The sequence below is a fragment of the Magnolia sinica genome, chromosome 9, assembly GCF_029962835.1.
Source record: "Magnolia sinica isolate HGM2019 chromosome 9, MsV1, whole genome shotgun sequence".
In the NCBI taxonomy this organism is placed as follows: domain Eukaryota; kingdom Viridiplantae; phylum Streptophyta; class Magnoliopsida; order Magnoliales; family Magnoliaceae; genus Magnolia; species Magnolia sinica.
The window spans coordinates 80,117,028-80,168,448 of record NC_080581.1 but is presented as its reverse complement, the minus strand read 5'-3'; the positions used below and the strand labels follow the sequence as shown (position 1 = coordinate 80,168,448).

The 51,421-nt window shown below is 39.8% G+C and overlaps 1 protein-coding gene across 6 annotated transcripts; it reads left to right on the top strand.

Moving 5' to 3' along the window:
• Positions 1-38,427: 38,427 nt before the first annotated feature.
• On the top strand, positions 38,428-45,347 carry LOC131255813 (cellulose synthase-like protein E6). 6 transcript variants are annotated; one of them, XR_009176471.1, is made up of 9 exons: positions 38,431-38,795; positions 40,329-40,647; positions 41,191-41,331; positions 41,454-41,585; positions 42,313-42,525; positions 42,756-42,980; positions 43,057-43,404; positions 44,401-44,539; positions 44,716-44,855. XR_009176471.1 is itself a non-coding variant. In XM_058256679.1 (8 exons), exons 1-8 carry the CDS (start codon positions 38,530-38,532, stop codon positions 45,259-45,261), a joined length of 2,190 nt encoding a protein of 729 aa, XP_058112662.1. In that variant the 5' UTR covers positions 38,429-38,529; the 3' UTR covers positions 45,262-45,347. The 6 variants fall into 6 exon arrangements, 5 of the variants coding, with proteins under 5 accessions (XP_058112665.1, XP_058112662.1, XP_058112663.1 ...); XM_058256679.1 differs by lacking the exon at positions 44,401-44,539 and having other exon boundaries at positions 38,429-38,795; positions 44,716-45,347; XM_058256683.1 differs by lacking the exon at positions 44,716-44,855 and having other exon boundaries at positions 44,398-44,527.
• The last annotated feature ends 6,074 nt before the right edge of the window (positions 45,348-51,421 follow it).

Genomic DNA, 51,421 nt, shown 5'->3' with positions numbered 1-51,421 from the left:
GTATTCAAACCCAAAACCATTTGACATTTTATGCGTGCTTCGTAAAACATGTGTGTCCATTATGTGAAAAACATTCAACTTCTATGGGCCAAAACCGTTGGATTTTACGAAAATCAATGGACGCGACTGTCGATAATGGCCATCAAATATTTTGAATTTTTGACTACTCAAAACCATTTGACTATTTTAGTCAGTCCAAATGAACCGTGGAATGAGAATCTTGGTGAAGAGAAAATTTGACGGTTCGTAACCGCCATTCTTTACTAAGAATTCAATGACTCAAAGCCACTGCTATGGGCCAAAATTTTCTCATAATGCAACGATTTTGAGCACCATTCTGGGTGAAAATTTTCAGCATTCGATGGCTTCGAACCATCGAATTTTATTTAGTTATTGAAAAAGAAAACAATAGAATTTAGTGAATTTGGAGCTTCAAGAGTGCCTATGCTTATACACCTGATATAAGCAATATTTGATATTATCTAAAAGAATCATAATATATCATACACCTAATAAACATATTTATTAATCTAAAATCACTGTAATAAAATATAATATAATATAATATTCAAATTTTAAAAGGTTCTTTTTCTTCCATAGATATTTAGAGACGGAACAAATCCATACATTAAATGTAAAGTAAAGAGTCCAACAAATATCTAAAATAGTTTTTTTGAAAAATAAAAAATAAAAAACAATGAAATTTGGTGAATTTGGAGCTTTAGGACTATGGCTATATCCATATACCTGATAAACACATTTGATATTATTTAAAATCACCATAATCCACCATATACCTAATAAACACATTTGATATTATTTAAAATCACCATAATCCACCATATACCTGATAAACACATTTATTAATCTAAATTACATATCATAATCAAATAAAATAATATAATATTCAAATTCTGAAATGTTCTTTTTCTTTTATAGACCTTCAGAGATGGCACAAACTCATACATTAAATGTAAAGGGTCCAACAAAATAGCCATAATAATTAAATTCATAGTATGATAGGTATAAGATATGAAAGAAATTAGAATTCATTTCTACTCTCCACATATGCTCACTTTGGCATTTAACTTTAGAAAAACATTTATCAGGTACTGGCCATTGACTGGTTATGGTGCAATGCATTATCTAAATTCTGAAAGACATAAACTAGCATTATAAGTTGTTCATAACGAGAATTTGAGTTGATTTTTTTTTTTATCAAACTCTTTGTAACTAACGAGAGAGCTACCTACATACTTATCATCGTGATAAGACCAGTTAACTATAATTCATCTTTCTCTTTTTCTAGACATGCCTCTGAGCTTTTCGGCTGCTGATTTAAAGCTTATTACAGTTGATGGAGATGGTGGATTTGTGGTCGAAGGTGTCAACAATCTTTTAGTGAATGAACGAATGATAAGCATTATTGCCATCCGTTTCATCAACAGAAGATGATCAATGTCATTAACTGCACATCCACTATCAAATTAAATTGTACCCAGCTTCGAAATGATAGCCTGAAACTTAAAGACACATCTGACAAAAGAGAAAATAGAAATTCAAATATATCTAATTAACATAATCCATTGTTTTTTCTTTTTCAAATCAAATAAAATACAATGCAATAAAAGTATATCCAAATTCTCAAAGGTTCTTTTTCTTTCATGAACGTACAAAGTAGATGCAATATGTAAATATATAAAAATTTATGAGAAATACATGTGCATGGTGGTCTTTTTTTAATCATCTTTTGTCCATCCATGTGGGTTAATATTCATTTTCCTGGTGCTTACAGACTCAAAGATGTTTTGCAACAATGATTGCTTGAGTGAAACCTGTATTAAATTCTATACTAGTTTTTTGTATCTTCCCAACCCTAACTATGCACAACCATATTATGTGGTTAGTATCTTGGATCATCATAATATAAATCACAAATGTATAAAATTTCATACAATAAATATTTAATAAAGTACAATTGAACTTACTCTTCAGGACTGTTGTGGCAAGAGAAGTGAGCATAAGATAAGAACTTTGAGTAAAATCACAGTGGCGTTAGCAATCATCAGCCACAATTGACTCTTCATCTTCATTTCTTTCAGATTCAGGAGGGCTTTACGACCATCCTTAGTCTTATCATTTATGTTCATGACGGTTGTAATGAGCTTTTTTACCACATTTTTTTCCAACTTGAATTACATCTAGATTGTGGCAAATGGGAAGATCCTATAAGACTAACATGATGTATATTTGTTAGAGAATTGTAAAAAAAAGAAATAGATAATAAGCAAGATCATATACAATAAGTGAAATATTGACTTACACAACTTTCAGTATGGTATATCAAAGAAGATTGATTTTTTCAACCATGGAGTCTCATCATTTGTAGACATCTTCCTCTTCTTAACTATTAGCTTTTCAAAATCGGTCTCAATAATTTCTAGTTTATATAATAATTGAACACCGTTTAAATAATGACTAGTCTTCCCATATTCTTCCTCCATATTAAATTGTGAATTTTAGGTTCTGAATGGATACTTTGGATTTGTTAGGTATTTTTTGTGCCGCATGTACGCAAACTTCCCTCCATGTTTTAGCCACATTGATTATATTCCTTCACCACATATAGGTCAACCATACTTTCCTACAATCCTACAACCTGACGATGTCCGTACACTGAAAATCATGAATAACTCATTAAAAAAAGGTCACTTTCATAATAAAATACTCTAACTGACAGAGTCATATGTTTCGATTTCGATGAACTGCAAATTATTCAACACTGCAATCAACAACTGTAAGTAGATGTCAATGTTATGTCATAGACCATTTTCGTAAAGTCCTTCCGCATACATAAAGATGGGGGTAGATTGTACAAAGCAATCATAACACACTAACAACTATGTGCATTATCCTTGTAACTAAAAGGATTGAATCCATATTTTGTTCAAGTCCTAACTGAAAATTACGCGCTTCTGTAGCAAAGTCTGAAACTTTAGGATCCACTCCTACCCAACACGTAAAATCCACTAGATGACACATGAATGTTAGCTTCTATATTAACTTTCACTCACATGCCATTTCATTTTCTCCACAATCCTGGATACACTGTACATTCATTTCAACCGCATTGTTAATGAAAAATATCTTAGCACATACCATGAGAAACAATGGTGATTAACCATTAATGGAGCAAAAAAGTTTTGGATCAAGCTTATGTCTATTTTTTTCCCTTCATCCAAGCTTACGTGACATTATCAACAGATTAGATGGTAAATAAATACTACGGAAACATTAAGGTGGGCTTAAGAAGAGTTAGGACAATCAATCACCACTGTTTCTTATGGTATAGTCCACCTGATAATTGGATTTACTTCATTTCTAGGATAATGCCCTATTTTTAAAATAATGCCCTAAAATGATCTAAAAAAATGGATGGACAATATTGATACATAATACATAAATTAAGGTGGACCCCCACGGTAATCTCATGGTAAGGGCTTGTGAACGCTGGGAATCGACGCTCACGCTGATTTAAATATTTTTTTGTGGTGGGGGTGATTGGGCTGATTTGTGATGTTGGAGTCACCACTAGCCAATTAATCTCAGAATCCCGCAGCCAGCTAGAACCTGAGGAATACGTAAGGCTAAAGAAATCCGAAGACTCTCCTACCTTAGATTGACTCCGGTCTGTAATCTGGGATTCCGGGTAAGAGACCTCGGTTATAAAGATGGAAAGTGTTAGGCACCCTCTCTGCCCGTACAAATGTACGGTCTCTACTTAGCGTGGTAAGAAAACTCAATGGATAAATGATATGGTCGGATTAGGACTAGGCACATATATATTTTTGATGTGGAAAGATCCGATATTTCGGTAAGCCACAAAGCATACGTCCAGTAATGTGTCTAAAAAGCGGATGGAATGATGCTTATGTGAAAAGGTAAAGAAAAGCGGACTAGATCACTAGAAATTTCTGATGTGATAGGATCCGATGTACGGCAAGTCATAGAGCATATGTTCATTAGAGTTATAGAAAAGCATGGGGGTTGAGAAGGAAATAGATATCATGATGAATGCTTGTATGTAAATGAGATGATCTTTGGCTTGCTCTTGAGATGGATAGAACATGGAATACACCATAATCAATCCGGGCTAGACTAAGGGGTTGAGATGGTTGAGGTGAGGCTAAGAGGTGGCTGAAAAATCAGATCTTGGAGGCTTAAAGCTCCTTCTCACCCTCACTTTCTTCCTCTCTCTCTCTCTCTCTCTCTCTCTCTCTCTCTCTCCCTTTCTCTCTTTCTCTCTTGGATTGGTGTGTTAAAATGTAAAGACGAGAGGGCTATTTATAGCCTTCTCTAATGCCATTGTTGTAATTACTGAGCTTGAGAGGGGTAAAAGCTGACATGGCAGCTTGGGATTGGTTGAGGAGAGAGGAATGCCACGTGACATGCTCTCATTGGCTCTTAGGGTTGGTAAAACGATAAATAAGGTAGGCTGGGGGGGTTAATTCAGAGGAAAGTTGACTTTTAGGACGAGAGACAGCTGTTGCTCAAAGGAGGCAGTTGTCTCGTACTAGAGCAGCAGTCGAATTACCGCCCACAGTAGTCTGACTACCGCCAGTGGTAGTCCGATTACCGCCCGGGCTTGGTTTGGCCAAGAATTTGGTCGTTGGGCTTTATTTAGTGCTCTAACTCGTCTAGAACTCTCCTTTCGGGCTTTTAGGCTCAAGTGGGGGTGTTTTTGTACTGATTTATATGTATGCATTGGCCTTGATGGTGGTTTAGGGTTCAAGCTACGGTTAGGCTGGGATTAGGGTTTGGGTCATATTAGGGTTTGGTTTGGATCTGGGTTTGGTTTGGATTAGGTTTGGTTCAGATTAGGGTTTGGTTCAGATCAGGGTTTGGTTCAGATCAGGGTTTAGTTTGGATCAGGGTTTGGCTCAGGGTTTGGTTCGGATCATGGTTGGTGTTCACACCCCAAGTATAGGATTGCGATGTAGTAATAATCTCGGTAAGACTAAGGTCGAATCCACAGGGACTGAACCTTGTACATAATCTGAAAGTAACCAGAACTAGAACTAGGTGAAGATGTGATCTAAATCAAGAAAATTTAAGAGAGTAATGGTGAAATATTAAACTAAAACTTGTAAAATTCAAAGGTGGGAAACTAGGGTGCCAAGGATCCACTTGTAGAGATCAGGGAGATCTGTGCTTGATTCATGAACACAATTAGACTTAAAGTCCCATCTTTATCCAGTTGGAAGATATAACATTAAAAATCATGTCTGAACTTCCTTTAATCTAGTTATCAAATAGAAGATAGATATGAGAATTAGAATTGATTCCATCACAAAAAATAGAAGATAGATATGAAAACTTCCTTTTGACCAGTCACGATATGTCTTGACCATTTTCTCTGGTATGCGAATGATAGTTTTGTTTGTGGCTTCGACCTCATCATTCCTTTAAGGACGGTAAGCGCTTGAATGATAACGCTGGATCTTGAACTTGTCGAGGAAGTCGCCCATTCTTTTATTGACGAACGGGGTTCCGTTATCTATGATGATGGCCTGAGGAATCCCGTATCGGCTGATGATATTGTTCTTCATTAAGTTGACCACATGAGATGCTGTGATGGTGGTGTATGATGCTGATTTTATCCATTTGGTGAAGTAATCTACCGCCACCACGATGTATTCATACCCATTTGAAGCTATAGAGCTTATTTCGCCGATGATGTCAAGTCCCTATATAAAGAAGGGCCATGGTGTCATCAGGCTACATAGCTCAGAAGCAGGTGCGTGAATCTGGTTCGCATGCTCTTGGTACTTAAAGCACTTCCTAACGTGTTTGTAGCAATCCGTCTCCATCGTAAGCTAATGATAGTCGAGCCGTAGGATCTTCTTTGCCATCAAATGTCCGTTCATCTGTGGGCCGCATAGTCCTTCCTGGATTTCTGACATGATTTAAGCTGCTTCTATTTAATCCACGCAACAGAGAAGGACTTGATTAAAGAATCGCTGGTAGAGGATGCCCCTGGTGATTGTGAACTGGGCTGTTAGTCGTTGGATAATGCGACAATCGGTTGATGCCGCTCCTTCTGGATACTTCTGATACTCGAGATATTCTTTGATGTTAGTGTACCACGGTCGATCATTCGAGGTGGTTTCAGCTTTGTCGATTTGCAGGCAGAACATGGGTTCCTCCTGGAGTTCGACGATGAGTTCCCATTCAGCAATTCCTCTTGGGATCTCCAGCATTAAAGCGAGGTTAGCCAAAGCATCCGTGAACTCATTCTTGGCTCGGGGCATGTAAGAGAATGTAATATCTTTAAATTCCTCGGTTAGATTCTCCAGATAGACGTGATATGGGATCAGCTTTTCCTCTTTGGTCTTCCAATCGTCATTCATCTGATTGATGATGAGCTGTGAGTCTCCGAAGACCCGCAACTTTTCACGTTGAGGATGATGGCTCCTTGTTGAGGGTCAAATATTGCATATTAGACCCCAGTTATTAGTTGGATCTACAAGCATAATTCCGTTTAATGGCTGATTTAATCATGTTTGTGATGCAGGGCGTATTTACGAGCCTGGACTGGGAAAGGGTACTAAAAGCATGGATTTAACACTCCAGAATCACCAAGGCAAGGGACGGACCCCAGGAGACTAAGATCGACTGAATTACATGCCAGGGATCCGCGAAAATCGAGAAACTGAAGCTCAAGCGGCCTGAAAGTCAGCCAGAATGCAAGATCACTGGGTTTCCATCATCTGTTCGGCTCAAAACTTTATTCATGGCTCGAGGACTAAAAAATAACCGTACACGTCAAATTTCAGCCATTGGATCCCTTTGGAAGTGGCCCAACGCTCAAATCAGCCCATAAACCATTGATTTTGGGCCCACCTGAGATCTGAATATGCTTAAAATTTGGTCTCAACCCATTATCTGAAGAGACAAGACGGATGAACGGAGCGAATTTCCTGGATCCATCATCATGGACTCCAAACGAGTTGGACATGCATATAGTGCACACGCACGTGAGCTGCACCGGACCAGCCGGTCTGGTCAACCCAACTCTGACCCGTCTTCTTCTTCGGCAGTAACAGCGGACGGATGCTGTCCGTCCATTTTTCAACATTGGGCCCCACTCGCTCTCCAGATGTTAAATCCTGACCGATCATTCACTCTAGAGTATAGGCGTAACCATCGCCTAGGAGGAGGAATTCCAGAAGACAATGGAGAAATGATTTCAGCTGTCCAAATGTAAGATGAACGGTGAAAGAAAAACATCTGTGGACCACGCCAAAACTCGACAAAAGCCAGCCCATTCTGACCGAAAAATCAAGAGGAATCTGATGGACGGGGTGGATTTCATCAGAAACATCGCCACGGGTCCCACTGAACACGTCAGTGCGTCCGCGTAAGCCTTACGCGCGTCCGGAAAAATCGAAAGTTGCAGGAAGTTGCGGGCCACCGTCCATGAACGGATCAGCGATCCAAACCGTCCATTTAATCATACAATGGGTGCTTACACTCACCACGTTGGCAGATTTCAAAGGGGGAAAGACTCCTCCTCTCAAACTGAGTCCAAACGCAATTAGCTAAGCGTTTCCTAGCGCAGAAGCAGAGTTCCGCGAGGAATCTGCCGCGAATGATTTCGCAATCCAGCCAGGCCTCTCCTGCACGGCCCCTGGCACCTATAAAGAGAGAGAAGAAAGAGGGAGAGGGGGATCGATCAACCGGGATCTAAATCTTGGACGAGTGGAGCTGTGAGCAGGGAAGAAAAAGAGAAGATTTTGGCTGCTGGACGTGAGGCTGGAGGAAGTGATATCTGTTCTTCTCTTTCCTTCTTGTTCTTTTCTATTTCTTTTTCTGTTTATTTACTTTGTCTAAAGGGTTCTAGCATGATCATGCTAGGCTAAACCTCTTAGCTAGGGCTAAGAGGTCAAGCTTGTAGTGAGATGGAAGACTCTATTTTTATGCCTTGATTTAACTATTAAATTTATGAATTAAATTTGATTTTAGTTGATTATCGAAGGAATATTTTTTAGTCTTTAATGGTCTGTTGTGACTGAAATCACAATGGGTCTGCAATGGCTTTGAATATTTTCTTCCTCCTTTTATGTTTATGAAGTCAGGAAGCCCTGTTGTTCATCATTGTTCCATGGGCATGGTCGGATGACAGTACCCTTCCTGATCTTCATACATTATTGGTTAGTTGGTAATTAGTTTAATTCTATTGTTTACTTTGTCTCCTGGGCATGGTTTGGTGATGGAATCCATTCTAATTCATATACCTTTCATATCTTAAAAACTATATCAAAGGAAGTCCAGTTGATTTCCATGATTTTTGAAGCACGCATAATATCTCCCTGATCTCTACAAGTGGATCCTCTGAATCCCTAATTTCCTTCCTTTAAATTCCTTAAGTTATTAGATAATTATTCCACAAATTATTTCTTAAATTCTATTTGGTTTAGATCACATCTTAGTCTAGTTCTAGTTCTACTTGGTTTCAGATAACGTACAGGTATCAGTCCCTTGGGATTCGACCTCGGTCTTACCGAGTTTATTACTACATCACAACCCTATACTTGGGGAGTGAACACTTCTCTTAGACCGGTGATGCATGCTTCATATTTAACCATGTTGTTGGTATAGTGGAATGCTAATCGCCTAAAAATGGGGATGGGGACGACGTCGGGAGAGTAGAGTATTGCTCATACTCCACTCCCTTTTGAGTTTGTGGCTCCGTCAAAGAAGAGTGTCCACTCTCCTACCTTTGTCTTCTTCTTCCTCGATTAGGAGGATGTCCTCGTCAAGGAAGAAGGTCTTCAGTGGTTGATAATCCGACAGAGAGTGTGCTGTTAAATGGTCAGTCAGTGCATGCCCCTTGATTGCTTTATGAGTGACATAGGTGATGTCGAACTCGGAAAGCAGTAGTTGCCATTTTGCGATCATGCCTGTTAACACTAGTTTCTCGAACAGGTACTTTAACGGGTCTATGCGAGCGAGTAGTAGGATTGAGTGAGTGATCATGTATTATCGTATCCACTATGTCATCCAGACCAGGGCGAGACACATTTTCTCTAAGCTTGAGTATTTGGCTTCATAACTTGTGAACCGTCGGCTTAGATAGTAAATCGCTTGTTCCTTTCTTCCTGTATCATCATGTTGGCCGAGAACGCATCTGATTGCTTCCGCTGCGACAGAAATGTATAGCAGCAGTGACCGACCTGGAGTAGGTGGCATGAGCACTGGAGGGTTTAGCTGATACTTCTGGATTTTATTGAAAGCTGTCTGACGATCATCGTTCCATTCCTTTGGCGAGTGCTTCCTTAGAAGCTTGAATATAGGCTCACAGATAAGTGTGAGCTATGCGATGAATCAACTGATATATTAGATCCTTCCGAGGAAACCTCGAATCTCTTTTTCGGTGTTAGGTGGCGGCATCTCGATGATTGTTTTGGTCTTGGTCTTGTTCACCCAGATGTCATCTTCGCTGACGATGAAGCCTAATAGTTTGTCTCTGGTTGCGCCAAAGACGCATTTTTGCTGGTTGAGGCAGAGCTTGAACTTTTTCAGCCTGTCGAAGAGCTTTTTGAGGTCTTTAAAATGTCCTTCGATCGTACGATATTTGACAATCATGTCATCCACATAGACTTCCATTTCCTTGTTTATCATATCGTGAAACAAGGTAGTCATGGCTCTCTGATATATAGCTCCCGCATTCTTCAGCCCGAAGGGCATAACCCGATAGTAGAAGGTTCCCCACGGTGTGATAAAAGAAGTCTTCTCACAATCTTCGACAGCCATCTTGATCTGATTGTAACGGGAGAAGCTATCCCTGAATGAGAAGATCTTGTGTCCAACAGTATTATCTACCAATGTATCGATATGAGGCAGAGGGAAATCGTCTTTAGGACTTACTTTGTTGAGATCCCTAAAGTTTATGCACATCCTGACTTTGCCATCCTTTTTTGAAACTGGTACGATATTTGCTAGCCATTCTGAGTAATTAGAAACCACCAAGAACTCCACATTGTATTGCTTGATGACTTCATCACGGACCTTTAGGGCCCATTCTGACTTTATTCTCTGAAGCTTCTACTTGACAGGCTTTATGTATGGCTTTGTTGGCAAGTGGTGTACCACTAATTCTTCATCGAGCCCTAGCATGTCTTCGTAAGAGAATGCAAAGTTGGACAACCTTGGCTTCAAGAATTCTATCATTCTCTGCTTGTATTCCAGAGGCAGTGATCTATCGATGAGCAATTCCCTAAGGAGTTCCAACGATCCCAAGTTTACAACTTCGAAATTGTCTGCCACAACGTTGGCCTTTGTTTCGAAACTTTTGAGGGAATCCTTGAGTTCGAGAGTTGTACATCATTTCCCTCATCCTAGGCTTCATCCAAACCCATGAGTTCAAAGTCTAACTCTAGATCGAAATCGTATGAGTCGACCTCGAACTCTGGTGCTGTGAGTGATATGTTTGTCATAGTGAGTTTTGAAGGATTTTCTATTGTTTTTTTATTTTTGAAGATTTTCTGATGTTTTGTGATTTTGAGAAATATTTGATGTTTTTGTGATTTTTGAAATATCTATTGTTTTTCTGTGTTGAAGGTTTTTTTATTTTTTTTGTGTCGACAAGGGATCCCGAACAAGATGGTGTTGCAAACCATGATTGATCTTGTCCTAGTTCGGGATGCCAATTGCTATTTACATTGGCATTTTTTTTACTGGTGTCCGTGGATGGCTTACTGGCCGATTCGATCGTTAGGTGGATGGCTGACCAATTCCATTCTTTCCCCCTTTCGACCCTATTGCCCTGAACTGTTTGTACCTATGGGTCATCTGTCCCGATGACCATGATGTCCATTGGACCGGGTTCAAAGTCTATGTCTGACCCGATCTCTTTGCTCAGAAGTTGCAGCTCCTCAAGTTTGCATTATGGTGAGATCCTGATGTCTGTCCAGTCAAGGGAATGTCACTTTCCTTTTACGATCCAATGAAGGGGCTGCTTTTTCCCCTTGCATTGTTGAGCTGTTGGTGGGGGTGTCTCCCCTTGTCTATTTGTGAGGATGGGTGCCTCCCCGCTCTTGTTTATGTACCTTGTAATGGGCACCTCTGGTCCTAAGTCCTCCGTAGGAGGCCCTGCTTCCGTGCCTCTAGCGTTGTTTAATGGGTCTGGGGGTTCTACCCCTAGCATTGGATGTGCTTTTGATGTTTTGAGGATCTTATCCCACCATATTGGCGGCCAAATGGACTCCTAGCTGGAGTGTTCTGTTAGTTTAAGCCGCTGGAGGTGATCCTCGAGAGAGATCATTATGTCGCCACAAATTGTACTGCATTTTACGAACTCGATGGTGTACATTTGAACGGTTGCCTCTTTCTAAACCTTGCAACCAGATCCTCCAGTGTCAGTTGGTATCCCAGCCCCTATTTTTGTTCGTTGGCACGAGCCTGCTTTACTACCATACCTTTTTCGCAGAACTCGGTATGGTAGTTCAAAATGAGCCATTTGGCCGGAGGGATGACATATTCATCAGCGAGAGGGTAGGGATTGGCTATGGAATTCACATTTTCGAACTTGAAACTGTGGTACGATATGTCACCCTCCATGTCTCGAACGTCTATTACTAGGATGTCGGGTTCTGGGACATTGATTGCTACCGGTAGAATGATTTCCAGTTCAGGCAGTACCAAGATGATTCAGTTTCCCGACGGGAATTTAACCCTTTGATGGAGGGTAGATGGGATGGCTCCAACAGCATGGAGCCATGGTCGCCCCAATAGAAGGTTAAATGAGGCAGGGATGTCGATGACCTGAAATGTGACAAGAGTCATGTCTGGTCTGATTTGTATTTTGATATCTATTTCTGCCTCTACTTGCCTTCGGGAGTTATCGAAGGCTCTAACGCTCAAGGTACTCGGCCGGAAGGATGATGGTTCAATTCTTAGACGTTCGGCAGTCCTTAAAGGGTAAACATTCAAGCTTGATCCATTATCAATAAGCACGAGTAAGACCTTAAGGTCCTTGTAACGGACAGCTATGTTAAGTGAGCGTCAATGCTTGCCACCCTCAGGTGAAAACTCATCATCAGAGAAAGTGATAGCTTATGGTGAGAAAAGTTGTCCAATCATGCTCGCCACCATTTCAGGTGGTACATCAAGCGAGATATGTGCATCGTTTAGAGTTTTCACAAAGATTTCTCGATGCAATCTTGACATGCACAAGAGTTCTTAAATGAAAATTTGTGCGGGAATGGTTTTGAGCTGAGCTAAGCTGATATGTCATAGGCAGCATAAGCTTTGTAGGTTGTTCCCGACAAAGTTTTCCAAGTTTCTTTTAAATTCTGATTGTCTCTCCTAAAATGCCTACCATTATTGCTCACTTGGGCGTATTCCAGATAATGCCAAGGAACTGCCTTTGTGTTATAGGAGCGAAACATTCTTCATTCTAAGTATATCACTGGCTCTTGAGGCTGTAGTGTCGTTACTGGTACGGTTTGTAGTGGACCCGAGGATTGCCCTTGAAGTGTAACTGAATCCTCGCCAATTTTTACGATGGGACTCTCCTCCTCCTTTTGGTGTACATTCTGTGGGGGAGGGACCCTTCAGGCATGTGTTAATTAGTGAGGTAAGAGGAAGCTTGGAGATTGGACTGGAAGTGCCCCTTACAAAGTTAGTGGGAATAGATCGAGGAAGCCCACTGGTAGAATGATGGGTTCAGAATTTTAGCTGTTCGGATATGCAGGAGATGATGCTGGAAGTGCCCCTTGGAGAATGAAAGGTTGAGAGTTTGACCTGATGGATGTTGTTTGTGTCCCTTGGAGGATGAGAGGCGATGTTATTAGCACTACTTCGAGGAATACCTGTGGCCTAGGTGGAGGTGCCTGTTAGTATCCCCATATCCGATTTGTTGTATCGAAAATTATTGCTTGTATGGAATGATGTGGAAGGAGTATGTGGGATGCTCTTCATCAATGTTGTTGACGATAGAGATGCCAGATGTGCTGGGTCCTGCTTAATGCGATGGCAGGGGATTATGGAGGATGTTGGTCTGAGCCGTATTGTTAGCCTACGAGGTGATCGCAATCTTCTGGCTTTTGATCAAGTCTCGAACTGCGTGTTTCAAACCGAAACAACGGTCGGTAAGATGGCCAGGAAACTGATGAAATGCGCAGTATCGGTTTTCATTGTAGCTTGGGGGTAAGGGATTTGGTGGAAGTCAGGGTTGGAGTGGTGTTAGAAGTTGTTTTTGTACCAACATTGTCATGATCTGATTGTATGTTTGTGTTAAAGGGGTGAACTTCCTGCCCAGCATTGCTTGCTTATATGGGTTTTGCACATTTCCCCTAGGCTATTGTTGTTGTTGTTGAGGTGGCTGTGCCTAATATCCCTGTTGGGTTTGCTCTGGTTGATACTGCTTGTTTTAATGTGGCTCCGGTTGCAAAGCGTACTGGTTTCCTTAAGTGTTGGCGATGATATTGTTAACTTCTGTAGTTCGCTGTGTGGGAGCAACGCCATTTCCATTCCCATATCCGATGTGTTTCCCCTCGACTTTGTTTCTTTTGATTGAGAGGGCTTGATGTGGCCATGAGGAAATAGTTTCGGCTCTTATCCCAACTTCTACCTGTTCTCTAGCTCGGATGATCTGGGAGAAGTTCACATATGAGTACGAGATCAGATATCCCGAGATGTTGCCGAATGGACAATCATGGATATCTACTCCTTGTTGTCGATGGGGTTTCTCATTCAGGCCGCCATGGCCCACCATCGTCCCACGTACACTAATAATGATTCGTCGCTCTTTTGCCTCAAGGCGGCTAGATCAGCTCTTCTCGGAGTCATATTCAAATTATAGGAAAACCTATCAATGAATGCCTGGGAGAGTCTCTCCCAGGTCCTAATATGATGGTTGTCTAATGATGTGTACCATTCCAAGGCATCGCCTTGAGGGATTTCTGGAAAAGTCGTATCAAGGCTCCATCATTCCCTACTATCGCATTGAGTTCCCCACAAAAGGCTTTCAGATGTGTTGTGGGGTACCCACTATCATCATATCTTTTGAATTTCGGCACATCGAAGTTTGGAGGCACCCGAACATCTGGAAAGGGACACAAATCCCTAAATTTAGTGGATGGATGATCCACTCATTGCTGCCTCTGTAGTTGATTTTGTACCATTTGCGATTGTTCCCTCAGCTCCTCAATTTTTGATTTGTTGTGTTGCGAATATCTTGCCCCTTGATGCATGGCTTGGCCTGTTTCCTCCTCATAAGGGTCAATTTCTTTGACCCTTTGATTTCTAAGAATAGGGGGTTGTTGGAAAGAAGATGAACTCCCAGTAGCGGGAGGTATTTGGAATTAAACTCCACTCCCTTTTGAGGGAGGGTGTGATATATGGAAATGGCTCCCGCCTGAGGTATCTGTCAAATCTGGAATGTTACTCCCGTTAGGGGGAGTGAGTTGGACTCGAAACTAGCCCCCTTCGTGGGCATCCGCCAGTTCTTGTCTGTGATTCCCGTTAGGGGGAACCTCTGTTGTGAGTTGATTGTTGTGATGTCTTGCGTAATGGTGTGTGGGAGGGTTGCTCCCGTTTGTTGGTTGTTGTTGATCTTGTATTGACTCCTCCGAAAGATGGAGAATAAGATTTACTAAAGGGATGAGGGAGAAGGCAAAAGGAGTTTACGGGATTGAGTTGTTTTGTACACTAGGTTGTGTTGCTTGTATGCTTGGTATGGCGCCTGGCACCAGGCAAAGTAGTAGCTCCTGCAATACCTTGAAGTTTTGAGACATCTCATTCAGGGTTGTAGTGACTGGTAAATCTGTTAGAGCTGCCGGTACTGGTGTTGGTGCTGGTATAGGTGTTGGTGCTGATGCTGATGTTTCGGGAGCTGGTAGAGCTGTCAGCTCTTTTTCATGTGTAGTCATAGCTGCTTGGGATAGAGTAGTCATAGATGGGATTGATGCCAAAACAAATGCGAGCCAAAGATTGATGTTGTTTTTGTATTTATGAATGCAATGTATGAAGGATGTCCCCTTGAGATTGGAATAAACACTCTTTCGAGTCGGGTCTCGGCTAGTGCACTCTAGTATTCCCTAGTGGAGTCGCCATTCTATGAACGCTAAGAATCGGAGCCCACACTGATTTAAATGTTTTGTTTTTTGTGGTGAGGGTGATTGGGCTAATTTATGGATGTTGGAGTCGTCACTATCCAATTAATCTTAGAATCCCGCAGCTGACTAGAACCCGCGGAATATGTAAGGTTGTAGAATTTTGATGACTCTTCTACCTTAGATTAACTCCGATCTGCGATCCATAATTCTGAGTAAGGGACCTCGGTTATAAAGAGGGAAGGTGTTAGGCACCCTCTCTTCCCGTACAAATGTACGGTCTCTACTTAGCATGATAAGAAATCCCAAGGGATGAATGATATGATCAGATTAGGACTACGTACATGTGGATTTCTGATGTAAAAAGATACGAGATTTCGACAAGCCATAGAGCATACATCTAGTAATGTGTCTAGAAAGTGGATGGGATGATGCTTATGTGAAAAGGTTAAAAAAAAGTGGACTAGATCACTAAGAATTTTTGATGTGACAGGATCCAATGTACAGCAAGTCACAGAGCATACGTTCATTAGAGATCTAGAAAAGCAAGGGGGTTGAGAAGGGAATAGATGTCATAATGAGTGCTTGTATGTAAATGAGATGATCTTTGGCTTGCTCTTGAGATGGCTAGAACATGGAGTACAACATGATCAATCCGGGCTAGACTAAGGGGTTGAGATGGTTGAGGTCGGGCTAAGAGGTGGCTGGAAAATCGGATCTTGGAGGCTTAGAGCTCCTTCTCACCCTCACTTTCTTCCTCTCTCTCTCTCTCTCTCTCTCTCTCTCTCCCTTTCTCTCTTTCTCTCTTGGATTGGTGTGTTGAAATGTGAAGAAGAGAGGGTTATTTACAGCCTTCTCTAATGGCATTGCTATAATTGCTAAGCTTGAGAGGGGTAAAAGCTTACATGGGAGCTTGGGATTGGTTGAGGAGAGAGGAATGCCACATGACATACTCTCATTGGCTCTTGGAGTTAGTAAAACGGTAAATAAGGTAGGCTGGGGCGGGAAATTTAAAGGAAAGTTGACTTTCAGGATGAGAGACAGCTGTTGCTCAAAGGAGGCAGCTGTCTCGTACTGGGGCAGCAATCAGATTACTGCCCGCGGTAGTCCAACTACCGCCAGTGGTAGTCCGATTACTGCTCGGGCCTGGTTTGGTCCAGAATTTGGTCGCTGGCTTTATTTAGTGCGCTGACTCGTCCGGAACTTTCCTTTCGGGCTTTTGGGCTCAAATGGGTGTGTTTTTGTACTGATTTATATGTATGCATCGGCCTTGATGGTGGTTTAGGGTTCAAGCTACGGTTAGGCTGGGATTAGGGTTTAGTTCATATCAGGGTTTGGTTTGGATCAGGGTTTGGTTTAGATCAGGGTTTGAATTAGATCAAAGTTTGGTTTAGATTAGGGTTTGGCTCAAGGTTTGGTTCAGATCATGGTTGGATTATCCTAGCTTTCTCAAGATATTAGCCAGGGTGGGGTGTCTACAGGGTCGCATGTCTTGGGTGAGGATGGGGTCTCACCTAATCCGCTCTCCCCTTAACCTAGGGGTGAAGACTCTATGAGGCCCACCGTGATGTGTTTTATCCACTCTGTTAATCTAAATTTTAAAATTATTTTAAGACATGGTCCAAAAAAGAAGCATATCCAAAGCTCCTACAGGGTACAAGTCTAAAAATAGGCAATTTTAAGCTTGAGCGGATTGGATATGGTGTGGATATTTAGTTTTTGTGTACATTAGAAGTCCCAAGAGGGGACAATCCGTTTGTATTTTCATGTAAAAATTGATGGAGTCACACGATAGGGGGGTCCAAAGTCTTTTTTGTTCGAACCCTCCCAAAAGCCTGTAATTTTTCTTTTTGAGCAATGAAAATCGAGTGGCATGCGTCCACTTTCTCTATAAAAAAAAAGGTTGTTTTAAGCTTAAAGTGGACCCCACCACAGTGATAATAATATCCACAGTAAGAACTTTCCTATGGCCTATCATATGGTTAATTGCCATCTAACTTGTACAAAAGTTCACTTAGACATATATTAAAGAAAACACAAATATCAGCTTGATCCAAAACTTATGTGGCCCAAAATGTTTTAAAGATAGAAGTGATGAAAGATGAAGAAGAAGCATGTATATTGCTGAATTCTCTTCCGGTGTCTTATGAGTCATTCAACGATACAATATGCACCACGAATAAAACCCTGAGTGTCGACACCGTTATCTCAGCCCTTCAAGGAAAGGCTATGAGAAAGCTTAACGGCGACATGGGAATATCTTCTGATGCACTGCTTACAAGGGGTAGGAATTTTGAACAATGTATAGGTTCTTCAGGTTCTAGATCCAAATCCAAGGGCAAGGGCAAGGGAAAGGTAAAGTGTTGGAATTGTGGGATGGAAGGACATGTGAAGAAGGATTATACAAATCATAAATCTAAGAGAGAAGAATTTGAGGCTTCACACAGGGAGGCCAACACTGCCACATCAGATGGATTGAGTGGATGTGATGGTGATGTTTTGTTTGTGTCTACGATCAGACAGTCATACGATGATCGTAAGGACGAGCAAATTCTAGACACAAGGTCATCTTTTCACATGATTCCTCATCAGAGTTGGTTCACCAGTTACAGGGAGTGCGATGGTAGACAGGTGTTTATAGGCAATGGTTTTGCCTGTAATGTTGTGGCTATTGGTACAATGCGCATCAAGATGTTTGATAGGGTGGAACGTTTCTTGACTGATGTCAGGCATGTTCCTGATTTAAAAAAGAATCTGATTTCTCTTAGTGTACTTGAGGTAATGGGCTGCAAGTTTATAGGTATTGATGGTGCTCTTAAGGTATCTAAGGGGGCATGGGTAATCATGAAAGCGCAATGACTCGGTAACATGTATAGGTTGATCGGGAGCACTTCAAAAGGTGGAGTTGCAATGGCTGTAGCGGATTCCGCCTCTGCACGTGTGTGGCATGTTGGGCATAGCCACATGAGCGGGCAGGGCATGAAGGCTAAGACGCACGAACAGGGATACAGAACAGGTAGAGCAACCACCTGTGAGAAGAATTATATAGCATAATCGCAGGATATCGGTGAGGTATATGGATAACTCCAATATCGCAAGGGATCTGTTTTCTATTCAGACGGCTCTAGGTGAACCTAGTACTGAAAAGTAGAAGCTGACTATGGGCAATGTGATGAACTTGTTATACCAGATCGACACATGGGATCTGGTGGAGCTTCCATTAGGCCGAAAAGTCGTTGGATGTAGGTGGATCTTCAGGAGGATACAACATAGATGCAGAACAAAGTTGATAATGAAGGGTTATGCTCATAGAGAAGGGACCGGCTTCTCAGAGATATTCGCGCCGACGGTATAGCATGTGTCTATTAGATCCATGATTGGCGCTGGTTAGCCAATGTGATCTTAAGTTGGAAGGATGGATGTGAAGTCTGCGCTTCTATATAGGAAATTGGAAGAGCAGATCTACATGAAGTAACTAGAGCGGCTCAAACTTAAAGAGGCTGAGAAAAAAGTTTGCAGGAGGTCGTGGTATGACCTGTCGCCTAGGCAGTGGTATAAAGTTTGATTCCTTCATAGTGGGTTAGGTGTTGTATGTTGATGACATGTAGATCGCCAATTATGACACGTCTAATATCAATATACTGAAGACTCAGTTAAGTGGAATATTCAGGATAAAAGATCGGGGGCTGTAAAGATGGTTCTTAGCATTGAGACTGGAAGAGGAGTATGCTTTGGTTATTTCAAACAGAATACCTTAGGTAGGTATTGATCAAAGATGTGATGAACCAGGCAAGGCCGGAGAGCATTCCCTATGCGTCTCTCCTCAAAATTTTCCTTAAGACATGTCCCAAAACAGATGAGGAAAAGTCGGATATATCTTATAAGCCTTATTCGAATGCGGTTGGCAATGTATGTCATAGTCTGGATTAGACTGGTTATTTCATAAGCTATCAATGTTGTGAGCAAATACCCCAACAACCAATATTGAGTAGCGGTGAGATGGTAAGAAGACTACATCTTTCCTTTTGAGAAGACAGGAGGAAAGGTGGTTGAGCACATGTATTCTGATCCGGTAGATATGCTCACCTAGAACGTTCTTACAGAAAAGTTCAAGTTCTGTGCAACTTCTCTGGGCTTGGCGATGGCGTAAAAGAAGGATGGAGTGTGTATGAGAAGCGTTGATTGAAGCTATGATGCGATGCAGAGATATAAGAAGAGGTCGAGAAGCTACACGATTGAAGATTGAAGACATGGTGGAGATTGTTATAAAAGAAGTCTTAAATCTTGTAAATCACGGCGTTGCTCGACCGGTTAAGGGGGCTGCTTGACCAGTCGAGGCCCGCACGACTCGAAGTCCAGGGTGCTTTATTTCTGAAAGTCCAGGCTGCTTGACCAGTCGAGGGTCAGGCTCGACCAGTCGAGGGTGCCCTTTAACCAATCGAGGACCTGGCTCGACCAGTCGAGGGTTACGTAGATTCTGTACAGATTTTGTGCGACTGCGTAAATTTGAGGCGGTTTCAAAGAGGTGCGTAAGTGGAGTTTCCTAAACTATAAATAAGGGTCCCTAGGGCTATTCTAGGGTATGCTAAGGCTTTCTAAAAGTTTTCTAATGATTCCTAAAAGGGTTTTAAGGTTTCTAAAGGGTGTAGCAAGGGTGAGATTCGAGGTTGTTTGAATCGGGTAAGTCCTCTCTCTTCGTAATTTCTATTTCATAGTGGATTTCTGTCACTTTGTGCCATGGTATTTTCCCGCAAGGATTTTTCCATGTAAATCATTGTGTTCTCTTGTGATTGCTTGGTGCCATTGGATTGTTATCCTAGATCTAGATCTGTGTGATTGTGCAGCATAAATCCCCAACATAGAGAAATTGCCGAGAATGTCATTTGTCCCCATAATCTATAATATCCACTTAGGTCAGTAGCATTGAAATGGGTGTCACAGTAGGACAGGACAGCAGTGGAATGTGAGGCATTAGTGGAAAAGGTACATCTTTAGAACCAATCGTGCTTGTACATCAATCCATTTAATCAATGGGTCATGATTCAATGATGGTCCATCATGTGAGAGCTTAGAACACATGTTAGAGATATGGACGTACGGATGCCATATGTGTTAGACTGTGGCCTACATATCAAGTAGCTAGGTCAAAGTCCCATTAGAAAAAAAAAATTTGTCGGTATTAGCGTTGTGGTGTTGACAAACGTTCCAAATATAGAAGGGTTAAACAAATGGCCTAATTAGTTCCTTGATACTCTTTTTTTTTTTTTGGGGGGGGGGGGGGGGGGATGGAAATGCCCTTAATACTTTTGTGTTGAGCCCAGCACGTGATAGCAGGAAGGATTCAGATTGGGGGGGGGGGGGGGGGGGGATGGAAATGCCCTTACTACTTTTGTGTTGAGCCCAGCACGTGATAGCAGGAAGGATTCAGATGGAGTAAACAATGTGAGGCGCCTCATTATGGTATTTGTGAGAAATCCACACTACTCACATGTTTTGCCAAATCATTTTACGACATGAGCCCAAAAATGAGGTAGATCTAAAGCTCAAGTCAGCTAAAAAAAAAAAATAGTGGAGATCATAACCTCATAGTTGAAACATTCATGGTGTTAGAAGATTTGAATAAGGTTAATATTTTTATTCTTTCAATCCATCTCGTGGTAAGGACTTTATGAGCATTTGGGCCACTTTATAAATGGTTTGAATTACATATAAACATCACAGTGAATCCTACAAAGGTTTGAATGGTAGGCAACCCCTTTCTATTGTTTCCATTCGTGTGGCCCACTTAAGTTTCAAATTTGTCAAATGTTTTCTCTCATGCCTTAACATGATCTTCTAAAATGGATGGATGGAGTGGATTTCCCACAAACATCATGATGGGCCTAACATAGCTTTTGGTGACAGGAACTGATGGCAAGAAGCTTTCTGAATTCGCATCAACATGATGAGACGTGACACAGACTGGATAACAAAATTTTTCTAAAGATGGATAGTCCTATGGGGCTCAATATGGTGTGTGTGTGTGTGTGTATTTCCATGTCATTCATCCATTTTGAAAGATCGTTTTAGGGCATGAACCCAAAAACAAGGCATATCAAAGGCTCAAGCAAACCACACCGCAAAAAGCAATGAGATTGAAAACTTCTGGGCCATAGAATTTTTGGATGTAACTCATTCTTTGGGCCATGACATTAAATTAAATTTGAAATCTAATGGACGGAGTGAATTCGACACATATCCCAAAGTGGGCTCCACAATCCTTAACACATGACAACCTAGACCCTTAGTACATGAGAACATCAACTCTTAACATATTACAACTACGACCTCAACCATTGTCACATGACAACCACAAGCCATACCTTGATAACCTTAACCCTTAACACATGACAACCATGATCTAGACCCTTGACACATGACAACCATGATCCTTAAAACATGACAACCATTACTCAGACCCTTAACACATGACAACCTTGACCCTTAACAAATGATATATATGTTCATTGACTTTTAAAGTACTAAATTATAAAATTCAAATTCTATCTCCTCCATTGTCTTCCGCATGACAACCACAACCATCCATCTCCACCTCAAATTCCTTCCAACAATCACTTCTCCCCACGACAATAACCATGGCCATGCCTCTTTATTCACAACAGGAGAAGTTGATGGCAGTGACTACACGCCAAAAAATGTAGTCAGAGGGGGTGGTGGTGGGTCTCGGAAAAATATGCTTGAAAAGAAAATTAGAAGTCTTAAGAAAACAACGAATAAAGAAAGAAGGTTTGTGCGGGCACTAGCCTCCAAGCACGAATAATTCCGTCCCAATTTTTTTGAAAAATGCAGCAGGTCCTAGCTATGATATTTGTTTAAGCCTTCCAATTTTGGAGGCGTTCGGCAATACCACGAATCTGGTACAGTCAAAATCCTAAAATAAATAGTTAGATAAAAAGTTCAATGCTCTAGACTCATGTGTGCCTCACTTCGTAATATCTTATCCTGATTTTGGCCCCTATCCAAGAGTGACCTAGATCTCCGACACATGTATCGTCTACCTCGGTCTTTCACTACTATCCCACCTATTCACATGGAGAACTCCTTGCTGAATCAGGAACCTTTAGTAATTTATTCATGCTAACACAAAATATTTGCTTGAATATGTCCCAAGGGGATTTTATAATCTGGAAGTGGATTTTTATAGTGACATAAACTGTCTATATATGTTCAATGGATTCAATAGATGGGAGATACCCAAAATTTCTGATCGAAAATTATTTTCGACCTTTATATATATATATATATATATATATATATATATATATATATATATATATATATATATATATATATATGAGATTTTATTTTTTGACTCTACAATACAAGTGGGTACCCATCGTATAAACGGCTTTGATCATTGAAAGATTCCTCAAATCAAACTCTAAACTCCATATGTATAACATTTTAATATGTGAGGATGCATTTAAGCAAACCTCGACAGTGAAAACACAAGTATTGATGCCCATCCTTTCAGATGTGGACCTTGTTTTTGTTTTTTACCATTGATTCTTCTAGCTGGTCCTTTTGTATCATGCAAATGTGCCTTTCGAAGCAAAGACCATTGACTTGAATGGTCAATAGCGAAAAAAAAATTTATTTGGTTGAAGGGATCGATGTCAGCTCTCTCTCTCTCTCTCTCTCTCTCTCTCTCTCTGGAGTAAGCTAGGCCACTCATTAGATAGTCTAGATGTGAACATAGAATCAAACTATTTATTATTTATTTATTATGAGAGTAAGGCCTACCTGATGAGTGGATTTGATTCAAAGTGATCTATTGTGGACCCATCTTTTGGATGGATTGGATCCTACAAATTTGAGTGTTTGGTGATTCTATCCATCCATCAAGCAATCCTTACCATGGTTTTAAAACTCGGCCGAATCAGCTCGACTTTGCTCTGAATCTCAGCACTTGGAAGTTACTCGGTTTCCACCCAAGAAGAATAGTCGAGTCATGTTCCCAATACCAACTACCCAATAAATGGCTAAAATCAATCACATGTGCACCATTCAACGGTGGGAAACAGGCCCTGATTGGTAGTTGTCGTAATGTGGGTCCCGCATTCTTTCAAGGCCAACATGGTTTAATTGCTCAATCCAGGTCAATTGCTCAAAATTTGCATTTATCAGAATCCGCAATGATACCCACGTCCAGACCCCTCGCCCCTTTCACTCATCACGTGCGTTGCACGTGCCAGTTATCAGAGTTTTAGACGGCCATGGAATCTTAGCCGTTGCTTTCCTTCCATCGTCACCCTCGTCATCCTATGCATCAGCGAATGGAATAAAATCCAGTGCTATCGGTATTATCTAAAGTCAGTGATCAAGCATTCAATATCCGTACATATATTTCCCAAGAGCAAGATCCAAACCTTACATCCATCGGGGTCTTATTCTGGATGGACCGTAGGCTGAAAATCAGGTAAGACATCATTTTAGCCACTGATTTTAACACCCTTGATGAATACAAATGAGTGGTTAGGAAAAAAGGAAAAAAATAAAACACTCCGGTGCAGACATTGAATGTTAGATGACATGTCCATGTCATGGACTGTGTAGTGACGTGCTCACCACTGATGTAGAGCGGGTCGCGGATGCTTTCATGTCTAATATAGACCAGAGAAATCCCAAGTACAGGTTAGAACCTTAAACTAGGCGTATGTGGCAGACTGGAATGAGTTAACTGACTTACCATATATGATTCGAGGGTAAGAGAAGCTATTTTAGCCAACCAACTCAGGGATGCCGGGTTCCCATGCCGAATTTGCAAGATTCCATCGGAGGGTCAAAAATTCATTTTATTTTCATTTTTACCATTTATAGTAAGTTTTAGTTTGATTACAACTCTTCGTCATTTAATTTTAGAAGTTGTGTCCAACATGAAAAGTGCTTATAAAAATTAAGAGAATAAAATTGTTAATTCAAATAAGATATTTACTATAAATATAGTAAATTTACTATTCATAGTAAGTTATGAATTTTAGAGGGTTTGAGTTGAGTTTGATTCTGAAAAATTCTTCAAATTTTAGTATCATTATTTAAAGAGTTGTAAATTGGTTTTTATTAGCTATTAATTAATTTACAAATTTCATGAATATTATTTTTATTTTCTTATTTTTTTCTCGTAGATTTGAAAAGCCTCCGTGAAGAGTTGGAGAAGCTCCATTAGAAGTAGTTATCATTGAGGAAGATGTTGGTCAACTTCATCACGTTCATCCGAGCAGATTAGGTCAGACCTTGACCTCACCCAAGACAATTTGGCCATTACTGTGGGCCCAACTTGATGTATGTATTATGTATTCACAGCATACATATATTTTCCCAAATCATTTTAGGTAAAAATGAGGTAGATCCAATTATCCGGTTGACTATACCATATATAAGAAACAGTGTTGATTGGACATTAATGAGCCACAAATGTTTTGGATCAAGCTGATATCTGCTTTTTGACTTATCCATGTTTATGTGACCTTATCAGCAGATTGGATGGTAAATAATTAAATACAACCGAAACCTTAAGGTGGGCCTATGAAGTTTTTAATGGTAGGATGGTCAATCACCACTGTTTCTTATGGCATATTTGGTCCACCTGATAATTGGATATGCTTCAATTTTAGAATAATACTCTAAAATAATCTGTAAAAATGGATGGACGGTATGGATACATAATACATATGTCAAGGTGGACCCCCACAATAATCCCATGGTAAGCACCGCATGTCTTCAGTGAGGATGGGGTCTCACCTAATTCGCTCTCCCCTTAACCTAGGCGTGAAGACTCTATGAGGCCCACTGCGATGTATCTTATCCACTTCATTAATCTAATTTTTAAAATTATTTTAGGACAGTCTAAAATAAAAGCATATCCAAAGCTCAAGGCGCAACCAGAAATAGTGAGAAAATGATGTTCACTAGTGAAACCTTACGTTTGCTTGTTACCCAATGTTTTGGACCTTATGACGTGGCGTGATGAAAAAACACGTGGATTTCTAACGTTGGCTGTCCATAGGGACCGATCAAGTGCAGCTCTTACGGACAATGATGTATTGGTTTTATCCACATTGTCCAATCATTTTATCCTATCATTTTAAAGTATAAGTATGAAAATAGGCAGATCCAAGGCTTAAGTGGACCCCACCACAATAATAATAATATCCACCGTTGGAACCTTTCAAATTTTATGGGGATGAAATAAAACACAAATATCAGCTTGATCCAAAACTTATGTGACCCAATATGTTTTTAAAGATAGAAGTTTAATCCCGGTGTACATGAGGCTTGGAAGTGCACTAGTTTTGGGCTTGTACCATAAAATGATAGGGTAGAATGGATGGACGGTGTGGATAATACCCATACATGGCCCCTCGGAGCCCCAGCACGCGCGTTAGCTAGAAAAATGATAATCTTACATAAGAATCTTTGCTTTTCGCTAGAAGTCAGCATCTGAAGAATATTGAACAGAACCTTTTCATTGGATCAGGTAGTGTGATTGGTTGGCTGTCCAGATCCGGTGGCATGTCATTGACGACAATAGCTAATTTAATAAGGAAGTCGGTTGCCTGTGCATGTGGTGGGCCCGCAGATGAGAGGCTGAGGCGGTTCAGCACACCACATGCACCAAACTAGAACGCATGACTACGAACCACACACTCATCAGGTGGGCCATGTGTATGAGAATGTACCTTCGGTCTTTTTTGTGGTGAATGTGTGTTGCAAAATTTTCTTTTGAATACACCGAAAATATTAAAAATAGAAAAATAAATTATCACTACGCTGAATCACGTATAAAATACGCTGTCCTTAAAACGTGATTCGCCCCCTTATCAACTGCTGATGGGTTACAGGCGAATTGCTCCCAGGATAAGACAAGCCTTATCTGGATCCAGCGTGCAGCAATCACGATAGGTCCACTATGGAACAGTTTTAACACAATAGATTTCTTCTGACAGACTTAGACAATGGAGATGATAACAGTATTCTAAAATGGAGCTATGGACTGTATTTGATTTGATGGGAGAGATGGTGTGTTGAGATGATTAAATCGGACTGGAATGGTCCAGTTTATATAGGCCTCAGGTTTAGACCCGTTGATGTGTGGTATTCAATAGTCCAGAACGTTTGAAAAACGTTTCTAGCTGTTGTCCATTAATCCCAGACGTTTCTGGTCATTAGATCTGTAGATCTGACCGTTGGATCATCTTAGTTCATCCGTTTTCAGACCGTTGTGGCTTTTAAGGTAGCTATCCGTTTATAAAAACGGCTCGACATTTCGAATTTAAGATCAATGCGTCATCTAGCGCCACTACAGCCACACTGCCTCACTACCCACACCCACGCCCTCGCCCTCGCCCACTCCCACGCCCACGCTCGTGACCGTGCCCATGCCCGAGCCCAAGCGCGAGCGCGCGCGTGCGTGCGTGCATTCCAGTGCTTCGCACTGGAACACGTAACCCATGTTTCATCTCCTCCAAAAAGCTCCAAGTAAAAATACCCTTCTCAACATCTCATATAAACCACAAAAATATTCTTTGCATTTCTAATGTGGGACAAAGCACACACACCGCACTTTTTAATTCAAAAAATTCAAAAAGTATTTTGGCGGGAAAATCTCAAAATTTTGAAAATTTTGAATTTTCATTTTTATTATTTTTAAAACCACCGATTTTCAACAATCCCCCACTGATTTTTAAAACAATGAAAACTCTACCAAAATAATAACAGTTATTATGCATAAAGAAAGATATCTTGCGATTTGAATCTTTCTTTAGTGTAAGCATTTTAAAGTTATTTCAAAATTTCTGGTTACCACAGCATTGAACCAGTTATTCCTTTATGATATAACCGAAAATACCACACACATAATAGCTCATGCGTTAGGTGTTCCTTTATAATCTCGCTTAGCACTTTTAATGGTCATGTGCTTATCCTGTTTCATGAACGATCCCGAGATAACTCTAAGTCTCATGAGAAGCGGCACCACTTCTACATTCACATAGATGAAATCCTTTCAGTGTTTCCGTTAAAAATACTTGTCCTGTTTAACTGGACTTCATTAAGAGTTTTAATACTCATCCCTCTTTTGTAACGGCTAGCACTATCATCCTAGATGTGGTTATTAATTTATTTAACGCTGAAACTTTTCACTTATCAGTGAATTGTTGTTACCCATTAAACCCAATATTTAGAGATTTTCTAATTTAGGGTTGGGTTTCTTTCACTGGTGAAACTTTAAGTAAAGAGTTTCAATCACATCCCTCTAAATGTTGTCTTTACTACCTCTCTCGTCAGAGGTTTAGTAAAAGAATCAGCCAAGTTATTACTTGACTTTACATATGAGATCGCAATGATTCCATCTTAAATCAGTTGTCTTACATAGTTATATCGCAAACTTATGTGTCTGGACTTCCCATTATAGGTACCGCTATAGGCTCTTGCTAAAGTGGCTTCACTATCACAATGAAGTGAAACAGCCAGTATAGGCTTCGTATAGAATGGGATTTCTAAAAGAAGATCCCTTAACCACTCAGCCTCTTTGCCTGTAGCAGCTAAAGTTATGAACTCAGATTCCATAATTGATTGCGTTATGCAAGTTTGTTTCTTGGATCCCCAAGATACAGCTGCACCTCCTAGCGCGAATATCCACCCTGTAGTGGACTTGTTGTCCCCTGCACTCGATATCCAATTTGCATCGGTATATCCTTCCAACACTGCTGAAAATTCTGAGTAAAATAGCCCTAGTTCTTTGGTTTCTTTAAGATAACCTAGAACTCTACTAATTGCTTTTCAGTGTTTAGCACTTGGATTACTCATAAACCTACTTAGTTTACTCACAGCATATGCTATATCCGATCTTGCGTATTGCATTGCATATATAAGACTACCTATAGCACTAGCATACTCTAGTTGTGCAACTGCTCTTCCACTGTTTTCTTTTAACTTGATACTTGGATCAAATGGGATCTTTGCCTCTTTAATTTTCAAGTGATTAAACTTGTTTATTATTTTCTCAATATAATGAGACTGACATAATGCAAAACCCCCACTATGTTTTTTAACTTTGATACTTAATATGGTATCCACTTGTCTAGGATCCTTCATTTTGAAAACTGAAGAGAGAAACTTTTTGGTTTCAGTTACACCTTCCATTTTATTATTGATTATTAACATATCATATACATACAAGCATATGATTATAACATAATCATTACATACTTTTGAATATATGTATTTATCAACAATGTTGTGTTCAAAACCATAAGACAGAACTTTAGAATCAAATTTATCATGCCACTGTTTTGGTGCTTGTTTTAATTCATACAAAGACTTAACAAATCTACATACTCTTCTTTCATTTCCTGGTAGAACAAACCCTTTTGGTTGCTCCATGTAAACCTCCTCATCGAGATCACCATTCAGGAATGTTGTCTTCACGTCCATTTAATGGATATAAAGATGATGTATGGATGCAAGAGCGAATAAGATCATAATCAATGTTATTCGAGCTACTAGTGAATAAGTGTCAAAATAATCAATTTCTTCTTTCTGTCGGAAACCCTTAGCAACTAAGCTTGCCTTAAATATTTGAATTATACCATCTGTGTGATATTTTTTCTTAAATACCCACTTACAACCTATTGGTTTAGAACTTAGAGGTAGATCTACGAATTCTCATGTTTGGTTAGACATTATGGAATCCATTTCATCATTAATGGCTTCTTTCCAAAAGGCAGAGTATCTTGAAGACATAGCTTCACTAAAGGTTTTAGGTTCATCTTTTATAATCAAAACCATACGTATTTTCCTAATCACCTTCTCTCTATCACCCTCAACTAGATGAAAAGAGAGTCGTTGAGAATCTATTTAATCAGGATCAAGACTCTTTTCTACTCTTGCTCTTTGACTCCTATGAGGTTCACTAAGAATTTTCTCTCTATTTGTGCTTCTTTTATAGTTTCATTAGGAGATTGAATCTCAGCATTTTTTTCTCCGTGAATACAGAATTCTCAAAGAACTTTACATCTCTAGACTCTATGATTACATTAGTATCTAAGTCTAGAAGTATATGGGCCTTAATATATTGTGCATATCCTACAAGGACGCACTTGATAGCTCTTGGTCCTAACTTAGTTCTTTTAGGTTCCGAAGTTCTACAATATGCAAGACACCCCCACACTCTAAGATACCCTATGTTTGATTTTCTTCCTTTTCATATTTCGTATGGAGAAGTTTTGGTTTTCTTAGATGGAATTTGGTTTAAAACATGACATGCAGCTAACAGTGTTTCTCCCCATAGGTTTAATGGCAATTGTGCTTTTATTAGCATTGAGTTGATCATTTCTACTAACGTCTTATTTTTTCTCTCTGCTACACCATTTTGTTATGGTGTATAAGGTGTTGTGCACTGATGTATTATGCTGTGTTGTTCACAATAGTTGGAAAATTCATTAGAGAAATATTCTCCTCATCGGTCACTACGAAGGATTTTAATATTTTTATCTAATTGATTTTCTACTTCAACTCTATAGATCTTGAATGCATTAAATGCTTCATCTTTCAATTTTAACAGATATATATATGTGTGTGTATATATATATATATATCTCGAACAATCATCTATAAATGTTATAAAATACCTTTAACCTCCACGGATAAGAACGTCATTTATTTCACATATGTCAGTATGCACTAGGTCTAATATTTGAGATGATCTCTTAATGCTAAGGAATGGTTTTTTTATTATTTTAGACCATATGCATACTTCACATTTATCTTTGTCACTATCATTGTATGATATTAGGCCCTTCTTAGCCATGAGTTTTATGGTACTGTAGCCAATATGGGTTAGTCTACCATGCCATAGTGTTACAGACTCAATCATGTAAGCAGAAGAATTCTTTTCATTTAAAGAGAGTTTAATCATCCCATTACAAGCGTATCCCTTATCCACAAAGTTCTCATTCTTAGACAAGATCAGCTTACCTGATTCAAACACAACCCTAATCCCAGGCTTGCTTAAAAGATCCCCTGAGACAAGATTCCTTCTTATGTCTGGGACATGCACTACGTTGGTGAGGATTACCTTCTTTTCAGAGGTAAAGAGTAATTCCACGATTCCTTTGCCTATAATTTTTTATCGTCTTTCATTTCCCATTTATACCTGCTGACCATTGGTCTCGTCTTCATAGGTTTTGAAGGCAGATAGATCATTGCATACATGGACTGTGGCACCTATATCATACTACCAACCAGGAATTTTCTCTTGAACTAGGTTCACTTCTGTGACCATGGCTACGATTTCATCATCTACTGTATTAGCCTCTTTCTTAGACTTTTTCCGGTCCCTACATACTCAGGCGAAATGCCCGGTCTTGCCGTAGACATAGCAAGCTCCCTTAGGTTTACCATTTTTCTTCTTTTGGATTTTCTTGAATTTTCCTTGATCTTTATTAGGTTTAAGGGAATCAGCTTTCTCATAGGTATTATTTTGGGATGTCTTTTCTACTGCGTTCACTTTGGATGAGAATGCACCATTAGCGTCATCCTTTTTGTATCGGTTACGAGATTCTTCTTCAATACGAAGATGCTTTTGGATTTGTTCAAGGGTGAACTTTTCGGATTTATGCAGTAGTTTCTTCCTGTAGTCTTTCCAGCTCGAAGGCAATTTTGTGATTATAGCTCCAACTTGAAAGGATTCAGGAAGATCAATTTTTATGGCTTTTATTTTATTTACAATATGCTGTAATTCTTGGATTTGGGCAAGCAGCGGTAGATTGTCTACCATCGTGAAATTGAAATACCTGGCAATTAGAAATTTTTGTGTACCTTCCTCTTCAGCCCTGTATTTGTATTCCAATGCGCTCCAAATTTCTTTCGCTGATGTGGTCTCCGTGTACAAGTCGTACAACCGATCAGAGAGAGCATTGAGGATGTGGCCACGACACAATAATTCATCTTCTTGTCGCTTGATCCTAGCAGCAACCTATTCTGGAGTATCAGTGTCCTTTGCTTCAGGCAGAGGTTAGAGAGTCGGATCCAGGATGTAGAAGATTTTCAGAGTGGTCAGTAGGAATTTCAACTTATCCTGCCATCTAATGAAATTTGAACCATCGAATCAGTCCAATCGGATCAGATCCTGGTTCATCAGTTTGATTGATGCAACACTTTCGGTGCCCATGGAATCACGCTTTAAGATTGTTGTAAAAATTTCTTTTGAATACACCGAAAATATAAAAAATAGAAAAATAAATTATCACTAGGCTGAATCACTTATAAAATACGCTATCCTTAAAGCGTGATTCGCCCCCTTATCAATTGCTGATGGGTTACAGGCGAATTGTTCCCAGGATAAGACAAGCTTTATCTGGATCCAGCGTGCAGCAATCACGATAGGTCCACTATGGAACAGTTTTAACGCAATAGATTTCTTCTAACAGACTTAGACAATGGAAATGATATCGGTATTCTAAAATGGAGCTATGGACTATATTTGATTTGATGGGAGAGATGGTGTGTTGAGATGATTAAATCGGATTGGAATGGTCCAGTTTATATAGGCCTCAGGTTTAGACCCGTTGCTGTGTGGTATTCAATGGCCCAGAACGTTTGAAAAATATTTCTGGCCGTTGTCCATTACTCCCAGACGTTTCTGGTCATTAGATTTGTAGATCTGACCGTTGGATCATATTGGCCCATCCGTTTTTGGACCGTTGTGGCTTTTAAGCTAGCTATCCGTTTATAAAAACCGCTGACGTTTCGGATTTAAGATCCGACCGTTCTCAGTCACCTACGCGATGCGCACATGCGAAGTGCAAAGTGCGTCATCTAACGCCACACTGCCCACGCCCTCGGCCTCACCTCGCCCACGCCTACGCCCGTGCCCGTGCCTGAGCGCGAGCGCGAGCGCGTGCGTGCATGTATTCCAGTGCGAATACCCTTCTCAACATCTCATATAAACCACAAAACTATTCTTTGCATTTTCGATGTGGGACAAAGCACACATACCGTACTTTTTAATTCAAAAAATTCAAAAAGTATTTTGGCGGGAAAATCTCAAAATTTTGAAAATTTTGAATTTTCATTTTTATTATTTTTAAACCCACTGATTTTCAACAATGTGGAACATTGATGTAATTTGTTTAAAGGTTAGTCAGGTTACCCAAGAAATTAACGTTAAAATTGTGGGGCCTACTATAATATGTCTTATCCACAATGTCCATCTCTTCCACTAGTTCATTTTTGTCCATGTGCTAAAAAATGAGGTAGATTCAAAACTTAAGTGGATCACACTACAAGAAACAATGGAAATTGAACAGCTACCATTGAAAACTTCTCGTGGGTCTCATAAGTTTTAGATCAAGCTGTTATTATTGTTTTCCCTTCATCTATGACTGTGTTGACCTCATGAGTAGATTGGATGACAAAAAAAAAAAAATATATCAACGTGAAGCCTAAGAAGGAAACAACTTTCAACTGTGGATGTCTTTAAGATCATTATTTTCTAGGGGTGCTTCACTTTAGCTCTGGAGCTGCCTCATTCTTCGGATCTTACCCTAAAATGTGTTGTTAAAATGGATGGATGATGTGGATAAGTCACATACATCAAGGTGAAGCCCACAAATTTAAGTAGTAGTAAAGTCCTTTTTCCCTCTCCTGTAAACAAATGGAATTAAGGAGATATTAGAAAAATGATCATGGACTGCGTTGTAAGTGAACTTTCACAGACAACCGGTTATTTCTTTCCTATGAATATATCACATACGTGGAATGTTTACACTGTGTGAAAGGTATGTCAATCAGAGCAGTCCACTCATAAAAAGGGTAAAACATCAAAATCATTGAACAACTGGTTTTATGAACAGGTATTCTGGTGTGTCCCCACCCAATGAGTGAAACATCCTGACGATATACAGGCATCATGGAAGCCGATTTCCTGCAAAAGGATGCTGGGTGGGGCCACTGCAATGTATGTGAGAAATCAATTCCGTCTATCCATTTTGCTAGCTCCGTTTAGAACATGTGACCAAAAATCAGGTGGATAAAAAACTCAAGTGCGTCACACGATTGGGAAAATTGGGGAAAGAAATTCTTACCGTTGAAATCTTCATGGGCTCTACCTTGATGTTTATATGCTATCCGAACCGTTTATAAGGTCACTCGGAATGGGATGAAGTGAAAACACCAAAAAGATAGCCTGGTACAAAAGTTTTATGGCCATAAGAATGCTTCAACAGTGCTCACTGAATTCCCACGTTTTCCTATCGTGTGGCTCATTTAAGTGTTGGATACACATCATTTTTTGTCACACTTCCTAAAATGAGCTCACAAAACAGATGGACGGGTTGAATTTATTAAAAATATCTCAATGGGCCCCACCCATCATCCTTTTGCAGGAAATCCGTGTCCAAGGCATCATGATATGTCCCACCTTTTGTACAGAACTGATATTCTAGGCATGTGACATGTAGACGGAAAGATGATTGATGTGTGGATTTTCTTTTTGGATTACAGCCACCCGACGTGATCATTTCTTTGACTAAGTAATGGAGAGTCCTTCGAGGGAAAAAAATAATAATAATAAAGGTAGCTTTTTCAAATAGTTAATTTACACCCATGCTGGGACCCACTCGATATATCGAATCTTTCAACTTGTTTGGGCCCATCCATGGTGGAGATCACAAGATGAATAGTTCGATTACTTGGGCCCTTGTTTCATATACATGGGGGTGAAACACAATGTAATCAGCAGAAAAGAACGAGATCAGCAAAAATCACATTTTTGGAGGAGCCTACCCACGGTTTTAAGACTCCGGCAATTTTTGGTCCAACTCGTTGGAGTCAACTCGGACTTAGTTAGACCCAATCGAGTTCAATGCATGAGTCATCCCTGACTCGTGTGAGTAAGGCTGTTTCAACCCCGACTTAGACTTATAGCTGAACGAGTCAGGTAAATTGGAAACACAAGAAACACACGGAGACGAATCAAGTAAAGGACATGCAATTGCACAATCAAACACAAATAAGAATTATTCAAATTTTATGTGGAAAAATTCTTTCAACAAAAAACCACAGCACAAAGAAATAAGTAATGCACTATGAAAGCAAAAATTACAAGGGATGGTGGCTTATTGATTCGAACAAGCCTCGAAATTTTTTCCCACAAGCCCTTGCTATCCCTTGAATCTTTAGAAACAATTTAGAAAGCCCTAATACACATCTCTCTCTCTCTCTTTCTCTCTCACATCTGCATTACACTTGGTATATATAGTGTTACAATCGGAATAGGAAACAACTTACATACTTGCGCAATTCTGCGGAAATCTTCGATGAGACCTTTGATGGCATCAACTACCCATCGAGATTCTGTCGATAGCATGGAACTCCTTCAATGCCATAGAGTAGCAATAACAAAACGTTCCAGCAACCAACATAAATTTTTCATATTTTCTCGATGGCATCTAATTGTTTATCATAACATCAACAGACCCTGTTACTAACAGATTTAAAACATCAACAACATAAAATCCCCAAGTTTTTTAACCATGGGCCTTCCCAAAATGGTTTCTATAAATGGACCATTAGGATCATACTAATAAGGTGGCTCATTGTTGATGAAGCATATATATCCTAAACTTACATTGATAAAATAATCTTACCCATCCAATCATTTTCCTTCAAGTGGACAGTTAAAATTAAAAGTATCATGGTCCAAATTCAATGGACCCAGAGTGCATAGTGTAGCACACAGCACCAACATCGACACTACAGCTGTTGGAAAATCTTTGTGGGTAGCCCACCATGATATATATGTTTTACCCATGCCATCCATCTATTTTGCCAGCTCAGTTCATGGCATGAGCTCAAAATTAAGGCAGATCCAAATTTCAGGTGGACCAAACCACATGAGACAGTGGTGATTGAACGCCCATTGTAATGTTTTTTTTCCATTAACTTGTTGATTAGGTCACACAGTCATGGATGAAGGAAAGATAAACATATTAGCTTAATTCGAAACTTTTGCAGCCTTCAAGAAGAGTTTTCTATGACGCGCGTTCAATCACCATTATTTCTTATGGTGTGGTTGACCTGAGATTTGGATCTACCTCATTTTCTGGCTCTAAAATGATTTATAGAAAAAGATGGATTGAATAAAATACATACCTCGTGAGAGGGTCCAAAAAAAAATTTCCCATGGCACATGGCACCACCACTACTCTATACCAGGCCAATTTTCTATGGGCAGGGTCAGATGATTTTCTATGGGTAGCATCATATAAGTTTTTTATTTTTTTTAACTTCCACTGCTTTGGCGCTAGGACCAAGCACTTTTTTTCCTCTGTATGTAGCCCTTCGAAGGTTTTAATGGTGGGCATTCAATCACGATGGTTTCCTATAAATGATGAGTAAAATCTGTGGAGCTCACACTGACCATCCATTTTTCAATTCATTTTACGGCATGAGTGTACCACACCACAAGAGGTGGTTGGAATTGAAAACCTTGGGGGCTGCAGAAGTTTTGGATCAAGCTGATATTTATCTTTTTCCTCCATTCATGTCTGTGTGATGAATAGGTTGGATGATAAATAACATCATCTTGGGGCTTAGGAAGGTTCCAACGATGCACATCATTATATATCCCCACTAATTCCTAAAGTATGGTCTTTAGATATGCTTTAGTTTTGGGCTCATGCCTTAAAATGAACTTTAAAAAATGGATGGACCCGGTAGGTTGAGTAAAATTATCGTTAATCCTTATAACGAAAGTGACTTACTCACGGACAAGCATATGATCTTGCTTGTAGTACACGCTCACACATGGGTACTTAAATCCATGACCTCTATCTTGAAACACAGAGTCTACCACTGGGCAAGCAGGTAGGCATGTGATCCTGCAAACCCCAAACCCATCATTTGTTTCAATACTAAAGTCGTGAGTTCTGAGAACCCATTGTGGTGTGTGCAGGTGTGAGGGTGTGTGCATTAAAAGGCAAAAAGAAAAGAAAAAATTAACACTGTGGATGCTTATTTTGTATGCATTTTTATTTTTTTCTGAACGGATAAAAATTTGTCTTACGAAAGTAAATTTTTCAAGTACAAAAAGAGAATTTTGGACATAAATACTCCTAATTTTAAAGTAAAAGCAGCTAAAAAAGTAGAGGTATTTTCATCTTTATTGGGTTGTTCGTACGGATAGAAGTATAGATTGGCAAGGAAGGTTTTGTTCGGGTCGTAAAAAGAAAGGCTGATGGAAGGCCGCGTTTATAGTAAAAAATTACCCGAAAGAAAAGGATTGCACATGGGACCCACAACTATATATTATACCATCAGCGGAAAAACGTATCAGTCAACTCATCAGGTGAACGAACAGACATGCTCCCGAGAAAATTGATGGTTATGATTAAAAAGGGACTACCAACGGTCCAGATTCAAGATCCACTGTGATCCACAAGGTCGGCCTGATGGTTGGGTTAGGACACCGACTAAGTTCCCACCTTATGAACATTCATGATCTCGCACATATGCAGTTTGGCTCGTTGTGGAGGTGCCCAGGTTTGGCAATTGTAGATGCGTGTATACAGGCTCAAGTCAAGTGTTAGAATTGATACAGTGGAATTCGGAGAATGGGGGATTACACGTGTCAGGGTGATGCTCAATTTGATTACACGTGTGGCTTATATTTAAATGTAAATTTAGAAAGGAAAAAAATACTACCTGACTAATATAAAATTTACATTATAGTTTCTTTTCATTAAAAGTTTTCAAAAAAATACTTCTTCAATATGTCATACTTCTTCAAAAAGATACTTCTTTAATATAAATTCAACCCCATCCATTATATAATTTAGATGGACCAAACAATTAGAAACTGTGCATAGGGCAGCACTTGCCCTTTAAATTATTTTCCTTGGTGACCTGTTTGAATTATGAAAGGGCCTGGCTTTTGGGAGCCATATCTAAATTTTTGTATGGCATCCAATGAGTAGAGTGGATTTTATAAAATCATGAGAAAATTACCACTGTAGACCCCACCTTTTATCGAGCGTCTTTTATGAAGGATGCAAGACTTACCTTCCCAACTTAGACCTTGTAGGCGTAGCCATTAGTTGCGTAAGCAGGTGTGCCGTCCTCTAATGCTCTGTCCGTACGTGAAATGTCTAAGTTGGAAAGGTAAGTTTTGGATGAATCGTGAAAGACGCTGGATAAAAGGTGGGATCTACAGTGGTAATTTTCTCTAAAACCATCATGGTGGGCTAGTAAAAATATATGGTAAATGTGTCTCTACCAATTGGAGTTACAACTTAACTTGATTTTTTTTGCCCTAAGTCTAATTCCATATTACTCACCTAATGATTGGAGTGGATTTTATATACACATCAAGGTGGCCCTGCCAAAAAATAAAGGGAAAGAGATTTTACCCTTTATTTTTTTAAAAAGGTGCCCCACCAAAATTTACATGTGAGTTCCACTCCCACCGTTAGATATGTAATCATGCCAAAAGCTAAAGAATAAAAATAAAATTCCAAATAAAATTCCAACTTATGATTAATGGCCAGAGAAGTCAGATAATGAATGCGGCTTTTGAGAAACAATCCATCCACGCTAAAGTAGGCTTTATCGGTATAGCATTTCCACGTGTAAGTTGGAACATGAATCTAGGAAACGGATAAGCTAATGGTTGATGGTCGGTGCTCTTGTGGGCCCCAACATAATGTATGTGTTTCATCCATGTCGTCCATCTATTTTTATAGATTATTTTATTGTGTGAGGCGAACACTGAGATATATCCCAATCTCAAATGGACCACATTACAGGAAAAGTGTTGATTGAACGTCGACCATTAAAAACGTTTTTGGGGCCATGAAAATTTTGGATGAAGATGATATTTGTTTTTTCCCTTCATCTGGGTCCGTATGACCTAATCAACAGATTGGATTTCAAATAAACAGTACAGTGGGCCTTAGGAGGATTTAAATGGTAGATATCCAATCACTATTATTTTCCTATGGTGTGGTCCACCTGATATTTATAGCCATCTCATCTTTAGAATAAATCCCTAAAATGATCTGTAAAAATGGATGAACGGAATGGATGAAACACATACATCATTGTGGGTCCCACATAGAACCGACCTAGCCAATCCGTTTGTATGAATCTACCGTATTCCCTGGTCCCACCCGATCATTATTTCCTTTCTACTTTGCCCACATGTGATAAAATGAGCATATGCCCTTACCCCAACACGAGAGAGGGTAAACCCCATAACACTGAGAAGAAAAGGGTAAACCCCAAAAGACAGAGAGAGAAGAGAAGGGTAAACCCCATAACAGAGAGAGAGAGAGAGAGAGAGAGAGAGAGGATGGGAAGAGAAGGATATGCACCTCTCTTTGAAACTAAGGAAGCAAAGGGTAGGATTGCATATAAGATTTATGCAATCTCGGTATTCATGGGCATCTGTATGATTTGGATGTACAGAGCAACTCATGTTCCAGAAAAAGGGCTGAGGTGGGCATGGTTTTGCATGTTTGGAGCTGAGATTTGGTTTGGAATCTATTGGATTTTCACTCAATCAGCACGTTGGAGGCCTGTCTATCGTTCTACCTTCAAAGAAAGGCTCTCCCACAGGTATGTATCATTCCATCCATGCTCAATAAATACCTATCATGGATACATGAATGTTCCACATGCATACTAAATACATACATGTATGTATTTATATACACGCATATGTAAATGTATACAGACACTTATGTATGTTTATATATATGTATACATACATTCATGAGACACTTGCAACGGCCCTATACCGTTTAAACGATGCCCAATACTCAATTAGTACTATCCATTCTTTCGTACAACTTGGGACATGCCATGGTGCAAAAAACACCCTAATCGAATGACTGTAAACATTTGATCAACAGCATAGAAAATGGATGGTCAAGATTGAGCGGATAAATGAATTGAACACAATCATCATCTGATTTTATCATGGAAATAAAGGATTGGTTTGATCATCCCAAGCATAGCTTAGAAATGGATTGCTATACAAACCAACACCAAATCAAGGATTGATTTGATCATTTTATATGTGCAATTTTTATATGGTGAAATGCGTTCTGTACCAAATAAACAGTGTAGATCGACTAATTTTAATAGTGAAATGTGTTCCAGACTTAATAGACAGTGTAGATCAACCAATTGGACTGTCCAAGTGAACTGATGGAACTAGGAGCATTGTACGTTATAGTACTCCAAGGCTTTGGACCATTTCTCTCTCACACACCTTATCTGTAGGGTATCAATGGGCTGGGTTGGAATGTCAGGCTTTTGGGCCTGGCCCACCTTAGGTTGTCCTTGGGTTGGAAGAGCTGTACACGAACTGAGTTAGCTCGGTTGGCTCGCTCGACTCAACTCGAAAAAGCTCAATTCAACTCGGTTCGAAACTCAGGTTGAGCCGAAGTTAGCTGATTTTTTGAGGTCGAAAAAATTTTGAATCGAGTTTGAGCTTGCCTGATCTCGACTCAACTCGGATTGAACCCAACTCGAATCGAACTAGTTCGGTGACTTGGTTATTTTGATATTGATTTTGCCCAACAAGTGTTTGATGAAATACCTGTAAACCGATAACGTTGCTTTACATTTTATGAGAAATTGAAGGTGCACTCCATGTGTTTGAGAAAATGACACAAAGGCTCAATCTTGGCTTAAACTTGGCTTGAACTAGCCCGAGCTGCTGACCGAACTGAACCGAGCCGAGTTCAAGCTAGGGTCAACTAGTGGTCGAGCCAAGACTCGTGTACACCTGATCTAGTTGGAGTATCAGGCCAAAGGGTTGAGGTTGGGCTTTAAGCCAGTTTAGAAACGGGTTGAGCTTGGACTAGGATATCCATAAGGCCTTGGCCTAGACCGGCTTGTTATAGTTTACAAAGTCCTTCTAAGAGTGCGGGTTGGGGTAACAGCTTAGGATGAGACCCTAGCTGTGGGGCCCACCTCAATATATGTGTTCTATATTGACATTATCCATCCATTTTGCCTACTCATTTTAAGTACACAGTCCCAAAAATGATGTAGATCCAAATTCAAGGTGGACACATAAATATGATTTCATTTTTGTCCTCTTAATTCATCTCATTTTATTTTCTACTTTTAACGGTGCAGATATGAAGATGAATTGCCAGGGGTGGACATTTTTGTGTGCACTGCGGACCCCACAATAGAACCCCCCACCCTAGTGATCAACACCGTTCTTTCAGTTATGGCCTACGATTACCCACAGGAGAAGCTGAGCATCTACCTCTCCGATGATGGTGGGTCAGATCTGACATTCTACGCTCTATTAGAGGCATCTCGCTTCTCGAAGCATTGGATCCCATTTTGTAAGAAATTCAAGGTGGAGCCAAGATCACCGGCCGTCTATTTTGCCACAACATCTGAGCCGCATGATACTCAACACACCAACGAATGGTTGTCCACCAAGGTAAAATATCTTTAACATTGTTTATCAATAGAAAATAGATCCAGACCGTCCAAATTGTACATACCATGTGCAAAATTTGGATGATTATTTTAAAGGCACTCCAATAAATGCCTAGCAATATAATAGATGGGATTACCATAAACTAGTAATATTTTTCATAATACATCTAAACCATGTGCAAATTTTGAATGATTATTTTGAATTAATTTTATGGAACATTTGCAATTTCTCACTAATTTTGAACCGCCTATGTATCAGCTATCACATTCTGCCAGAGTATTAAAGTATTTATCTTTGCAAAGACAAGCAATCCTTGCTAATGGATTTGTATTTTAAATATATTGTCCATTTCAATTTAATAGATTTTTGGGGCATCCCTTATTCAGGTGGTGTCATCAATATGACACTTTTGGATCAATTTATCATGGCCCCAAATGAACGGTCATGATCTGATGAGCATTAAACTCTAATTCCTCTTAAAACTATTCCTTATAAAAATTTCAAATTATGTTATCTTTTTTTTTTTGTTTTGTTTTATCACAGAAATTGTACGAAGAAATGGCGAATCGGATAGACACTACAGTTAAATTGGGCCGTATATCAGGAGAAATCCGAGCCGAGCACAAAGGTTTCACAGAGTGGCAATCGGTAGTAAATTCACGCAACCATCAGGCCATTATTCAGGTAAATCTACAGTTACATTTTATTAAAATAGAGAAAATGCCATTGCTTTCACCCTAAGAAGTAATGATGCAACTATTCTTTCTTGCCAATATGTTTATTGATCTTTCTACTAATATATCCAGATATTAATTGATGGGAGGGACCCGAATGCTGTGGATGCTGAAGGATCGGCATTGCCAACACTCGTGTACATGGCACGTGAGAAGAGACCTCAACATCCCCACAACTTCAAAGCTGGTGCTTTGAATGCATTGGTAATCTTTACATGCTTCTATGTGGAACACGTGTAGGGGTGTAAACCGGCCGGGTCAAAAATCAGCATGAGCTGGACCCGATTAATAGTTGGACCCGTCCATTGAGTTATTGGGCCTTTGTTCACAGCCCAAGCCCATAAAACAAAATAGTAAAGGGACCTATTTCTCTAGCGTGGGTCAGATCTTAATTGAAAATATTTCAGACCTAGGCCTAGGTCTCATGTGTTAATTAATTGGGCTTTACCGGCCCATATAAACCCTAGGCCCATTGCCTCACGGTGCAGACAGACATTAGGCATTTTGGGTATACATACATGAAAGTTTTGCAAAATCCCTGGGCAATTGTACTCAGCTGGACGGCCTGTATCATATTCAGGACAACAGGTCTATGCATAAGGTGGGCCCACCCAGTAAATTAGCTGGCCTAGAGACCATGCTAGTTCATTCATCAAGCAGTCCAAACATCTATCACTGGCAACAATTTCTTAAACCAGTCATCGTTATTTTACATGTGTGGCCCACCTGATGAATTGATCAAACTAATTTTGTCGGTGGCTATCTATGCAGTGGGGCCCACGTGAAGAAACATTCATGTGTTTATGCAAGTGCATGGAAACTCTCGTGCGCATGAGCGTCGACCACATATAAAAGCTCATGTACGGCACACATATTGCCACGTACTCACATTATTGACGTAGTGATCATGATCACATGATGGAATTTGCAGATTCGGGTGTCATCAGTTATAAGCAACGGACCAATCATCCTGACCATAGATTGCGACATGTACTCAAACAATGCAGAATCGGTGAGAGATGCATTGTGTTTTTTCATGGATGAAGAGAAGGGTCGTGAAATCGCTTACGTACAATTCCCTCAGAGCTTCCATAATCTCAGTAAGAATGATATTTATGGTAATTCCTACAAGACAATTAACGGGGTAAGTATCACAAACACGACTATTAAAGTTCTCTAGTGGGCCATATTCAAAATCAAAGTGATTGGACAATCTCGGCCATCCGTTGATTCAACCATTGAGTAAACCATCCATTTTGTGGATTAATGATCAGATGGCTACCATAGTCTGATCATCTTGCATTTGGCATTGGCCCACCAAATCAATGTTCATGATCATCAAAACGATGGATCTTTCAATTTGTGGCTATGTAGATGGAATTCCACGGTATGGATGGATATGGAGGGCCAATGTACGTTGGGACCGGGTGCTTTTTTAGGAGGGAGAGTCTATGTGGGAAGAAGTATAGTGAGGAATACAAGGAGGAATGGAAAAAGGGAATGGAAGGGCGAGCAAAGGGAAATGCTATGGAGTTGGAGGATAGAGCCAAAGGTCTTGCAAGTTGCACTTGTGAAGAGAATACTCAATGGGGAAAAGAGGTCTCTCTCTCTCTCTCTCTCTCTCTCTCTCTCTCTCTCTCTCACTTATGAGCTTTCATGGACTTGAAATGTGTAGATGGGATTGAAGTATGGGACTCCAGTGGAGGATGTAACAACAGGTTTGGCAATTCAATGTAGGGGGTGGAAATCCATATATCTCAACCCAACTAGGAAAGCATTCTTGGGTATTGCACCTACAACCTTATTACAATCATTGGTGCAACATAAGAGATGGGGAGAAGGTCACCTTCAACTATTCCTCACCAAGCACTGTTCCTTCATACAAGGGCATGGCAAGATAAAGCTACAACTTCAAATGGGCAATGCTATTCTCAATGCATGGGCTGTCAATGCCTTCCCAACACTATGTTATGTTGTGGTCCCATCCCTCAGCCTTCTCAATGGCATTTCCTTATTTCCAAAGGTATCTCTCTCTCTCTCTCCCTCTCTCTCTCTCTAGATATATATATATATATATATATATATATATATATATATATATGCAAATGGTACTATGAGATCGACCTCATGGTAATTTCCCATGAGGTCGAGCTGTGTGGGTCCCACCGTGATGTGTGTCAGTCATCAACACCATCAATCAGATGCGACATTCCATGCTAGGCTATGGGCTTAAAAATCAGGTCAATCCATGACTTAGTGGGCCACACCACATACAACAGTTGAGAGGGGTTACGTACCCATTAAAATTTCATGGTTGTTTATTGGGCCCACCGAAATGTGGTTTATAAATCCATCCCATCCATTGTGTGTGCCCCACTTGGATGAGGTGTTAGACCAAGTTTCAGCCGCATCAAAAACTCAGGTGGACCCCGCCAAGTGCTTTTATATATTTTAGGCATGTCTTCACATGGTTTTAGAAGGTATGGCCCACCTGAGTCCTGTATATCCTATACCCAAAAGGGACCCATGAAATGCACGTGTTGATGTTCCAAGCACATCACGGAGGGACACAGGCAGCTCAACCTCATGGGAAATTCCAATAAGGTCGACCTCATATATAGTACCGTTTCCCGTGTGTGTGTGTGTGTGTAGTGTTGGGAAGGCATTCCCGTGTGGCTGGTTTCAATCTGTTTTTTGAGTCCAATATGTGTTAAGCCTAAATTTTTCATTTTCCAAACTTTTCGCAGTTACCTTTCTTTAACTGAATGTTTTACTGTCTTTTTAACCATAGAAACCAAACTAAAGATGAACATTTTCCTGCCTTTTGCCATATGTGGTGACCGATATGGCATTCGAAACTAATTTCCAATCCTCAGTGTGTCTGAACCATTGGTTTCTTATGTGCAATCCACATGATCAATGGTCTAGATCAGACACAAAAGGCATGTTCTTTTTCTTCTTCTTTTTCCTGGAAGAGCCCACTTGGTTTCCTTATCTGATTATCCTGTCCATCTAGTAGGTCATAACATAGACGATTTTAAGCCTGACTCGGTGTGGTTCATTGAGTCAACTCGCTAACTCGACTCTAAAAGATTGGTTTCGAACCCAAGATCGCAAGGAGAAAGAGCAACACCTCTAATCAGCAAGCCAAGCATCATGTATTTGCATGTCCTTCTGTTATTTTTATATTTGATTTATATATACCTATTCTAAAATGTTTATAAACAATATTAATTTAGTTAGTAATAATGAGTCAAATCAAGCACTAAAGACTCATCGGAGTTAAACTGCTACTGAATGTGATGTTCAAATTGAAAATTTTCGTGTCCTTCAGATCTCAAGCCCATGGTTCATTACCTTTGCATATGTGACCGTCGCAAAGCACACATACAGCCTAGTCGAGGGGCTATGGTTGGGAGATACAGTCCAGTCATGGTGGAACCAACAACGAATTTGGCTCTACAGAAGGACATCGGCATACTTCTTTGCCAACATCGATGTGGCACTCAAGTTATCAGGGCTTGCCAAGTCAGCATTCGCAATAACAGCTAAGGAAACCGACGACGAGGTGGCCAAGAGGTATGAACTGGAGATCATGGAGTTTGGGTCCAATTCTCCCATGTTCACCATCCTAGCGACTCTGGCAATGTTGAACCTCTTCTGTCTATTTGGTGCAATCAAGAGGCTAGCCATGGGTGATGAAATGGGAGATGTGGAGGCATTGGTGTTGCAGTTTGTTCTATGTGGGGTGTTGGTCATCATCAACTGGCCTATCTATCAAGGGCTCCTCATGCGCAAGGATATGGGACGCCTGCCCACTACAGTCGCATTTACATCTATTGGTTTAGCTGTACTGGCTTGTCTAAATCCCATGCATTAGAGCATGTGTCACATATATAACATTTTGGATTGTTTTGATGTAGACACCAAAACCATAGTTTTCAAGTCGAACCCATTATTCAAGTATCTCAACTTTGTGTAGTGCAAGTCGCAGATTTTCAATTATGGTAAGTTCAGTTCATGCTCCAGCAATCCAGGCCAATCACATATCTATCACTGCTAATGGTTTGGGTCGGACAGAATCCTCTGCAACACTTGTTTTATGCAGTCCGGGAGTTAAAAATTAAAAATTTTAAAAAATATTAATAATAAATCAGCGAGATCAACAATTCAGGTAGGCCACACGCACCACGGAACTGTGGGAATGGGATGTTAACCATAAGTTTGTGTGTGGCCCCACCATGGAGTGTGTCACTCATCAAATCCATTCATCAGTTTTGACTCACCAAGACTTGGCGGTGATACACAGGTCTGCCTGATCTGAAAGGCAGGTAGACCACAACATGTGAGCTTTGAAGTTTTTGGTGCGGACCATTAGAGTTATGAGCTAACCTTTTGTATGTACGGTGAACACAAATGCTATCACCTGATTGAAGTAGGTTTGACATGTAAAACAGGGTGGACCCAAAAGAGCCTGTTTTAGGCGTGCTTTGTAAAACGTGTTATTGAGTACTTAGAAAATTGTTCAAATTCGACAGGCCAAAACTGTCGGATTTTTGGAAAATTAATCAATCTGGCTATTTTCGTCGGTCCGAAGGAACCGTCAAACCATCTGACTATTTTCGTTGTTCCGAAGGAACGGTCGAATGAGAATCTCGGTAAAGAGAAATTCAACGTTTTGAAGCCATTGTCTTGTGCTAAGAATTTGATGACTCAGAGCCACCGTTTTGGGCCAAAATTTTCTCATAATTCAACAATTCTGAGCCATCATTCTGGGTGAAAATTTTTAGCATTCAACGGCTTGGAGTCATCGAATCTTGGTTAGCTATTGAAAAAAAAAAAAAAAAACAACAACAACAGAATTTAGTAAATTTGGAGCATCAAGACTATGGCTATACCGGTACACCTTATAAAAGCATTTGATATTATCTAAAATTATCATAATCCACCGTACACCTAATAAATACATTTATTAATCTAAAATCACCATAATCAAATAAAATACAATATAATATTCAATTTTTGTATGGTTCTTTTTCTTCCATAGACATTCAAAGATGGAACAAACTCATACATTAAATATGAAGTAAAGAATTCAATAAAACAACTAAAAAATTTTAAAATAATGAAATTTGGTGAATTTGGAGCCTTGGGATTATGGCTATAACCATACACCTGATAAACTAATTTGATATTATCTAAAATCATCATAATCCACCGGATACCTGATAAACACATTTATTAATATAAAATCACCATAATCAAATATAACAATATAATATCCAAATTTTGAAAGGTTTTTTTTCTTCCACGAAAATTCAATGATAGTACAAAATCATACATTAAATATAAATGGTCCAACAAAACAGTCAAAACAAATAAATTCCTAGTATGATAAGTACAAGATATGAAAGAATATAGAATCCCTTTTTGATCTCCGCATCTGCTCACTCTGGCATTTAACTTTAAAAGAACATTTGATCAAGTATTGGCCAATGATCGCTTGTAGCACAATGCATTAAGTATCTAAATTCTGAAAGATATAAACTAGCATTGTAAGTAATTCATATGAGAATTTAAGTTGAATTTTATTTTATTTTTTATCTAATTCTTTATAACCAATGAAAGAGCTGCCTGCATACTTATCATCGTGATAAGATCAAGTAACTATAGTTTATCTTTCTCTTTTCCCAGTCGTTCTTCCAGACTTTTCGACTGTTGATTTAAAGCCTGTTACAGTTGATGGCGATGGTGAATTTATGGTAGAAGATGTCGACAATCTTCTAGTAAAGGAACGAATGACAAGCATTATATATTGCCATCTGTTCCACTAGCGAAAGATGATCAACGTCATCAACTGCACATCCACTATCAAAATAAAATATAACCATCTTCAAGATGACAACCTGAAACTTGAAGACACGTCTACCAAAAGAAAAAAGCATAAATTCAAATATATTTAATCAACATAATCCACTATTTTATTTTATTTTTTTGCTTTTTCAAATCAAATAAAATAAAATACAATACAACAAGAGTATATCTAAATTCTAAAAGGTTCTTTTTTCTTTCATAGATACATAGAGTAGATACAATATGTAATATATAAAGATGCCTAGATCAAAAGTTATGACCGATTTACTATTCATACTTCAAATGATAATTCCTCCCTATCGAAATTGAATTTATTTGAACTGAACTCACTTAGGGCTCAATTACATCATGCCCTACATAGGATTAGGCTCGAGTCCATATTTGACATGACTATGCTAGGACTTAATGTATATGTGCCACGTTATATATCACAAACTCTAAACTCCTGATATACCATATTGTTATATGTCAGGGTGGGTTCATTGGAGCGAACCTGGACAGGGAAAACACAACTAATACCCATCCATTCAAACGTAGAGCTCATTTCCTCCTTTATTTATTTATTTATTCTTTAGGTTAGTCCTTTTGTATCATGCATATGACTGTCTTTCCAAGCAAAGACCAATGACTTGAGTAGTCAATAATAAATACAAATATGTGGTTGGGTCTTTACTCTTGCTCTTGGTCCAGTGGTAGACTCTCAAGAGTTTCAACACCTATCAAAGGTTCGAATACCCCATAGGTGGTGAAATCCCACTAGGTGTGCGTGCGAGTCTATATATGTGTGTGTGTGGGGGGAATTATATTTTTGTGGGAGGGATGTCAGTTGCTCTCTATCTCTCTCTCTCTACCAATGACTTGAGTGGTCAATTGTGAATAAAAATACGTTGTTCATATTTATTTTTTTTTTGGAGGGATGTAAGTTGCTCTCACTCTCTCTCATAAGCCACAAACACATTGGCCACTCATTAGGTAGTCTACATGTGTACATGTAGTATTGTTCATCTATTCTGATGGTGAGGCCTACCTGATGAGTGGATTTTATTCAAAGTTATCTATTGTTAACCCATCTTTTGGGTTGAATTGGATCCTGCAAGATTGACTCGTTTTGGTAGAAAGATGGCTGGCTGTTTGGTGATTCTGATCCATCTATCAAGCAAATCCTTACCATGATTTTAAAACTCTAACTCAGACACAGAACTCGGCCAAGTCAGCATGATCGACAGTTCAATTACCACTATTTCTTGTGGCGTGGTCTACCTGAAACTTGTATCAGCTTCATTTTTGGGACCTTATACTTAAATATGCTGGAAAATTAGATGAACGGCATGGATATGCAATTCATACATTGAGGTGGGCCCTATGGTCAGGGTCTCACCCAAGTTGCGCTCGCCCTGACTGGTTGTTGTAATGTGGGCCCAGTATTCTATCAAGGCCCACATGATTTAATAGTTAGTGCATTCTTGCAATTTAGGTCTATTGCTCAAAATTTGCATTTACGGTCGCCAGCAATGATACCCAAGTACTAGGCCCCTCACCCCGGAACAGATTGGCTACTTCCCTGCCACTAGCCCGGTGGCTGGTGGTCGGTCCTCTGTGGGCCCACCATGATGTATGTGTTTCATCCATTCCATTCATCCATTTTTTCATATCATTTTAGGGCTTCATCATAAGAATGAGAGGGATATAAATCTCAAATGGACCACACCACAGGAAAATAATAGTGATTGGATATCCGCCATTAAAATCCTCCTAAGGCCCACTGTACTGTTTATTTGACATCCAATCTGTTGATTAGGTCATACAGACCTAGATGAATAGAAAAGTACAAAGATCATCTTGATCCAAAACTTTTATGGGTCCCAAAAAAATTTTAATGGCCGACGTTCATTCAACACTGTTCCTGTAAGGTGGTCCACTTCAGATTGGGATATACCTCACTTTTTGTCTCATACCGTGAAAGGATATAAAAAAATAGATGGACGGCATGGATGAATACATACATCATGGTGAGGCCCACAGAGCACCGACCATCGGCCATTGGCTGGCGGTGGGGGGAGTAGCCAATCCGTTTCCCCCCATGCCAGGAGATTTTTATACTGCCATGGAATCTTAGCCGTTGCTTTCGTTCCATCGTCAGCCAATACAGCAGCAATCATTGTACCTCTCTCGTCATCCTATGCACCAGCCAATGTTAGATGATCCAGTGCTGTTGGTATTATCTGAAGTTAGTGATCAAGCATTCAAAGTCCATATATATATTTCACGAGAACAACATCCAAACCTTTCATCTACCGGGTCCTATGCTGGATGGACCGTATCCTGAAAATCACATAAGACAGATCATCTTATCCACTGATTTTAAGACCCCTGATTAATACATATGAGTGGTTAGAAAACAAAACCCAGTCAAAAGTTAAACTTTTATGTGATAAAATCATTGGTTTTCTGCCTAGAGTCATATGCGTGATGCGATTTTTCTCATCCATCCTATCTACGTAGGGTGCAACAGATGGACGTTCTGGATACTTAGCCTGTATGGCACGTGTACAGATATAAAATGCTTGATGACATTGAGATCCTGCTTACTGCTGCATGCTCTCTTTCCCATTCAGACACGGACGTTGTAGTGAGGCGCTCACCGCCTTTTACCGAGAAATTTACGACTGTGGACCCCAACTTTTATCAAGTGGTTTTTGAAAACAATACAAACTTAGAATACGCACTTGGACCTCCTCGTACGGAGTCGGAATTTCAGGACGAAAATACCCCCATCTTCCTTTCGAAGACGAGCGCTGACGCTCCTCCAACCGAGAGTTGTACGAACGGCTCAAAATAGATCAAAGTTACATGGCCCCACAGCTATGTATTTATTATATTCATTCCGTTCATCCATTTTTATAGATCATTTTAAGGCTTGATTCCAAAAATAAGAGGGATATAAATCTCAAGTAGACCACACCACAGAAAAACAATAGTAATTGGATATCCACCATTAAAATTCTCCTAAGGCCCACTGTACTGTTTATTTGACATCCAATCTGTTGATTAGGACATATAGACCCAGATGAATCGAAAAAACAAAGATCAGCTTGACCCAAAACTTTTATGGCCCCCAAATGGCTTTTAATGGTCTAGACTCATTCAACACTGCTTCATGTAATGTGGTCCACTTGAGATTTGGATATATCTCATTTTTTACCATAGTGTGAAGACTGTGGGGCCCACCGTTTTATGGTAAAGGATGGTGAGCACATCACTACACAACCCGGCGGCCATCTAATCAGCAGCAATCTGACAAGGACCGGTCCCCAACAGAGGACGAGGCTTCGATCGGTGGATTACCATAACCACCAAGGTCGTTGGATCCTGAAGTTGGGCCCCACTTGATGTAAATGTCTTATATCTACACCGTCAATCTATTTTGTCAGCTCAATTTAGGATACAGGTTCGAAAATGCAACGTAAAAAATCCAAATCTCAGGTCGGCCATACGATAAGAAACAGCGGTGAATGACTACTAAAAACTTCTAATGAACCATGCAAATATCAGCTTGGTCCCTATGAAGATTTTAATGGTAGGTATTCAATCACTAGTGTTCTATGGCGTGGTTTACTTGAGATTTGGATCCGCCGTATAGTAGACTCACGCCTTGGAATGAGCTGGTGAGACGGACGGATGACATGATATCAGACATACATCACAGTCGGTTTCATAGTCAGAGATCAACACTTGCACAAAGTTATAAAGATAAATAAACAAGCTAATCAGTAATTCAAGTGAGCCACACCAGGAAATAGTTGGGCAAGAGATGTCCACTATTGATTTTTGTAAGGTCCACCGTAATAATCATATAAAATCCATTCCAGTTAGTAGATGCCATGCCAAAACTTAGGCATGCTATTTAAAACTCAGGCCCATCTGTGATTCAAACCAGAGAAGGTAAGCCTGAGTTTTTGGATCCTAAGCCTAACCATGCAATTAACTTATTTGGCTGGATAGCAGCCATTACGAAATTTAACAGAAATGTTAAGGAAATTATTGGATTGATAATTAATTAAATTAATGAGGTAGCTTATTGAGAATGTTTTTAAAAATGTATCCAATGTAAATTTTATATTAATTAGATTTTATTTTATTTTTTGTAAATTTATCTATTTAAAATT

What these genes read in the sequence shown, in the direction of transcription:
- LOC131255813 (XM_058256679.1), top strand. Translation starts at nt 38,530, where the DNA reads ATGGGAAGAGAAGGATATGCACCTCTCTTTGAAACTAAGGAAGCAAAG. An exon ending in ACGAATGGTTGTCCACCAAG is followed by an intron (nt 40,648 to 41,190) that starts GTAAAATATCTT and finishes GTTTTATCACAG; the next exon opens with AAATTGTACGAAGAAATGGC. An exon ending in ATACTCAATGGGGAAAAGAG is followed by an intron (nt 42,981 to 43,056) that starts GTCTCTCTCTCT and finishes TGAAATGTGTAG; the next exon opens with ATGGGATTGAAGTATGGGAC.